Source organism: Pelmatolapia mariae, linkage group LG4, assembly GCF_036321145.2.
Source record: "Pelmatolapia mariae isolate MD_Pm_ZW linkage group LG4, Pm_UMD_F_2, whole genome shotgun sequence".
Classification (NCBI taxonomy): domain Eukaryota; kingdom Metazoa; phylum Chordata; class Actinopteri; order Cichliformes; family Cichlidae; genus Pelmatolapia; species Pelmatolapia mariae.
Window position 1 is genome coordinate 22,430,905 of NC_086230.1, and position 62,349 is coordinate 22,493,253.

Consider the following 62,349-nt stretch of genomic DNA (forward strand, 5'->3'; position numbering starts at 1 on the left):
TCAGATTTAAACTTCAGAGCTGTACCGTAATGCCTGCATTACCCTTGCAAAGTTTTATTGGTACACATGCAGGAATAATGACATCAAAGTTAGTTACTGAACAATAAAGCATTTATTTATTTATTTTTTTGTCTGTCCGTAGTTCAAGTTTGTCATTCCCACCCAGTGAAGAGGTGGCAAATAGAGTGAAGGAATAAGAGGTAGAGCAAGTGTTCCATTCTCATTGTGATCAGCGTAAAAACTCACTTTTACACACCAAGGGAATGGCCATGCAAAGAAGGCCGAAAAAAAAAAACGAAAGAAAAAAAACAACCCCACAGCAGCTTCTTTGTGGTGTTGCTAGCTTTTCCCTTATTAACAATCATAAATACTCCTAATTCACCGACTTAAAAAGGTAGCACTACAGTGTAAACCAGAGGGGCAGAGAGTACTAGCCATGAACTGAGGCCCGGCAGTTATCGCCACCATCAATACCATCACCATCTCAGTCTCTTAACACTTCTGGGTGGGGAAACTGCCACATAACAAGGGCCTCTTGCTGTGTGCACATGGAGCTCTGCATAGGATGGTCTGAGAGAAACAATGATGGCTGCCCGCCATGGACTAAAGAAAAAAGTTAAATAAAATTAGGATCTTGGTCCAGTACTCATGAAGATGACCGGGGGTGGGGGGGGGAGACAAGGGGGGAACAAGGGGGGGGGGGGGGGGTGTCATCTTTGAGTACTGATAGGAGAGCGCAGAAACCTGAGTGGTGGAGCACATCAGTCCTGGCCCAGTCAGCTTGCCCTGTGAGTTTTGTGTGCATGCGTGTCACACTGCATTAAAACGAACTAATCCAACCACTCTACCATTCATCTACACCGGGACAGGTTGGGACAGTGTCATCTTACATTTAAAAAGAAAAAAAAAACAAAAACAAAACAAAGATATTTACATCTTCAAAACATAAATTATTTCCCTAACATACTGCCTGTGTAAGGCATAAAAAGATCTCTAAAACAAAAACAACCAGAATCAATAAGATAAGAAGGAACTGAGAGGAGGAGGGGGTGGGGTTAAAAGGGTGGTTGGGGAAAAAAAAAAAAAAAAAAAAGAACAAAACAAAACACAGGAAAGAACAAATGCAAAAAAGAACACAAATTATTTAATGCAGTAAGTCATGAGAACGATTTGCAAAATGGCACATAGAAGACGAAGCTGTGAGCTTGATTAGGCAAACCCCTGAACACCACCAGGCAGTAACAATGGCAGCACAGGAGCCAACTCTGTAATACCCAAAAAAAAAACATAATGCGGGGAGGGCTCACTGCATGGATCAGATCTGTGCGACTCCACTTATCCAGAATATGACCTTTGACATTTCTTGCGTTTTGTCTCAGCTCCGGAGCCTGCCACACAGCTTGGCCCGCGACAACTGGAGCCCCTGCACTGATCAATCACACGTGGGCAGCAACCAGGTCAGACCTGATCCGAGCTGACCAGTAAGGCCCTAGTGTGGTAAAATTCACACTTTTCAATGAGCTACAGTATTGAAACGGATACAAACGGATATGCAAATATAGCTTTCAGTACAAGAACAACATACACATTAACTGATGGTTTTGCAGATATAATTGAAAGTATGCATAAAATATGTGTCACAAACAAATAAAGGCTGGCTCTGTCTGCTTTAGAGAGAGTTAAAATAAGGACTTTTTTTGGGGGGGGGGGGGGGGGGGGGGACTGAACAAGATAAGAACAACAAATTGGGGTGAGTTCATATTTTGTCGTACTGCATAACTGCTGGAGAGTGAATTAAAACCTCTCCAGTTGACCGCACAAGTTCATATCACCACTGCTGTCCAACTCCAGTGCTGATGGGCTGCTGTCAGTCTTTGGGTCACCCCCTTTGTTGTGTGTGGGTGCATGAGTCTGTCATTCCAGTGAGTTTTCACAAAAAGGTAGGCCATAGGTTCGTTTGCTGAGAGGTCCCGCCTATCCCCGATGAGGCGGAGCCTGGAGTTACCCCATCAGTCATCCAGGATGACCTTGACGAAACTGGCCACGTCTGTCTCTTTGGAGTCATGCAGGGTGAAAAATGGATGTTTCTGCATAAAAAAAATTATATATATACATATAAATAGAAAATAAATAATGTTTCAGAATGGCAGGAAAACATTCTACTTGCAGCTCTCTTGTTATTTACATGTTAAATGCACATAATTTAACAGGTTTGTTGGGTTAAAAGAACAAGGCTGCCCTCTTGTGGACAAAAAAAAGAACGAGACACTGATCTTCATGGCAGGAATGCTAATGGCGGCAAAACTGCTTGTTACATAACAGGTGTTTGGAATTTTTGAGAAAGTGATCAAATATTTACAAACAACTAACCATCAATTCTGTGTAAGCCGGTCGTTCATTGGGCTTCTTTCTTAAGCTGTAAAACAAAAGAAATGCAAAAGTGAGAAAAAAAATTAATTTTATACAAAAACTATACAAAAGAAGTACTAAAATATGTGAGCATGGTCTCATGTCCTGTTACACACAGAAACTCTCTCCCCCACCTCTTTCAGTAAACAAACGGCAAACACTGACCCCTGCTGGATCTCAGTGTTTACTTCCTGTTTTTTGGTTTTTTTTAAAGCACAAGTTAATGATTGCGATCTAAGGTGAAACTCACCACTGTGAGATGAAATCTACAAACTCTGGGGAGAAACGGTCAGCAGGCAACTGTGGAGAAGGTTCATCCACCACCTGTTTGAGCTGTTGGAAGGGAGTTCCCCATGAGTCGTAGGGAAATTTCAAAATGGCCAGTTCAATCTAGGAAGAAAAGAAAGGAGAATTCAACAAATACTGTACTCATTACAGCTCAACTTCATGATTACATGTTACATGTACTGGTTCACTTTCATGTTTGCAGAAACTCGGCACATTTTGCAAAATTTCTTTCTACAGAATTTGAATTTTGCACAATTGGAAACTTTTATTACGCTCACTGGCCACTTCATTATGTACACCTGTTCAATTGCTCACCAATACAAATATCTAATCAGCCAATCACATGGCATCGGTGCATTCAGGCACGTAAACACTTCAAACCAAGCATCAGAACTGGATGGACATGGCCATTGGTGCCAGACAGGCTGGTTTGAGTATTTAAGAAAACACTCCCGATCTATGGAACAAAAACAAACAAAAAAAAAAAAATCCAGCGAGTCGGAATTCTCTGGATTAAAATGACTTGGGTGATGATAACAGATAGCAGAAGCAGAATGCTTTGAGCTGACAGGAATCCAAGTGAAACTCAAATAACCACTCATTATAACCAAGATATGGAGAAGAGCATCTCAACACTTTAAAGTTTGAAGGAGATGGGCTACAGCAGCATAAGACCATAGTGGAGGCCACTCCTGTCAGCTAAGAACAGGGAACTTAGGGTACAATTCACACAGGCACACCAAAATTGAGCAACAGAAGGATTTCTACTTCATCATTCGATGGTAGGGTCAGAATTTGGCATAAGGATCATAAAAGTGTTGCACTGGATCCCTTTGAATCAACTGAGCAGCATTAAAATGCCACAAACCACCAGAGTATTGCTGCTGACCATTTTTATCCTGTTATGATCTTCTGATGCTTCTTCCAGCAGAATAACTTGACATGTCACAAAGCTCAAACCATCTCAAGTTGGTGGTTGAACAGGACAAATGGCCTCCACAGTCACCAAGTCTTAATCCAACAGAGCATGTTTGGTACGTGGCGGAATGGGAGATTCATTTCAAGGATGCAAAGCTGGCAAATCTGCAATAATTGTGACGCCAACATGTCAAGACGAACAAAATTCTCAGAGGAATGTTTCCAGCACTTTGCTGAAAAATTAAAGCAGTTCTGGAGCCAAAAAGGGTCCAAGCCGGTGCTATCAAAGTGTAACTAATAAAGTGGCCAGTGAGTGTAAATGCATTTCATGTATATACATGGTATATATACATATACATGGTTTCATGCAACATAAAAAAATTGATTTAAAAAAAAATTTAATCAGCATTTGTCTTGAATTAGACCAGTTTTTACTGAGAAGCCTGAAATGTATCCTTCATGTCAGAGCAATCAGACTTAAGAGTGAAAGTAAAAATGAGTTAAAAGTTCTAGCAATCTGTAAGCCATGTTATATATTAATTGAAACCACCATGAACTACTATTATCAGCCGAATGAAATGGAATCCGTGTGGCTCGGTTATCAAAAGTGTAATGGTCACCATGACTCAGCATTAGCTGGTAGCATTGTATCTCACCAAATGGTTAGTTACACAAATCAACCCGAGGCAGAATGCCATTGTTTGCATATTCGTTCTCATGATTTCTGACAAGAAAATCGAGTTTATCATTTTATTACTGTGACATATTAACTGCTCTGATTGACAGGACAATGGACAGATGATTACATAAGACTGAACCAACATTGTGAGTGTGGTGGCTGCCATCTGTGTGACTGGTGTGGATCCAAAATAAACTCGAAGCAGCAGAGCACATAAAAGCGTTCATCATCTAACAGAAAAAGGACGGTTTGCAACCTTTAAACGTGGTTTTATCTGCATGCGAGTAAAAACAGTAAGTCAGTGGATGCTACGAGGCAGCACTACTTTTTGAAAACATTTCTTTGTGTGCAGGTAGAAAAGATTCAAATTTCCATGTACAGCTCTGCTCACCATTGTGATACCGAGGCTCCATATGTCCGACTTGACACTGTAGCCTTTCTGGTTGAGGTCAGGGTTGATCCGCTCAGGCTGAAAAAGAAAACATTAGGAACAGATAAGTGGTACAAATATTTGATCATTACTTTTCTATTTTTTTTAATAAACAAATTTAAAAAAATAATCTCAAAGTCAGACATGAATTAGAATCATTGAACATTCTGAAGTATCCAAAATAGGAAAACTTTCAAGACTATTTAAAATAATGCTCTGGTTTTGTGAGCTGACATTTCAGGGAGGATGTCTGAAAGCTTAGACTGTTGGGCAGCAGAGGCTCTGACAGTCCTCACTCACCGCCATGTAGGGCTTGCAACCTGCATCCATCGTTTTAGCCACCGAATCCACCAGGTGGCCACTAATGCCAAAGTCGCACATCTTCACTTGGCCCAAGGTGTTGATCAAAACATTGGAGGGCTTTACATCTGGTGAGAAACATTGTTAAGAGTGTAAGAGAGCACATACAAGATTAAAAATGATGAGAAAAATCTGTACATTTGTGATTTGATCTTTTGATTACCTCTGTGTATCACTGACAGGTTACGGTGCAGATGTTCTAATGCCTTTACAATCTGTAGAATAAATAACAGAAAAATATTCAAGAAATACTCAAATGCAAGCTTTCGATTAGATCACAGTGACTACACTGAATATTTTCTACGCACAATAATAAAATGTATTTTATTTCACTTTGCACGTGTCAAGTTTGCAGAGTTATTCAGAAACAAAATTTCAGAAAAAGAAGATATATATATATATTAGGGGTGCAACGATACACAAAATTCACGGTTCGGTTCGACACTTTGGTGTCACGGTTCGATATTTTTTCAATACAAAAAAATGTTCATGCCTTTTTAATTTGTCATTTATTAAAATTATAAATATATATTTTAACTCAAAAGTACAGTTTTTAAATTTAATGTTGCTGAAACAACAAAATAATAAAAAAAATAAATCTGATGGAGAAATCCCTCATCTTTGGAAAAGAGAGTTTATTACAGAGAAATGGCTCTTTCCAAAATAAAAGCTATACTATACGCTTTTTCTGGGGTATATTCTCAGCAGCATATTAAACATATCAGGTCCTCATAAGGAGAATCATGTGCTAACGGCTGTCTAAATGACTCGGGTAAAGTTTGTAGCATGCGTGCTTGTTGTTTTTGTCTGCTTCCACTTGTCTTTGCACTAGAATGATGTCGGCGTAAATGTGCAGTCATATTCGTTGTGCTCCCACTAGTGCTGTCAGCGTTAAACTCGTTAAAATGATGTTAACGCCATAACGCGGCAAATCTCCGTTAACAAGTTACCGCAGATCGCCCCGTGCGTGGGGCTGGACGGCGTCAACACGTTAACGAGCTAACTGCGCTAACGCACTAGTTCCCACAAATTGAGCATTGCGTGGCACATTTGACATACTGTTTTACTTTTGTCCATGACGCACTTACCATCAGGGTAAGATAGTACTAAACGCCAGATCTGAATGAGGGTGGGGGAGGTTCAATTTCGGCTAGCGTTGAGGCAGTTGCCATGTTGCAACGAGCTTAGCTTCTGTCTTGTTAGCTTGCGCTGCGCTCAGTGGATCTGCGCTCGACAGTGCAGCCTAGGCGGATAAGTCGAACGCAGATCCACTGAGCTTAACACAGACAGCATCGTCAGAAGAAAAGTTGATAAAATAAATTAAAAATTTTGTATTGTTCGATACATATGCGTACCGAACCGAAAGCACTGTATCGAACGGTTCAATATTGATACGAGTATCGTTGCACCCCTGATATATATATATATATATAATATTTTGGTGTTATGCTAGGACAAAAGGATATGGTGCTTTGCAAATGATTCATACCTAACATTTATTTGAACATAAAACATATCTGATATGGAAAATTTAAAAACAGGAGGTTGCGTTATGCTCATTTACAATTTGATGCAAACAAGTTTGAAAAGAAGTTGTGCATTCTCCTGCTGTGCTGCATAACTTTTAATGGTAGCGTTTGGTCTGTGTGTGTGTGTGTGTTGTGGAAACAAAGAGACCAAATTGTGTAGTTCTAAAAACAATAATGTCACAATAATGTAACAGTTCAGTGCCACATTTGTTGTGTTTACGTTTTCATAATTCAGCAAAGTTTCTCATGAGTCTTTTTAAAAGCTTCCTGAAGTCTTGCATAGCCCATGCAGTGATTTCCACCACATAATCATATCTATTTTCAATGCAACACTGTCCTTTGCATAAACTTTATTACTCTTAAACTTCTCAGTTTTTTTTAAAGGCTTCACAGCAATCAAACGAGCCTTATGCTCTGCAAAAAACACAAATTCAAATTTGCTGTTTAAACCATTTTCTTACTGTTGTATTTTTGGGGGTTTGCACACATCAAAGTTACGATATTTTTCCAAATCATACACGTGCAGAAATGTAAAATGTTTGCAGAACTGGAGGGACTTGTGAGAATTTTCTGACAAACGCTTATCAGAGCATCCATACTGAGCATCTCAAACTGTAGCTCCGCCTGACTGGCGACCCCAATGTGACGGCAAGATTCTAGAAAGTCTCTACGCCCAGCTGCTGTTCACCAGCAAAACCACAAACTGTCATTCTAATTATCTTCCTCTTAAGAAGAAAGTAAGCGTTTCTTCTAAAGAAAAGGAAAGTGAGCTACTCCTTTAAAATATTTGCATGCACATGTGCATCCACCTAATCTTAGTGATACTGGCTTTAAAATGTTGAGGACGTGACTTACCGCTACTGTGATCTTGCCCAAGATGTCCTCGGGAATAGTTCTGCCCTTCTCAATAACTTTCTTGTAGAACTTATCCAAAGATGTGTCCATCAGTTCCATGCAGATCCAAACATCACCCTAAAAAAACCCAAAAAGATGATTGACCATTAATAAGGTGAGAAACACACAGTGCACAGCCACTGCAGTCATACACGAATGACATTTAAACACTGGCTTCACCTCTCTGAACAGGGCGCCATAGAAAGTCACAGTGTAGAAGCAGTCCACGGTCCTCATGGAAATGTCCAGGTCCATCAGCAGCCTCTTCTGCTCCAGAGTGTTGACTGTGGCACGGATCCTCTGGTGACACAAATATCATAGATTTGCAGTTTCAGCACCATTCAATTTAGCTTTATTTACAGAGTGCCAAGGCTCCACAACAGTCACCTAAAGGTGCTTTACATTAAGGTAAAGACCCAACAGTGTCTGACAGAAAATCCGAACAATCCAACAAGACTCGCTACAAGCAAGCACTCTGAAATGGTGGGAAGGAAAATGTCCCTTTTAACAGGACGAAACTTTCAGAAGAACCAGGCACAGGGAGGGGTAGCCATCGACTGTGACTGGTTGGAGGATGAGGGAAAAAGAGATGAGACAAAACACAAACTCAGGGAGACAGAAGGCAAAACTGTAATGGCATGCTGCAGTGGTGCATAAACACAGGTAAGTGGAGAAGTGCTCAGTACATCACATGAGGTCCTGCAGCAGGCTGACTCTATACCAGCATACATAAGAGGTGTTTAAGGGTCACTTGATCAAGACCTAATTATAAGCTTTATCAAAAAGGAAAGTTTTAACTCCAACCTTAAAAATAGAGAGCGTGTCCATCTCCCGAATCCAAACTGGGAGCTGGATCCATAGGAGAGGGGCCAGATAGCTGAAAGCTCTGCCTCCCATTCTACTTTTAGAAAAGTAAGCCTGCAGTCTCAAAGCAAAGTGCTCTGTTGGGGTAATATGATACTATGAGGTCTTTAAGATATGACACGGCCTGATTATTCAAGACCTAAGGAGAAGGATTTTAAATTCAATTCTTGATTTAACAAGGAGCCAATGAAGGGAAGCCAATATGGGAGAAATCTGTAATAAATGCACGAACTAGGGCAGGTATAGCTTAAATCAAATTGTCCATGGCGCTCCTTATATCTACATTGCCCCTCAAACATTGAGTCACTGAGTTGGAAGGCTCCAAGTGTTTACAAGCTGAGGTCATATACCGGATACATCTATCACTTATATTACTATTTTAAAAGCACAGTGCATTTACAGAGATGATAAATCAGGTACCCAGAGTAGTAGCTTTGCAGCCTACCTTGACAGCCATGATAACACCACTGGGCACATGTTTCATCTTGTCCACCACACCATACGCTCCCCTCCCCAGCTCTTCAATCTGCTCCAAGTCATCTGCCTTCACCACAAAGTTCTAGACCAAGAAGTGAAAAGTTGTGATATTGCATGTATTTAGCTCAGGAAAAATCAATAGAATTGCATGTTTCTGAGGAACACAGAGCCAGCTTTACCTGATCTCCAATTGTGACACAAGCTTTAGAGTCAAGATCTCGAGGGGGCCTGCAGGAAAACAGGAAATAAATAAGCAACAGCAATTCTATGCTCAGTTGTAATGTAACTGAGATTTATCAATCTATTTGAGCCAACTTTGAGAAGTATGGCTCACTATCTCAATATTAAAAAATAGCCTTACGCTGTTACTTCTGGTGCTGGCGTTGCAAAAACTTCTTTGGCCAGCTTCAGCCCAGGGCTTTTCTTCTTCCCTTAAAGCAAAACCATAAAAAAAATGAATAAAACATTGCCATCTCAGTATGTGGTGATCAATAAAGCTGTATGCAGTAGAAACCACAAGTTGTATAATTAGCAGTCCTTTCAGTGGAGCAATTATTCATCCCTTCTTGCAAAACTTAAAAGGCTATTTGGCACCGAGTGTAAAGCTGCCATCCTCTGCACAACAAAAGATGAAAATTGAGGTTCAGAATACTTAGTTTCAACTACTGCCTTTTTATTAATAATCCACATTTGCTTATTGATATGGTTTTTTTATTCCTTTTCTGTTCTGGTAGTAAAGAGCACTTTAAAAGTCAATCACTTTGCTGTAGCCTTCCGCTTACGCAAACTATAGCAAATGACCTGTTATCTAACTGGAGATTAGGTGTGCCCAAAGCTAAGGCCCTTCCATAGAGAGAAGGTGGACTAAATGACTAATCAGCACTGGTATGATGACTCAAATGAAGCGGGGGTGTGAGGGGGTGCAGTGGAATCAAGCCTTCCTTCCTGGCATGTTTTGCGTGTTTAACCAATACAATCCTTCCTTTTTTTTTTTCTTTACAAAAACAAATTCGAGTTCTTTGTACATTTTTTTGTTGTGTGGAGAGCAAACTATGGTCCAAACTCTGCAGCTGTGGGAGGTTCTCTGCTAATTCCCTGACAGCCACCCATTCATAAACACAGTTTACCAGCAGCCTCTGAGACTTCCCACAAGAGGCTGCGAGTCTCTGCCAGAATGACACAGCTACCGAGCTTACGAGGAACAACAAGGGGGGGAAAAAAAATAGCTTTCGACTCCTCTTGACACTTGTGTCGAGCATGCTTGCTCTTGTTCCAGGCTTGAGAGGAGAAACAGAAGACCTTGTTGACTTTTATCTGCATGCGCTGGGACTGCGAGGCCACAGTTTCGCCCACTAGGATGTGATGTAATTGTTCTAACCATAGTTCAGAGAAACTAGATCAATGTGCAAGTAAGTCACCTTCAGTTTTAGAAAGGAAAACTAGCAACAATTGGCAAAAACTTTGATTTTTTAGCTGTCGTTGTTACTTGCTTTCACTGAGTGAGTCACACCACTCCAGTGTGGAGGAAGTATGTTTGGGTAAACCCCTCCTTTGGTAGCTCAAGCTGGAAGGGAAGTGAACTTTCTACAACGATTTTAGATTTCTATAGCCAACCAATGAAACCTAGACACATCCATTTTGTGCTGCAACTCTAAAATAAGCCTGCAGTGTCTGGACAGACTACAGTAGCCTCATGTGGTAGGGAGAGATTGAGTGTGATTTACTCACACATGCTCGGTCAAAAATAGATTTTGCATTTCCTCTGCGTGGAATAAAGCGCGAGCACTCAGTCTTCTGATGACATGACAAATAAGACAAGCCTGTCCCCATGCAAAGAAAATTAGGGCAACATTACTGACACATCTCAAATACCAAAGCTGATTTTAAGCTTTTGAATGCATTTAACAAAGACTTCCTGCAGCATGCAAAAAACTACCTAAGCAATAAGATATATGTGCATGTTGTCGTTTGAGTTATGTGGGAGTTATGTGCAGTGACGTTTCAGTGGCTTTGAAATATGATCTCCTGTCAGGTAGTCGTCCTGTTTGGGGACACAGCATGTGGTGTGTGGAGTGACCCTGTAGCAACCATAGGGCAATGGGATATGAGTCACAGCCAGTCAGACGGGACACATCCGCTTAAACACTCAAAAACTGTCAGGACCCTTTGGGAAATATGAGGTCATTTCAGCTGGCTCGCTTGTTGTCCCTCTTGCAAACTGAGCCTCAGAGGACACAATAGTGCCATGACAATAAACACAGTCAAAGTATATCAAGCTGCACATGGAATTAAAAATAAATTATGGAAACAGACATTTTCTCAGAAATGCTCTGAGTAGAGAGTGTTTCTAGGGAGGAAAAAATCCTAGTGCTTACCCAGAAACTCATGCCTTTTTCAGAAGTAACCCATAAAAGGAACCATGCCAGTGTCTGCACTAAAGACTTGCTTTATAAGCAAATATTAGACGTATTCTGCATTATTTTTTTTTCATACACAGGAAGATGTTCATTCAGGTCAACCACTACAAACAGCATATTGGATTCTTAGAAATCCAGTGATGTTCACTGGAAAATACCCAGAGAACAGCAATGCTATACATAATGTGAACAAGAATTTCTGGATTGTGCATGGGCTTAAAGTGCCAATAGCTGTGCAGCGAGTCACCATCAGGAAGTTCCAGCCTTAGAGTGGGTCCATATAAAGACAATGATGACTCATGCCCAGATAATCTTCCACACAACCCTATCAGTGTGTTAGAGAGAACCCAATCTCCAAACATGCCTCCACAATGCCATGCAGTGCTCTTAGACCCACACCACCACTGACCGGGGAAATTACAACTCCTTGTAGTGGCCAAAAGAAAGGGAAAAAAATCCTTCCACAACCCGCTTTGCACGCAGCAATAAGAGCACAGAACCTGTGTAGCAGCTATCTGCTTGCAGCAAATGAACTGTCAACAGACTGCTTGCTGCAAGTCAAAACATGCTATGGTAGGCCAAAGGCTGAGACTGTCTGAATAGCACCCAGCCAATCTAACCCAGCCGTCTCAAAAACACCGAACACTCCCAGCCTTGGTAACGCTAACGCGATTGTGTAATAGCACAAGCGGTCAACTTGAGATGTAAATTGACATCATCAGTATGATCATCATCACGCATTGTGTGACGCAGAGGAAGAACCTTGATTTTTTTTTCCAAGGTGTGTTTTTTTTTAACTGTGTGTGATACTGGCCCTGGCTGCTTGGCCTCGCCGCCTGCTTTAAAAAGAAAAGAATTTCCACAGCGAGGGGGAAAAAACGCCACAAACACACGCACAAAAAATACAAAAGGTATTTTCACGGACGCGAGGCTAAAAATACCTTTTGCGCTAACAGACTGACCAAAACAAAAGGAGACGAAAAATAGATGATTCATTAGTCAGGAGAGAGGAGGGGGTACTAAAAATATAAACACCTGTAATCCCAGTGTGCTCTACTTTACAGAAACACGGGAGGTAAGCGTTGTGATTTCCAGCTGAGGGGCAAGTTTGGCGAAAGTCCTTTTTTGTCGTAAAATAAAATGCTGTTAGCTAACCACAACACGGGAAGTTAAACGAAGCGACGCGGTGGTATTCTTTTAGCCATAATACTAATCACATAAAGTATAGAGTGGAAGCGCCTTCAGCATGTTAGTGATGAATACGCTACCAGAGATACCAGGATGTCAGGAGTGGGTATAACGATAGGAAGCTGAAGAAGAGACATGCTGGCTAGCTTCTTTTCCCTCTTCTCATACATGCAGCTCTCCACCTGGTAAGGTTACATTTCCTATACAAAGCTAGCTAAAATACTTCCCCACAAACTGCCCGTCGGCGTTTCAAATAAATGCACGGCTATTTATTTACTTAATTATTTTTTTAAAGAGAGCAAAACAAAGACACTTACCTCCTTTGGACAGAGACATTTCCCCTTCGCTTTGATGAGGGGGAAGGGAAGCACAAAGACTTTTGCCTTTTTTTTACTCCCTCCCTCCCTGCATTTACTCTTACACTCGCTCGTATATCGCTGGCTTGTGTTGCAAGAGCTAGCAGCGATTAAAAACGAGTCGCCTCGTCTTCGTGCAAGCTTTGCGCTTCAATCGCCAGCTTTTAAGCTCCAAAATCGGTTAGCAGACGAATGCACAACTTTAAATAAAGTCGCAGAGTTCGCGTTAGTTTGCTAACAAAACCTGCAGGGTGGCCAAAGTCTGACAGCTGAAGGTTCCGATGACGTACGTCCGGCCGCGCGCAAAGCATCACGAGGACTGTAGTTTCCAGGCAATTTCCCGGTAATCTAAGATCCCCCCCTCCCCCCCCAAAAAAAACAAAAAAACAAAAAAACAAAAAAACAAAAAAAACACAAGAAAAGATTACCTTAATTTTAGTTTATCAAAGTTTATTTTGGAAATCCTTACTAGTCACCACATACATTTTTTTCTAATTGTGTTTTCTCATACAGATTTTTTTATTTGTTCCAGGAGAATCACACAGGGACTTTCTTTAAAAGCTAGGCAACATTCAAGTGTAACAATAAAAAGAAGAAGAAAAAAAATACTCAAATGGCTGCAATTATCCTAAAGTTTCTACAGTCTTGCAAGTCAACTAGATTATTCTAAGGAACACTCATAATGGGATTTCACTTCAGTTTCCACTGTTTGGCATGCAAGATCCAAACAGGGGCATATCACAGGAATTAGGTGCCATGTAGTAAATGTTTCTATACAGAGTACTGGATGAGAAAATGCATAAAAGTAAGATCAATAACATTATATTTTAAAGGAAAACGTCTACTGGCCTATTCAAAAAACATTGAGATCGTATTCTCTTTCTTTTAGCTGTTCCCGTTAGGGCTCACTACAGCAGATCATCCACCTCCATCTCATCTTCTCCCTAGCATCCTCCTCTACCACACCAACCCTCTGCATGTCCTTCACTACATCTAGAAATCTTCTCTGTGGTTTTCTCTTTTCCTTCTCTCTGGTAGCTCCATATTAAACACCCTGATAAAGCCACTATCACTCCTCTGTTCTAACCATGTCAGCCTTGCTTCTCTTACTAGATCACATAGATTGAATACATTTAAGGGGAAAACTGCCACACAAAAACAGATAAATACAGTACAGTAACACTGTTTCTCAATATGGATGAAAACATGAAAAACCCATCATCATTACTGTAATAATCACTGCTGAGCAGTTTATGAGCTGTTATTTTGAGTCCTTTATTTTATGAGACAAATCCTTTTCTTACTAGTTGGAAGACAGGAAAATGCACAAACTAATCAACACTGGAATTGTCGCAGATCTGACACATACACATGTACTGTGATATGAGTGTACTTTGGAATATGTGCATGTGACTGTGTGGGTGGATCACCGATGATGAGGCCTCAGTGAATTCCTGTTTTTACTTCCTGGCAACAAGAAGGGTATGGTAGAGAGGTTTTATTACAATGTGCAGATAGAGGGAGCTGTCAATCAGGTATTCGGATGCACGCCGCTGCAGATCAGCATCCAGCAGAAAATCCCCAGCTTCCTCTGTGCTTTGGTGGAAGTTGTAGACATGCTTGACCACCACTTTTCCCTGCTGCTTTGTCATCACAATCACCGTCTTCTGGAAACTCACGCCGGCAAAGTCAGGGCTTGAAGTGGCTGGTGTTACAATGATGCGAGGTCGACCTCCCTCCGTGCGGGTGGGCTGCATAGCGCCCAGTTCAGTATAAGTTGACCTGGCACTGAGCGGGAGCCACCGAGGCGAGAACAGGGCGTTCCATGTCACTCTCTTACTGGAGTCATGGCCACTGGGTCCAAGCTGGGTCTGGAAGCTGAAGCTCCGGTCGTCACGGGTAGGGTTGTTTATGATCCAAGGTGATCCCCAGGCAGAGGACAGGTAGTTACGGGGAGTGAAAATACTGCAGTTGACATCAAAGTACTTGGCAAGCTGGATAGGCGAGGCAGAGTGAAATTGGAAAGCTAGATAGAGGAGATCACGGATTGACTCATAATACTTCACCATGAGGGGGGAATGTTTCTGAAGACGGAAGAGATGCTGAGGGGGGATCATGCCATATCGAACGGCCCTCAGGGCACTCTCCACTGTCATACGAACAGGCTGGTTCTGGTTAATCCATCCCTCCAGTGCCTCGTAGAGCTCCAGCTCACTCTGCAGAATGAGGTCAGAACGCTGGAGCAAGGAGAGAAGAAGGTCTTCACTGATGGAGCCCCATTCTCTGCTCTGCAGCACAGAAGACAGGTTCCAGGACAGGTACTGCAGACAGCTGTCCCGCAGGGTTATGTCCCCAATTTGTAGAGCATAGTTGTACCAACCAACCACGTGGCCTGTGGGTGAATCACTGGAGAGATGTTGAGTCATATATTGGGTCAAACCCTGCTGCAAGCCCCACACATGGTACTTGCTGGCCAACTTATGTAGAGAAATAGCCTGATCTAGCCGCAGAGAAATATCACCACAGTACAGATACCTGCAAAGAGATTTTTTGAAAGCATTGTTAAAAGAAAGGAACATTTCTGTGGGGCATACTATATTTTGAATCTTTTTTTCTGTACGCATCTGAGTCACTGAAAAAAGCCCACACTCTCTGATTTTAGACTGCAAGCCTCAAAGAGCAAGTGTAATTTTAGAATAGAGATGGAGATGGAGCATTTTACTTATCTGAAAAGAAAGGAAAAATAGGAAACTTGTCTATCTTTTTAGTCATCTCCGATGTGACCCAGTAACAAATCCGTCTCAATAAATCGTGGCATCTGACAGTCCCACTCACCTGACAAACTTCTCAAAGACGGCTGCACAGTCAGGCGTCTCCCTCAGAACCACAGAGCTGGTGTTGCGGCTGAGCAGCAGCTCCTCAAACACATCACTCTGCAGGGTAAGAACCAGGCTGTGGGCCTGGATCACCTTCACTTCGTCCGTGTTGATGGTCTCCACACGGAGAGTGACATCACTGCCGTTTCCCAGGGACAGCAGGGTCTCCATACGATGCACTAAATTCATAGTATGATTTAGCACCGTGGCTCCACTATCCAATGCCACATCATGCTTCAGGGCAGCTGTGGGGAAAAAATAGTGCAAGATGGTTTCCACTTGTCAGAAACTCAACAATCACTTGAGCTTTTTTTTTTTTTTTTTTAAAGAAAATGTATTATTCATCTCTGATTACAGATTGATTCTTTCTCTATCTTTTTTCTTACAAGTTAAATCATATTTGACACATCTAGAACTGGAATAGCACACCTCTTTCGACTAAACCACAACTGGCAAAATGCGCTGGGGGAAAAAGCAGACTTGCACATCCTTCTCTTCCTCTCTCCTCAATTAATAGGGAGTGAGAGCAACAAGCCAGGTGGCTGACTCAGACAACATCAGATACCAGGTGCACCAAAAAGAATCCTGAGTCTGCAGCCCCATTGCAGATGGCTTCTTCTATGGGTCCTCTTGAGCATAAATACAAGTGGCACATACTGGAGAATCATACATGAAAGACTCAGCATGAGAAGTCGCTGATTCCATTCTGCTCTGCCACAGCCATCAGCAGCCTTCTTGGCCTGTTAACTGGGGGTTTAATGAGACACAAGGGGGAGCACACTTGGCTTCCCGGGATGCATCACAGTCTTTATTTCTCCACTGCAATCAAGAGCTCCCACTTCAAAGTAACATTTTTCCAATTAGCCAGCCAGCACTGTGATCCAGCTGAGTATATGGGAGTGTGTATTGACAAATGATTCTGGCATGGTGTGATCAATTGAAAAATATAAATCCCAAGACCCACAATGACTGTTACATCTTTTTCCAGACTTTCTTTAGAAAAAGAATAACAAATGTGAATTTCAGTTAAAAGTAGACAACTTAAAAAGTGGTGCCTCTTCTACTAAAGCTTGAAAAAAGCTATCAACATGAATTGGTTTATACACATTAACAAATAAGGATTAAATGAGTCTGTGTACACACATCAAACAGCAGCATAATGTGGCCTTCAATAACTTTTGTCACAATCAGCCCTTCTTTTAAGGAGTAGGGGAGCTTTCCCTCTCAGCACTTGCACTCTGCTGTACTACTGTGCTGGCACAAAGCCTAGTGGCAAATGGACTTATCCGTCTTTCACTGCACCCGGCACACAAACAGATGAGGACAGGATGAGTGGAACAGATAAATACCCCTCCATTGCCCTGAGGCTGGGCACGAGCCACACATTCATGCTGTGCCCTACTACCCATGACTGTATGGGGGGAGCTGGACTGAAATAGAACAATACAGCTTCCCTTACAGTGTAGGATGTGGAAAAAAAAGATGTAAAGGAAAGAAGACTCTTTAGTAGCAAAATTCAAACTACTGATTTTAATTTGCTATCTTACCTCCGCTAACTGTGACAGAGTGGATCAAGAGTAGCAGGGTGCCCACACAGACCCAGGCAGGAATCTCTTGTTCACATGAGCGTACCATATCTTCTTAGTTATTCCCGCCTTCTCTTCCTTTGTCCTTTTCTCCACTCTTCCGTTCTTCCTGACCCTTCTTCTTCTCACTGCTTTGCCTTTGTCGTATGTGTGTGCAGAAAGGTGTGTTGCCCTGTGTGATGCCCGGCTCCCTGTCCTGGACTCTTTATGTAGGACGCTGGCCTTTCCCCGGCGCATCTCACAACCCCACGGACTCCATTGATTGGTGGAATCTGGCAGGGGCGTTGCTATAGCGACAGCTTTGATTTTGAATTTCTCCCTTTTGGATGTTACATGGCATTGATCTGCAACACCGGGCCAGCCAAGGACTCAGCTTAATGTTTTTTAGTTTAAAAGTCAGTGGGGGTTAGCCACTATTAAGAATCAATAACAACACAGTTTCACATTTTAATGGCACTTAAACTGCAGCAGATCTCTGGGTTGAAAATTTTGTTTTATGGTACCTAAGTTCAGTATAATCAGAGCCATGTAATTTATCAGTTAATTACTGCAGGTTGCATTGAGACTATCTGTCAAAAGTAATTGGGTTTCTAACGTGTGTGACCAACTGCAGTTAATCAAATTTCGTAATCCATTTATTAGACCATTTTTCAGCTGAGTGCAATTATTTCTCTGATGGCATGTTAATCATACTAATGTGAGGATAATTTCATTGGTGCTGGGTCTGCGCATCAATTTGAGGCAAGCTTTGTCTATCAAACTCAAGTGCCAATCAGGACTTTTTTTGCATGTGCTTTGGAATTTCTGCTCTTCGTCAAAGAGCATGTAATATAAAAGCTTTTATGAGATTTCCCAGTGCATCATTAAGTACTTGTAAAACTTTTCCCTTTTCTTCCTTTTCAGGTGCACTCAATGCATCACAAAGTGTGGTGCACTTATTGAGAGTATCTAGTATAAATACCAGCTAGATATGGAGGTAATGGTTTGCTGCTTGCAGGGAACATACTAACCTCCCATCTATAAAAATCAATATTAAATGCTATAATGATTCAAAAGTGAGCTAACCACGTGACAGTAGAGAATTACAAAAAACACAGAGTAGGTGGGGTACACCTATATTCAGTAGGTTCTGATGTAAGATAGCAACCATGACAACAATACATAATTCCTTCAATCATGTCCCCTGGGTTCAAAGAGATGTTTGCATTCTCATTTAAATTAACCTTTATTTAACACTCAGCTAGAACTGAACTGCTTGTCAGTGATGGGTCTTTCAATACTGAGATCTCTGCTAAACTATTCTTGAAAAATATATAGATTGGGTGTTTTTTTTGATCACTGCAAAATCATTAGTTGCGATATTTCAGTGAAATACAACAATGTGATGAGTGTTTTAAAAAATTATGCCTATCTACCTACTTTGGGAAAGACGAGGAGAGCGGCCATTTCAGATGGAACTGGGTTGTGGTGAAGTGCTGAGGGCTGCCAGGCTGCAATAAAAATGTAGGAGAAGAGATGTCCTGTGAGACCCAAACCTGAGCCACTTCTATGAATAACCTGACATGTTCTCAAAGGAGAGCAGTGCACCTGAGGTGTCCTAATGAGGTCTGCTGCAACAAACTGGACAAGACAATACAGACAGGGTACAGGATTATATATGGTAGCATCTCATCATCTCAGTCTGTTTTAGCTTTAGACAGAAAATATAGACATCACACTCAGGAGTCTGTGGATCCAAATAATGAGACTTGTGTCAACTACTCAGCCTGTTTTGTTGCATGTAAATATTATGACTATTTTTATGTATTAATTGGGTTTCGCTTGGTTTACCAGTTCAGGAACTTGGTATATGCAAGCAGAATTCATCTACAGTAAAGTAGGCCTAAAGCTCTGAAAAGTGCATGTCCTTCATTGAGGTCACATTGCTTTCTCCTTCGATCTAACCTCCTATTAAGAATCTGAGCGGACCAAAATGCAAAAGGATGGATTGACAAACTGCTGGATTTGTGAGAGCACCCCTGGGGACAAGATCCATTGAGAGATCGATGCACCATGGGGGGTTCCATCACGCAGTATAAACAATAAGTTAAGTACAGGCTGGATGCCAGAGCCGGCTTTAGCAAGGTGCCCTGGATGACCTTACCCTTGTTCTAAACAGGGAGGGAAAGCATCAGTTAGCCAGGGTTTCAAACAAGACAGTCATGGCTTTTCAAAAAAAATGTTAAATGAATGTAAATGCATAAAACTTTCATATGCTTTAATGCACAAAAGTCAACTATTTCTTAGCAAGAATATGAATTACGTCTAAGCAGATAGAGACAAATTCAGAGACAAATGAGATGACTCCACTCAGGCAAGTCTGCTGGACCAGATGGGGTGAGTCCCCGTGTCCTCAAGGCCTGTGCAGTCTTTTATAAACTGTTCATGATGAGTCTGAGTCTGCAGAGGGTCCCATTACTGTAGAAGACGTCATGCCCCGTTCCTGTACCAAAGATGCCACGTCTCAGTGGCCCCCAGGATTACAGACCTGTGGCACTGACTTCCCATGTCGTGAAAACCCTGGAAAGACTTATCCTTGAACAGCTCCCACCTATTGTCAGACCACATCAGGATCTGCTTCAGTTCGCTTACCAGCCCCACCTCGGAACTGAGGACACCATCATCTACCTGCTCAATGTGTCTATGCCCATCTGGATGAGCCGGTGAGTACTGTGAGGATCATGTCTTTCGATTTTTCCAGTGCATTCAATACTATCAGGCCAACCCTCCTGGGTAATCAGCTGACAGCGATGCAATAAATGCCTCTCTTGTGTCCTGGATTGTTGAGACTTCAGCCACCATAGAGACCTGCCATCTTTAGAAGTTTTCTGATGACTCTGTTGTGGTTGGATGCATTAGTGAGGGTGATGTGATGGAGTACCGGGCTGTGGTGGACTCCTTTTTGTCATGTGGTGCGAGCAGAATCATCTGCAGTTCAACGTGACAATACCAAAAAAATTGATTGTGGACTTTAGGAGGACCAGGAAACCTGTGACCCCTGTTTCAATCCAGGGGGTCGATGTGGACAGTGTGGAGGGCTATAAATACCTCAGAGTACACATAGATAATAAACTAGAATGGGTTAAAGCACCAATGCACTCTACAGGAATGGAGTCATCTCTATTTTCTGAAGCGGCTGAGGTATTTTAACATCTGTCATGATTTTCTCTGAGGTGGCAGGTTGACTCAATAAATCTGATCTCCAATTTCCTTTGGGATTAATAAAGTATTCTGATTCTAATTTCTTATGTCACAGCTCATCCAGTTGTGTTTCTTTTATCTGAAAAACTTCACACCTCTACTGTCAACCAATAATTGTGAACATTTATTGCACACTTCAGTTTTCTCCTGCTTTGACTATTGTAGCTGATTACGTTTGTCTTCAATAGGTCCACATTGGTACTTGCCACTGAAGCCAGTGAGGAGACTTACTCTTATATTGCACTGAATTTAAAAAAAAAAACAAAAAACTTTATTACTTTTTAAAAACCTTTTTGTAGTTTATTAAAATTAGAGGAGAAAGAGACTGCTTTTAAAAAAGAGTGCAAACAGAAACACAACATTGAAAACATGTTGAACCCCCTCCACCCAAAATCATTTTTATGTCTTATAAATTGTCAGATCTGCAACCACTTAATAGTTGAAAACACAGACTATGGCATAAAACACCACTGCGTAACTTTCACGAATGGGGGGAAAAGTTACTGATGGAAGATAAAGGAAAGCAGAGCTTTTTGAAAAACTGACAGTCTAAAAGCTTAAAATCAATTCCTTCACTAATGTGCTTATTTATCTTATAGTTTTTAACTGGCATGTCCTACTGTACAACGGATCAATAGAAAGATCTATTTTGTTGTGTAATCCAATTTGTTTGAAAAACACAGGACTCAGCCCAGCCTTGATGCCACCAGGTGGCTCTGCTTACCATACAGTCCCTCCTGTAACTGTAACTGCTCTAAAGTAGCCTAGATATTTGGGCAATAATAATGCTATATTTCAGAAATTTGATATGCAGTATTGGACTTAATCGTCTGAACCAAAATACGAATGTGAGTCATTATATTCCACAATAGGAGCGCAAAATAGGCAACTGTAAACGCTGCTGTATGCGCAGGAGCTGAGTATTTCAAGGCTAATCTCAAAATTGACCTAATTACAAAACCTGTTAAAGTCATCGATGATCGGCGTGTTTGCCTGGGTCATACCACTTCGCATAGCCTGTATACATGAGTGCTCCCTTTGTTTGGATGTAAGCTGCCTGAAATAAATAAGTAGGCCGGGTGCTAATCTCAAAGAATATGCAAAGCTGTAGATACCAGAGGCTGGGGAAGGAGCAGAGTGGTTTGAGGTGAGTCGTTAGAGAAGATTTACAGAATATTAATAATAACTAAAAGAAGCAACTACTTCGTTGGGACTACCTGTGAGGTCACTATAAGATGCCTGAATAAAAGAGGAGTGGCCGATGGAGGTCCGTTTCTGATCCCGCCCGAAATAAACAAAACAAAAGTCAACACCTGACGCACAGAAATTATTGGTCGAATCATCAAGAAGTGTTGTAAAAATGGAGAAGAACTACTACCACCAATAAAAAAATTAACTCGTTCGTGCAAGGCAAGTTTCTTTTCGGAGGTCAGTAATCTTTATCGGACTGAATCTACCTGTTACCTGTTGGAGAGGCTAGCGGAACAGCTCTCATTGCAATTCTGGTAAGAGACTCGTGTTATTACGCAAAGATTCCTGATTTAACCTTCGTTTTTTCTGTTTGTCTTTTATTTGTTTTTTTTTTTGTTTTTTTATAACATCATAACTGTCTCCCCCTCTAAGTCTCTCCGATTCTGTTATATAAATAATCATAAACAACTTCTTGTCCTTTAAACAGCATGTCCTGTTTTTTTGGTTAGTTAACTAAGCTAACTCACTGGGTCTAATATAATTATTAAAGAAGCAGCAGGACGATGTTCTCATCCCACACAGGCACCTTTATCTGAAATCTTCACAGTCAGAAAGTTCGCATAAAAAGCATATTAATTTTTGAATGTCGTGTCCTTTAATTATTATATTACAGTTACAGTCAGAAGAAGAGAATAAACAATAATTAAGTTGCCGTTCAATAATAACTGGTTTAAAATGTACACCTACAAGTATACATTCTGCTATTAAAATACATATGATTCCTGAATGACACCTGTGTGCGTACTGTAGCAGGGCTACTGTGTGGAAATACTCATTAGGTGTCATGGTAAAATGCTGAAATTATGCTTTTCCTAATTAGCTGGTCTTAGGAGGCTATAGAGTGAGCGGTGACTAAAGCTCTGTGTAGAATGACTCAGTTTTGTAATTACAGCCAGGGGATGCAGTACATAATTCCAGGATTCTTTAGAGACCTGAATGAATATTTGAATTTACAGTAATTAGTATGGCACATTAAAGCTCCATAAAAGAGAAATGAGGTCATTTTCATATTGAAATTCCAGTGGAATGGCACAGCTGTATATGCATGGCACCATTTAACTTGCTCACACAGTAATATTACTGTGTGAGCAATATTAAACTATTACAGTAATATTACTTGCAATTTAAACCAATAGTTTGTTTTGTAATAATCAGGGATGTTATTAATGAAATCTGTCACTACAATATTAACATGTATGTTGAAGTAATCAGATTATTTTTGTTTCTTTTTTTTTGGTTGCAGCATTTAAACGAAAATCTGCAGTGAAGCGATGGTCCCAACTAGTGCTCCAAAAGGATGTGGTGGTGATGTGAGCTCCATATATTATAATCTGTGTGACCTGACAGCAGTATGGGGCATCGTAGTGGAAGCTGTTGCTGCTGTTGGTGTGCTGACTGCCTTTATCTTGTTCGTCATTCTCATGGCTAGCTTACCGTTTGTGACAGACAAGAAGAGAAAGGGTATGGTGGGCCTGCAGGCCAGCATTTTAGTTTTCACACTGGGTCTGTTTGGACTTAGTTTTGCCTTTATTGTGGAGCAGTATTCTACTACCTGTGCTGCACGGAAGTACCTGTTTGGAGTACTGTTCTCAGGCTGTCTGGCCTGCCTGGTGATGCATGGGCTGTGGCTTGCCCTGCTGCAAAGGGGAGGGCGGGGGCCCAGGAGCTGGATGTTATGGCTGGGAGCCCTGGCTCTCTGGCTTGTCGAGGTGATCATCAACACCGAGTGGCTTGTCATTACTGTGGCCAGGAGCCCACTCAGAGGTCTTGGTGTTCCTGACCTGGCCTGCAGCTATGTCAGCCGGGACTTTGTGATGGCCCTTATATATGTAATGGTTCTGATAGCAGCTGTGGTGATAACATCTGTGCCCTCGCTAACACACAAGCAAAAGCACTGGCGCCGAGATGGAGCCTTTATCCTGGTCACAGGAGTCCTCACTTTGGCTCTTTGGATAGCTTGGATTGTCATGTACATCCATGGGAACCGAGCAGTTGGTAATCCCAGCTGGGACGATCCGACTATGGCTATAGCCGTGGTGTCAAATGCCTGGGTGTTCCTCTTGTTCTATGCAATTCCAGAAATCTGTTTATTGACCCAGGAGGACCCAAACAAGGAACAACCCGATGGGGAAGAAGTCTATCCTGCTAGAAGCCTGGTTTACGACAACATTCTGAAGGAGCCACAGCCCACCCAGCAGCATGTCTACGTAGAAAATAAAGCCTTTTCTATGGATGAACCAGGTACAGCATAACACATTATGGTCAGCCATTAACTTCACAGTTCAGCAGTTTAACACTGTTTAGGTGGGTACAGAATCATTAGAATTAATAAATTTTATTAAGTAGTAATTAAGTAATCAATAGGAATTAATTTCTAAATTTTATTGAGACACGTTTGGATTATTCCAAACTGATAACAAGCACATGTGTGGTATATTACATAATGCATCAGTGTAGCAAATGAAGACCCACACTGGCTACAGTACACCTTCTCCAGTTTACTGTTTTGTAATTTTGAAAATTGCTGTTTTTGTATACCACTTTCCTATTTATCCACAACCCACATTATCAGCACAAAGCATATTGCCACTGCGAAGAATCACTGCATTGCAATATGAAGTCTGTTGCTCGCAAACCTTACATTCTCAACACACTAAATATTGAGATCAATGATCAGGTTTAAATGTTGGACCCCAACTCGTATCAACCGATACCAATACAGGATACATTATACTGCTATCATTTAAAGTATGTAGCACATAGCACAGATTCCTTCAATGTTAGGAAATATCTAGGGTGTGTGTGGTGCCTAATTTTCCCAAGTAATGCTGAATATATTGATTCTTCTCACTGTACAATTTCAAACAGCAGATGTATTAAATTGTGCCATTTCAGTTGTTAATAATGGTTTTTAATGTTTAACCCCGCATAAGTCTTGAGCCACCCCATATGATTGTACAACATACATGCCAAGACAGTATGTTAGCCAAAGTAGCACAGTTCAAACTGCTTCAGTAATGTTGAGGCTCAGACCACAATATTACTGAAATATATAATGTCCCATTTGGTGTTTTTCTATTCCCGTCAATGTTAGTTTTAATATAGCAAATTTCGTTACATACATGCACATACATATATATGCTTATACCATGCTGAGATATGCAAAACTTCTGGCTAAAGACACTTTGGGTATCAATTTGTTTATTTTTTAAAAAAAAAAACAAAACTTCAGAAAGAATGGACAACTGATGCTCAAGATCACTTGGACAATTTTAAGAAAGTGTAGCTCCTTGGAAGCACAATAATTTAAAAAAATTGGGAGTGGCTCCAGGTTTTTGCAACAGATTGTACACAGACAACAAAATAAATCCAGTAATGACTGTAAAATGACATTTTTTATGCCAGAATCAACAAATCCAGCGTCTCCATACGGGGTTTACAATGGTCAGGCACGAAGTTGTTTATACCAGCCCACTGAAATAGCCTTGATTGCCAAAGGTCTGACAAGGGTGAGTGCTATTTTTAACCACAAAACATCCCGTCTTTATGACATCACATGTGAAAATAATCCATATGTGTATTTTCACAGAAGGACCAAGACTCAATGATACTTCGAACCACACCTGGCCCTTTGAATATGGGGAGCTGCAGCTCCGGGTCGTGCTCAGTGGATTCCTTAACATCTTCAGGACTATCATAAGTTAGCAGCCCGAGCCGAGCACATTGCACTGAGCTTTTCCATCTCAGAGCTCCAAGGATCAGATATTTTATATCTCTGTTTTCTCTTAAGCAATAACAGAGTGAATGTCCAGTAATATTCAGTATATGACTGCTTAGTTTCCATGAATGTTTATGCAATGCTTGCTGTATGTACATCAAAACCACACATTATAATAATGATGCAAACCACACTGGGCTTATAGAGGAAAGATTATAAGGTCAAATACAAGATATATATATATATATATATATATATATATATATGTACAAATTCTAACATGTTCACACACACACACATATGTGTGTGGGTATGCGTTAGAATTTGTTCATGATCACCACAGTATAACATACTTAGTTGTAAATTTATGTAACTATAATGGTGTAATCATATGCAAAAATGTGGGTTTTAGCCATGAATGAAATAAATGTGAAGTTGTAAATTCTAAGGTGTCAGCCCTACAAATTTCAGTTAAATTCTCTGGCGTTTTAGATTACAGAAAGAATCAACTAACAAGGAGAGGTACAGGATGGTAAAAGAGGAAGTGTCATCATGTCAGCAGGACTGCTAAGTTTACTGCTTCAAATATTTACATATGTTTGCTTGATAAGCCTGACCTGGCACCTAGCACGACATCCAAGGGTTGGCTCTGTGATGCCTGAGCTTTTAGTTCCGGAAGGGAGACTGCTGTGATAGTCAAGCTGACGTTGTTGTAATGCTGCTGAATCCAACCATCAATCACTGTGGTAACAGATTAATATTTCGTACGTATTGCTGCCAGTATTATCATCTACAACGGCTCTGACTCACAAGAGGTAGTCTGTCTTCTCTACATGGACAAGCACAATTATTTTAATATAATTTATCTCGCTCACACACACTCACACATCTTTAAAAGCTTCAGTCAGCAGTGGCTGCCTAGCAGCAGGCTTAAATGTCTCTCTCCCAATTACTCTTTTCCATCCTGTACTGTCAGCAGCCATGTACTTGATCGGAAGATAAATTGCTCACTAACAGGAAATCAGACAGCACTGAACAACAGAACACATAAGCAAATGAGGTTTTCCTCTGTAATAACCTTCAGTATCACCTTCTTGATCTGGCTGAAAAAAGGCAGAAAAAAACAAGCGTTGCACGATATCCAAAATGAAACACTGCATGTGGACATAAACAGAGCAGAATATTTCCAATGAAACTGCTCAAGTCTGGTTAGATTAATGGACAACATTTCATGCTTCCCAGCGGACCTTTGGATGGTTGGTAAAACATTTAATACAGAGAACTTCCAATGTGTCACTTTGCACTAGAAATATTTGACTAATATAAATACACTAACATGATTGAAGCTTTGTATATTACGTAACTTCGGGTCAGTAAATTCAACTAAAAGAAGAAGGAGGTAAAAAAAAAAGCAGCATCTTAATGTCCTAAATGAAAAACAGCTGTAAAGCCCCGATAATGTGAACAGCTGTCTTGCACACAGGTGGAATATAACCAATGGCGAATGTGCTCAGCTCAAGGGAGTCGGTACACCCAATCACCAGCAGCTGTTCCCATTTAATACATTTCCGTGTCACTGTGACAACCATCAGAGGACAAACATGGACTGAGGGTTTTACCAGTCAAGCTGATTAAATAGCAGTGATTGGACCCACGAACCATATAAGAATTCGGTATTGACACCATCTGGTCATATTATTCAGTTGATCAGTATTGCATTATATTATCAATGTGGGTTTTTTTTTCCTTAGATAGCACGCTTTGAAAGTTTTTGAACAAAGATTTGAATATGCGCAGTCTGCCTCATAATCAAATATTTAAACAATGGCTTCGTTCATGAGTGTAAAGCCTTTGAAGGATTACAAATATAAATAGCTGTGCCAGGCTCTAATAAATGTTGCACATTTAAAAAGGTTAATGGCTCATTTATCCCAAGACTGAGGCTATCACAGACGTACAAACAAAAAACAGCAGCTGCAAAGGACTTTAAAACCCAAGAACAGCTAAAAAGGGTCTCATGAGGATATTTGTTTTTTCAGCTGGTGTTTCTGAACATCAGTGTGGATGACAATTCCAGATTTATCCAAATGCTCTGGAAAAAACAGGGAATATGACAACAAACAGCAAACATCTGCTGAGGAGCATGGAAAAAATCAAAAACATCTAATAATAAATAACCTCATGGTTTCTCTCAACATGTTATTTACATTTTCTATATAAAATGCAGTCATTACCACTCAACAACAACATAAAATACTTCAATATATAATATGGCACCAACAATGAGCAAGTTATGTCGACTGTGTACAAGAGGAGTGCCATCTAGTGGGACCACTAAAAACAATCAGAGGATCGTCTTTACTTTGAAATAACCTGATGGATGGATTTTACTGTCCATCACATGACGGACGACCTCAGAATTTGGTTATCTGAACATGCAAATGTGAAAAGACTGTAAATACAAATGATGAAATACGCAAGAGTTCCAAGGGTGATGAATGAGCGTAGGCAAAATATCTCCATGTATTTTCCATCAGGCATAGGCAATCACTCTGCAGTGTTACAAAGCACTTTGAAAGCCGTTCACTCTTTTAAATTAACAACGTTATGAAAGCGGCAGTGTTGTTTACTGTACTTAAAGATAAAATGGAATTATACAGTGCCCTTCTAGTTTTCCCAACCAACCGCTTTACACAAGAAGCCACATCCACCCATGCACACACAGACATTTGAATACTACACATTTTTCCCCTCTTTTAGACAGCGTGGGTGGGAGAATGGTATGTTGCCAGTTTCATGAAAAGCAAACAGCCTGCTGTACCTGTTGAGCTACAGGACCCCCCAACAGTGGTCTATGGATGCATAAAGTTCCCCCTGATATTCATCTCAACTGTGGCTAGCTCTCCATCTTATTTAGACAGTTTCTACAGATCACTGCTCAGCCCTGCTGCTGCCAGGAACACTGACTGCAGATGAGCTGAGTGAAAAGCGACATCAATGAAGGCTTTTGAGTTTTCTCATGCTTGCAGTCCTAGCTTCATACTGCTGCTGTTTCTGTTTCTTCAGCTGACGGTATGCCTCTACTGCTCGTTCCCGCTCCTCCTCCATGATTCTCTGTTTGGCCATGGAGGGCTTTGTAGTGGAGACTGCAGTATGGCCAAGAAGAGAGTTTAGGAGCAGCTCCTTTGATGCTTTCTGCACAATGAAATGGAAAAAAAAGGAAACAGGATTTTATGAACCATCTGCATGCTTTGATGAGAGATCATGTGATCAATGCACGGTGTGATTACCTGAGATCTGACTTCAGCTTTCCTTGGTTTGGCACTCAAAGACGGAGGGGCCATTGTAACTTCACCAAAAGGAACATCATCTACGAAACAAAAGCCATCATTTAACTACATGGATTTTTTTATGACTACTCACCATTGCCATGTTACGCCGCCTTAATTAAATACTTCTTGCCATTTTCCATGTTTGTATAGCCCAACAACTTTTAACCATAACACCTGATTTACACTCGCTGTTGACTTTATTAGCTACACTGTCCTAATAACGACTCGTTTTGCTTTCAGCACTGCCTTAATTTATGGCACAGAGAATTTGGTACATACTAACATCACAGCATCACACGATTGGTGAAGATTTGTGGACTGCACATCCATAACATTTCCCGTTCCATTATGAGTCTATTATGAGTTCTGAGGACTGTGGAGGCTATTTAAATACAGTGAACTCATGGTCATATTCAAGAAACCGGTTTGAGAGCTTTGTGAGCGATCATAAGATGCGTAGAATGTGGTTATACATAGGTAGGCTATCTATCTATCTATCTACACACACACACACATATATGTATATATATATATATATATATATATATATATATATATATATATATATATATATATATATATATATATATATATATATATATATATATATACATATACACACACACATACACACACATTTGTTTTTGGACCAGTCTCTGTAAACCCCAGAGATGCAAATGCTCTTCCCACTTTCTGTGTAGGAAACAGTGTAGATTTATGAGGGCACCAACAGAAAAGATGAGCAGAAACGGTAACTTTGTGGTTGTTTTTTATGTCAACTGAAGGCATTAAACACTGCATCCATTGTGGCTTACACCAGGAACACATCATCTAATATACCTGAATTGAGTCCTTGCTTTAATTTCACGGGGAACTACAACTGAGGTGATTTGGTTCTGCGTCATTTGGTTTTACTCTGCCTCAGACTGATAAATTTTTAATGTCTGTTTTGTTCTAACAGCTGAACCCGGGATTACTTCAGGTAGAGGTTTGAACTTTCCTCAGAGGGAAGTGATCAGGACAGTACTGCAAAAAAAAAAAAAGCTTTACTGAAAGAATATCTCACAGCATGTCCTCCATCTGCACCCTTGTTTACCTAGTAGATGGTGTACTACAAAAAAAGAAACGCTACTGAAGCAAGTGCTGTGTTGAAGACCTTTTGACATATTTAAAACACTAAAAGACCCAGACTTTCAAAGAAATTTTGAAAATAATATCTGGTAAATGCTACCTCTTGCTATTAGTACCAAACAGAGTAATAGTCAAAGACAGAGCCCATCTCCTAAAGAACGATGCACCAAATTGTGGAACACTGTTTGCATGTATAAGCACATTTCCTTGTAAAACCTTCATTCTTACCTACAAACATCTGTTCTTCCATCTTGTCCTCTTGTTTGTTCACCTTTTTCTGCTGTAGCTTCTGTAGCTTCATTTTACCATACCTGCCAATAGAAAATCAGTAGGCATTAAAAATGTAACACTTGACAGTCGGGCTGCAGCTAACGATTATTTTAGTAATCGAGTAATCTATTGATTGTTTCATTGATTAATCGGATAAGAAATACCTTTGTCTTATTAATGAGCGATAATAAATATTCAAAAGAGAAAAAACACAGGTCTTTCAAAATGAACTGTTCATTGGTTTCCATTTTAGAACTTGCAGTGTTTTAAAGTTTAGCTGCACGCAACACCTGTCAGAAAAACAACAAAACATAAACCCTTTGACTGTATTTACATGTCAGATCAAATTTATTTTTTTGGAAAACAACAACAACAACAACAAAAAAACAAAACAAAACAAAAAAACCCAACAATAACATTTTCTTAAATGCAAAAATATGTAAAGACTCTAAAGTACTCTCTGGCAAAGGTTTATTTCTGGGATGAGGTATATTTGTTTTGTGTTCATGTTTATGAGTTTTTGTGCATGTGTGTCTGCCTGTTTAAGTATGAAGAAGTCAAGCGAAGCGCGAGTTTGTGTCTGTATGGCTTTAAAGGAGAATGTGGTTGCTGCAATGAAGAACAGCAGGTAAATCAGCATTCTGAAGTTTGCCCTCTGCATTCACGCAAAGTTTGTGTGCTGCTGAAAACAGATGTTATAACGGTGTTATAGACTCACAAGATGAGTCTAACAGATCCCCTTAGGTGGGCAACTCCAGGATTCGAGGGCCAGTGTCCTGCAGGTTTTAGATGTGTCCTTGATCCAACACAGCTGATTCAAAGTGATATCTAAAACCTGCAGGCCTGGAGTTGCCCACCCTTTCCTTAGACTCACCCCTGTTTGGTGCAGTTATTTCTTCTATGTAAAATAGGACAGCTGCCCATTTCATATATCCTTTTATATAGCATTCTGTAAGCTGTATAATTTAAACACGGTATCAGGCTAAGTTAACAGTTCATCTGCATGTTTTAATAAAACTTCTGGAGGATTACTGCAGATTTTTTGCTGTACAAAACAAATGGTGATGGATGGAGCAGCTACAAAGTTCGCTTTTCGTCATGTCATGAGTTTGTGGATCAAGAACTTTGATAAAGATTTACACATTATTTCAATACTTTACTGTTATTCAATCCATGTCACGCATATAAAAATATCAGTGCCAAAACACTAAAAAAGAAACCCAGCCACAAATCAGAATAAGTGAAGACAAGCTATGCCATGAAACCTACTAGATAAGGATGGGGTTTAGTTTAAAGTTAAAGTGTACTCACTCCTTCTTTTTGTCAGATTTGCAGTGTGCAGGCCTCTCTTGTTCGCTTGCATCCATTTCGGGCTTTCTGTCTACTTGGTTTTTGGAGAGGAACATGACATGTTTTGTCTCACGCTCCATCCGCTGCACGTAAGCTTTCACGCTTTCCCGTTTGCCCCTCTTGAAATGTGGAACAGGTATATCTCCATCTAGAAAATACTCTGATTTATCTTCAGGTGAGATGGGTAAAGACACAACACAGTCTTTATTAGTTATACACAAAGTCATGACACTAAAATGAATATTTAGAAACATTTTTTATACCCTTTTTCGGCTTTTTGACTTTTAGGGACCCAGTTTTCATTCTGTCCTTAGCCTTCATTATTTCTCGTAGTTTGAAGGGGATGTGTTGAATGTGGTCCACCTCTTTGGCTTTCTTGGGTTTACCATCTCTCTGGAGCTTGGCATTACTGAAATTTGGACACAACACAGACAGGAAAAAACAAAAAGCAAACATGTTTACTTGAAGACACAAGTCCCCACTTAAAACTTTAACAAGTCCGATTTAATCTGATCGCTCACAACTTGGGTTGGAGCCAGTATCAGCTAGCTTCTGTTGCTAACTAGCTTAACTAGCACATTTTCCATTACGCATTAGCTTCCTTATGGTACCTTTGACGTTGTCCAGGTTTTCCCGCTTGTTTCCCCGAATCGGGCACTTTATTTTTCTTATTCTTCCCCATGCTACAATAATTAACATGAATACATAACTAAGCAAAACAACACACGTGGAGCACTATGCTCAGACTTCAACCGAAACTCTACCGGTGGCACGTTGTAGAGGACAGACATCTCACTCCATTTTTTTTCAGGTACCAAAACATGATTTAGAAATTTGGCGTATTGAAACAGATTGAGAGCTTCGTGATGAAACTCTTGCTTTGTGAAAAAACTGATTTAATCAAATTAAATATGTATTGTCAATTTTTTTAATCGCTGTAATTAATGAGACGTACAGTAATTTTATTGCAGAGTGACACACATGAGACATAAGACGATCTTTGGTCAAACCTGATTGGCTCAAGAGACGCTTCCTGTCAGAGCCAGTCACTCCCATTCATTGGTCACTCCATTCAACGGCTCTGCTTCCCGCCACCGCTAGAGGGCATCGTTACACCTGTTTTAGCCAGTGACTGTAGAAAACATAGGTCAAACTCATTTAACGTCGTTCAGACAACTCACTTTGTCTTTAAATAGGCTGGAATGGTGAATATCCCCTCTCTCTCAGTGTAAAGAAGTTTAAATGGAAATTTAATCCCTGCAATATCTCAGTATAAGAAAAATAAGTGAGATTTCTACAATTAGTCTTAGTTTTTCTACATCATGAAGATGTACTTTTGATAAAAGAAAAATCTGCCAGCATGACTTTTTTGGGCTTAAATTAATATAAATAAACAGATACATGTGTAAAATTACAAAAAAAATAAATTAAAAAAATTGTTCCGGTAGCTCATTACCCAGACTGTCCTATAATTAAACTGCCTCTGGTAAGAGTAGATGTTACAATTAGGTGATGAATGTGGGCCCTTGGGAAAATTAACTGCCCACCCCTGATCTAGACCAAGCTCTTTATCATTTATGATTGGAATCTACAAAGTTATGCATATCATTTGGACAGCAGTCACATAACATGTAACAGTCACGCAGATCAATAAGTGGCTCTGTCCAGTAAACATTGTGAAGAGTAAACTCTACATTTCTTCATCAGAAATAAATACCATTTGATTGATCAGCTAGACAAAATACAAAAATACAAAGGAAAAAAGGCACGTGTTTCTTATAATGAACATAATAAACAAGCTTCAATGAAACAACCTTCAATTAAAATACCACAGCTGGCTCCTTAGTGTACTGTAGCTAGACAGGTTTGCTCTATTGAATATATCCACTAATCTCAGACATCTTTTTAATCTTTTTTGTACAGGTGACATGAGGAGTTAGTGTCCATACATGTGCCTGAACAGCATGCATCAGCAGTACAGATTGCAGAGCGACACTGTAGTAAATCTTCACATGAATGGAGCAGGTGTGTTTACCTGTGTGATGGAAGGAGGCTGGGCTGGATTAGCAGCTATAATGCAACTCAATCTGAGAGACTGCTGATGAAAGGAGAATGTCACGGTTCATGCTAGTAAGTTCTCGGCTTCAGGTGTTACATAATATTTGGGCATAACAGAAAAACAGTGATAATAATTAGCTATATCCTGAGAAAACTCCATAACTCAGTGCTTACATTTGACCATATTTGAAGAGGTTATGGATAAAATACTCAAATAATTCCCGTTCAGAATCATCAGCATTTGTGTCTTCAGGACAGTCTGAGGAACAGGAAACTGCTGCCCCCTTCTGCTGAATGCCAGTCGGCCAATCCCTCATCAATGATCTGCTTGGGTACAAGTGATGATAGAATCATCAGTTTGTTGGCAGGTGCCGTCATAATCGTCTCTAAGTCTGTGGTGTATAAAAGGACTGCACTAATGCAACTTAATGCAACAGCATTTAACAGCAACTCAGACCTCTTGGACACTACCATCATAATCAACTACCAAGAGAAGCACCACAAGCGGTGAGTTGAAACAACAGGTTAAATCTTTTTTGAATGCTCTTTCTCTTTTTGGACTTCTTTTATCACATGCAGTTTATTATTGTTATCTAAAGGTTCCCATCTTTATTTGGACTTTACTTGGTAGTATGTTTCTGTATCCATCCAGGCATGTAGTATTAGATTATTAATTAAAAAGTAGGTATTTAATAAATAATATGCAATTTAAAATTAATCGGAATAGAAATTCAATCTTTCCTATAGCCTAATATATTTTTTAATACAGTTAATGAGGTGTTAATTCAGTCATATGGAAGACTAGATTATATCAGGGACATTATAAGAAGCATTGAGGTGCTTTCTAATTGTTTCTAATTTTCTTTCACAACTTTGTTTTGCATGATGGAAGGACAACAAATGAGAGTCGTCGAACAATATATGACTGCCTTTAACTATGACCTGAATTTCTAAGAATGATTAAAAAAGCTGAACCTATGAAATTGTTGATTAGAGTGATCATTGTGTGTATTTGTGTAACCATGACTCCCTTTCAGGGCAAAAGCAGAACTTATTATTTATGTAGTCATGTTTTGTACACAGGTTATATTTATTGGACTCTTTTGGCTTTGCATCTGTTTTTTTTTTTTAATTTAATATGCATACATCTATGCACATTTACATGCAAATTGCATTGCTATTTTTCCATTTTTTAACTGTGAACATAAATAAATAAATATTTCAAGCTATTGTCAGTGTAAACCTAGAGGTCACTTCAGCACATCCTCACAGTAATCTGATTATGAAGGCACTTTCAAGCTTGAAGGTATCGCAGCGTTTGATTAGCAACATCAGCACATGGCTTGTCTTTATAGGAGGATAATTACGTCACAAGATTTTATAACTGTTTCATTCATTGTTGGGCATTTTAATGACACAGTGACTTTTGCAGTTGAAACAACAGAAGCATGAATTTGGAGGTGGCCAAACCCGAAGGAAAGACTGGCAACAAAGCTCCCCTCAGAGCCACGGCCCCCGGCTCCCCACGCAAGTCTGCACCCAAGTTCAAACAGAGGAACACGCGGCAGTTCAAGAGCAAACCTCCCAAAAGAGGAGTGATTGGGTATGTCTCTTTCTGATAACCTCACATGAGTCATCTAAGTTTGTCAGATGTCCTCCAATAAAGCTTGTTATTTTCTTTCTTCACCAGCTTTGGAGAGGAGATCCCAGGAATGGAAGGTCTTGGAACTGGTAAGTAAAAATATGAAAGTCAGGTGGTTACATAACCAAAACCTACTTAGATACACATGACACGACCTTTTCTTCCTTTTTAAAAAAAACAACAAAACAAAAAAACAAAAAAAAGCAACTCATGATTTGTTTTGTTCTCTTTGTTTTTTTCATTTTAGACATCACTGTAATCTGCCCATGGGAGGCATACAGCCATCTAGAGCTACATGAGCTTGCCCAGTATGGCATCATCTGATTCTCTCCGCTGTGAAGTTGTTTTTAAATAAATGTGGCAAATTTTAAATTTCAGTATTTAGTTTCAATAATCTGGATCATTAATACTGGCTGAAAAGGTGTCTTTATACGTCTGCATGCTGTGAATGCTGTTCTTTGTCTTATATATTTTATATTGTAAACCTAATTTCATAATGATCTCAAGCTGCCATGTTCACAAAACGTGTATCTCGAATGTGTTCTCGTGTCATTGCTTGAGTCTGTGGTTTTAGCTAGAACTCTGTTAGCTTGGTTTCTGCACAATCGTCAGCACTGTCTTTATCATATTTAATCAAACTCTTGAATAAATGTTGACATTTTTAACACAATTTCAGTAATTTGATTTTGTCCTTTTATTTAACGGTTATTTACTGACCCACACTGTGCATGAGAGATTACATAATTCCCATCATAAATACCATCTGTAATCATCATTATTTATTCAGTATTTGTTAACACTCAGAACACAAAACTTGCTTTTAGCAAACTAGTCAGTTCATTCAAAACAGCGGCAGGAAACCTTGCATATGTGGGACTTGCACATGTGTTTCACATATTTGCAGCAGGTTGTCCACTCTCAGTCACTGAAAAGGTGCTTTTACAATCTTACTCTAATCCTTCTTTTGAGCTGTTCCATTTATTCTGATCTCAGCTCAGAATAAATGAATTCCATTTTTGTTTATTGATTATTTTGTTACATTGTAGGTGCTTGTGATGAAGATGCAGATCTAATCTGCAGGACCTCTACTCCCCAGGTGACCCATTTACAATCACTCCTATGCTGTTGAACTGTTTCACTACTTTGAGATTCTCCAAGAATCCTTCAAATATCAGGAGGTGTGTGTCTTTGAAGGATTTGGGCACATGTGATGAAAAAAAAAAGTTTTGGTGATAGTGTCACTACTGTCCCATAAAACACACACACAGATACAGTTAGTTTCAAGACTTTCCTTGGTCTGACCCACATTGGTGAAGTTAAAATCTATCTGATATGGTTCATCTTTCAGATCACACCTGTTCCCTATTCAGGCTGATTAGATATTTCAGTTAATGAGCAGTTCAACAAGTGTACCTAATGAAGTGGCCAGTGAGTACATGTTCTTGAAAAGTGGAGTTTTTTTGTTTTGTTTTTTTAACACAAAAGAGGTGATAGCCATCGCCAAGCTGCAGTTAACTTTTAACTGAAATACTTTTTTTTTTTTCTTAAACTCTCAGGCATTTTCAAAATGTAAAACATTTTCTGTGGATAATTTGTGTTGGAATTTGCTTTCCTCATTTAAATTATGTCTCATTTCCATTTGCAAAAGTTCAGTCTGTGTGTTTAAGGTCAGGTTGTTTTAAATGATTGACAAATGAAGCCAGAATTTAAGCACAGCCAGAACTCATTAAACCCCAACCAGCATATTGCTGTATTCGTCACTCCTTGTTATAGCTATACTTTATGACGACTGATGCGTTCCAGCAGTCGTATGGTAATAAATAATATTAGAATCTGGACCCCAAACACGACAGTCACAATTATTCCTATCAGGCCCTCGTGCTGCTCGATCCATCGAGAGATTTCCCCCAGACAACCTCCCAGGAAGATCACACTCTGAGCAGTAAACTCATCCAGTAATTGGGCTCCGACACCACACTGAGAGTTCCACACTGTGCCGTTCTCCAAAGGATCCACGCAGCATGTTGCAGGGACACCGCAGGCCAGCACTCCTGGAGCTGAGCAGTTGTAATATCTGAAGAAAGGGAAAAATAACCCAATAAAAAAACTTCACAGCTCATTAACTTCTTCAACACATTCCTACATCGTGACCAACTGGCTTTGATTTACTTTCAAAAAAGTTAAAAAAAAAAAAAGATTTCCAAGTTGCTCACATGTTAATCTCCCAGTCTCTGTAGTTGTCCGCCCCACAGCACTGCAGATTTGACTGAATCTCGTCTGTGATGAACCTCAGATCCAGATCATCTTGGTACCGTGCCACGGCAACTAACATCCCCGATCGCAAGTTACCTTCAATCTGATCTTGTAGAGTATGGGCCACAATAGCGATGATGACTTGAGCTGCGATGAGCACCAGCACCGTGGCTGAGAACAGCTTCAGCAAGCAGCGATTCTCTCTTAGGGCACCCACGCACCCTGACAGGCACAGCACAGTGAGCAGAAAGCCCACGCTCAGAACTACCAGCATTGGGTCAGTGCCAATACTGCTGATCTTCTCCTGAGCAAAGGATTCCTTGCTAATGAGACCCCAAACCCCCACAGCAAGAATCAGCAGGCCCAGAACTGTGAACAACAGATTGCATACGATCAGAAAGTATTTTAGGAAATAGTCCATGAAAGAATAACCATAACAGGGATGGATCCTGGCATCTGTGGGACTGTTGTGTTGCTGTCCGCTGTTTGTCCCTGCTTGAAAATCAGTAGTGACCAAGGCAAGCTCCTCAGCATTGTTTTTTGTAGATCCTGCCTTTAGACACACAAGAATGCCACAAAAAATTAAAGCCACCCCAGAAATGTAAATACAGGTGAACAGAGGAACACAGTATTCTCAAACTAACCCAGTAACACACCTACCTTTGGTAAGAGTGGACTGGTCTCATTCGGAGTAGCATCTCGTCTCAGCCATGGCCAAGGGATTCTTTTTGTAGGCAAAAATCTCCTCATCTTGTCAACCACTGGGAAACATCAGCTGGTCCGAATGACACAGGCTAAAATGTAACAGAGGGCAATCATTTGCTACAATACAGAAAAGCATGTGAGCTGAGCTGGAGTAACCATTGCTGTGCTTAGCCTCAGGGGTGGGATTTCTTCATCATGTGAGAGTCACAGTGAGGGGATTAAAAGGGTATCGCAGCATGTCGGAGACACACACTCACACAAAAGTGGGCATCTGAATAGAACTAGGTTCTTTTTATTCAACTCTACTCGTGTGCAATAAAGCAGGACCTGTAAAGGATAATATATTGCCCTACAGTGGGACCCATGGGTCAAAGACTCACAAAAATGTCTCCTGATGGTGATTACCACAAAAGGAAGAAATTAGAAGACATATTTTAAAATCCTTGTTTTAATTTTCCAGAAACCTGGAAAATGTGTTTTAGGCCTCAAACAAGAAACAACATTGTAGCAGCTGGGCAACCACTAAAACCAGTTTTAAGTTTCAAAATCTACATAGGTTCCCAGCTTTCTTGCTTTTTATAATGAGTCTTGATGCATTCTCAATCATCCAGGAAAGTAAATCTCCAAAAGTTGAATCTGTTCATCTGGACGTAGCGTTTTGTGGGAGAAACGTTTCGTCACTCATCCAAGTGACTTCTTCAGTCTCAGCTGACTGCAGGTTTCCCCAAACCTTATAAACAGTACATTTGCATAATGACTGAAACCAGCCCACTGAAGGAACAATGGGCTGTGAGGTCAGTTCCTTAATCATAATTATGCAAATTCCCATGACCATTGATCAACAATCACTGACCAAAACCCACTGATCATTATGGAGGCAGATGAAACCATGGTCTCGTACGACGTTACATCTCTCTTCACTTGCATCCCAGTCACGGAAGCGTTGGAGGTAGTCCGTAAGAGATTACAGGATGACACCAACCTCAGCAACAGGACCACTCTCAGCATCGACCAAGTGAGTTTGCTTTTGGAACTGTGTCTTCATTCCACCTACTTCACATACAAGGGTCAGTTCTACAGGCAGAAACATGGGTGTGCCATGGGCTCCCCAGTTTCACCCATCGTGGCCAATTTGTACATGGAAGAAGTGGAAAAGAGGGCTTTGCTATCCTACCCTGGAACACCACCAAGCCATTGGTTCAGATATGTGGATGACACCTGGGTGAAAATCAAATCTCAGGACGTACTACATTTCACGGATCACATTAACTCGGTGGACCGACACATCAAATTCACCAGGGAGGATATGAAAAGTGGCAGGTTAGCCTTCTTAGACTGTGAGATTTCCATCAGTAATGGGGGACATCTAAAAGCTGACGTGTACCGTAAACCTACACATACGGATCAGTATCTAAGGTTCGACTCTCATCATCCACTGGAGCACAAACTGGGTGTCATCAGGACGCTACAACACAGAGCAAACACCATCCCCACTGACACAGCGGCCAGGCAAGCAGAAGAACATCACATCAAGAAGGCCCTGAGTAAATGTGGTTATCCCAGCTGGACTTTTGTCAAAGCGGGAAAGGCACCTAAAGAAAGCTCCAGTCGATCCAGGAGAGAGGGACAACCGCTGCCCAGGCGAAAACCTGTAGTGATCCCATATGTGTCAGGAGTATCGGAACAGTTGAGACGCATTTTTTCTAAACACCGGGTCTCTGTGGCTTTTAAACCCCAAAACACGCTGCGCCAAAAACTGGTCCACCCCAAGGATCGGGTCCCCCGACACAAACAGAGTAACATAGTGTACGCTGTTAAGTGCCAGGAGGATTGCCAGGATTTATACATCGGGGAAACCAAACAACCTCTAGCGAAGCGGATGGCACAACACAGAAGAGCAACCTCATCAGGCCAGGACTCTGCAGTTTATTTACACCTACAGGCCAGTGGACACTCTTTCAATGATGAGGATGTACACATCCTGGACAGGGAGGAACGCTGGTTTGAGCGCGGAGTCAAGGAGGCCATTTACGTGAAAAGGGAAAGACCATCTCTGAATCGAGGAGGGGGCCTAAGGGTACATCTTTCGCCATCTTACAATGCTGTGATTGCAGCCATTCCCCAACTCTCTGTGAATGGTACTCATGGCCATTGATCAGTGTTCTTTGATCAGTGGGTTTTGGTCAGTGATTGTTGATCAATGGTCATGGGAATTTGCATAATTATGATTAAGGAACTGACCTCACAGCCCATTGTTCCTTCAGTGGGCTGGTTTCAGTCATTATGCAAATGTACTGTTTATAAGGTTTGGGGAAACCTGCAGTCAGCTGAGACTGAAGAAGTCACTTGGATGAGTGACGAAACGTTTCTCCCACAAAACGCTACGTCCAGATGAACAGATTCAACTTTTGGAGGTTTTTATAATGAGGATTTTCCAGGTGCATTTGGTTTCCTGCCGTGTATGCAACTTAACATTTATCACTGGATTAATAGAGACTAATCATATTATATCTGTCAAGGTAAACGTTCACTAGTTAGAGCTGGTTGGCCATGCAGTCAGGTATCATGCACAAGAACTTATAATGACATTTTCTTCTAACTTTTACAAAAAGTTCAGAAAACCGAGACTCTTCTAACGTATGGCATGAATAATCCCAGACTAAGAACAGAAAGCAAATGAATTGTCATATTTATTAAATATAAAACACACTTTACTAACCAAGAGGAATTCAGAACTTCTCAGAAGACTGAGTAAAATGTTTGGTCCTGAAGTTTTTAATCAGAAACAGCATCTTGCATTCCTTTGTGAATGACCTTAGTTGTGTTCAGACTAATTTCTATATCATATCATGTTGCACACACTGCACAAAAAAACAAGGCAGCCTCTAGTAATGATGCACATACATCTTTAAATCCACAAAACACATCAAATGAGTAAAGTCTTTGAAATGTGTAATTTTTTTTGGCAGGTTTGTAAAAACGGTTCAAGGAAGCTATTGTATGGTTGAAATATGAATCCACTGTGGAAGATTGTGCTTACTGACTTAAAAAAAGCAAATATGTATGTTTGAACTTTATACTTAAAAGGTTTATGAAGACAGCTTCTAACATCCCAACATTAGCAAATTACTTAGTGCTCCACATTTTCTTCCTAATATAGTAACTCGTGGCTCCAAAATACCAACATGACCACAGCTAAAATGCTAAAGTCAGCCTTCAAAATATGATGAAATCAATGGAGGAAATTACAGGGGCATGTTTTACATAAAGTGAAAGAAATGTAGAAGTGTCAATTCAGTTTTAGTTAAATTTAAAATGTGTTAACCTAAAAACCTTACAAATTATAATCCCTCAAATTAACTCCCTGCCTCTCAGACTTATCAGGGTTTTTGTTATCAGTCAAATGAGATGAAACACCACCCAAACACAGATGAAATGGTCATAGATTACCTTCTGTAACAAATAAGAAGAAATGCAACAGTTCTCATTGTGGAGCTTCTGTTTGTATTTAACACCTGATATATTTCACAGTAAAAATCCTCTGTTGTTCTGATAAAGTCGTTATGAAGTGATGTGCTACTGAGAGTCAATAACAAGCAGCACATGAGAGAGCAGATGTGACACTGAGTGAAAAAACAGAGGGAGAAAGCGAGGCCTGGTTATCTCACTCTCTGGCTCTGCTGGTCCACTGCGCTCATTCTTTCCTCTGGCTGTGCCGAACTGAGCTGCAGGGAAATGGAAGGAAGCTGTGCTCACTGCTGCAGGCACTGACTGATGATGGACTCCAGGCTTGTAAGGCTTGGCTTTAGTCCTTCCATAAATTTGATTCCATATCCATATGATTAATAAAAAAAATAAAAATAAATAAATAGACATGCTCACTTATACTAGCTAGAAAATTATTTGTGGGTAAGTTGTGGGATTTATCAGATAAGGCTTTAGCTTTTTACTGGGATGGATGACTGGTGGAAAATAACTAAGTAATTTTAAAACGGATTACTTTCATTTTATGATACCTTTTAATCCTTGTCTGCGATTTTTTTTCACAGGTAACTATTTTAATGCTGCTATGTATATTTAGCAGGTGTACCACTGCTGAATAGTTGATGACGCTGCACAAAAAGATGAAAAAAAGTAGAATATTGGCTTATATACTTTTATTTCTATAATTTAAATCCCATATAACCTACTTTAAAAATAAAGAAAGAAATAAAAGATCCGAATACTTTTTCCTTCGTGGCACATTTGGGAACTTCCAGTGTTGGCCCTGTGGTTTCTCAGGTCATGGAAAGTATCACTGGGGAAAATGAACTCCAGCTTGTTAGGGTCAGCAGACAAATAACCACTATCAAAAAATGGTTTTTCATTTAATTATAAATTATGAGCCTACGTTCAAATAAGAAAATATATTTATCGTGACTGATTGTTGGCAGAAAAAAAAGTTGGATGTCAGCTAGTCGTTATTAAACAAATCTTCCTGTTTCCTTTTAAATCTTTTGGGAGGATGGGGATTTAAAAAGTATTTAGTTCCTGCCTGTCAGCGCTGAAGATGTATGGTCCATATGACGTGATGTTCATCCCACCTACTGCATATACAGTTTGGTATACTGTCTGTGTGTGTAAAGGTGTTGCAGATGGCAGGGAGCGCTGCCCAGTTACATTCCTTTATAGCAGTGATGGGTGCACCTCAGCTCATATATCAGCACAACTATCTGCAGACATCTGCAGACATCAGCATACCCAGCGGCACATCTTTCAAACAGAATGAGGAACTCTGATCTGAAATAAATCAAAGCTGGAATTTTATTAAAAAAAAAATCTGAGACAGGAAAAAAGCACTAATGTTGTCCAGTATTTTCATATGACCTGAAGCTGCTGGTTTTTGAGTAGAAGAAGTAGAAAGATAAATAGCTGTTTGAAGACTATATAGGTTATAGACTGGTTGCACTCGCTTGTGGAAAACTATCCAGAGTATGAAATCCATCTTAGCCATGAAACTATATGTCATGTGTTGCATCACTGCACATCAAATCTAAACCCACTTCCACAGTTATGTAGATTTATTAAGGTTGGCTCACATCAGACTGAGTGAACTAATGCAGTAAACCACACAGCAGCTTAGTAAAGTTAGAAATTAAGGCAGCTGAGGTGTTAAGGAATATCTTTGAGGCTGCATAATTTTCTCTTTAATTGCTATTTTAAAGTTAATCTGGGCCTCTAACCCATTTTCTAATTCTGTGATGCTTTTGGATATTTTCTTTTTTTCTATTAATATGGTCGAATGTGTGTTTTTTATTGTCCCATTTGCATCAAGTGAGTGCGGCTCACCAGGTTTTGATCACCCTTGACGGTTAAAGTGTTGCTGGCTGGATTTGTCGTAGCCCAGATGTTGAGCAGATTGTATTACAGTAGGCAGTAAGAATGTTATCCTGGAGCCATACTTCTACATCAAACACCTTCTCTGGATTGGAGCCTATGGGGAGCACAGTTGTCACATGCCACCCACACAACCTAAAAGACATGTGGAGCAGAGATGCGGCATCAGAAATGATCAGGACCTCCTATTATGGCTATTTTAGAAGATGCACAGTCTATAAGATACGAGAGATGAGGCAAGAGTGGGACGCATATGAGTGCGAGTGGGTTTAGGGAGATTTTGTTTTTGTGCACGTGAATGCTGCAGTGTGCACACATGCTAAAAGAGCTGAGGATGTCACCGCCCTGAATCAGTGACGTGGATGGGATCAGGTGGGGAAATTGCTCCGGGAGTTTGGGGAAGGAGTTATAAGAGAATTCTGCACAACTCATGTTTTCTCAGTGTGTCACTGCTGTAGGATCATACAGTACAGAGAGTGTGTTCTGGTGCTCTGATCTGAGAAGACCCCTGGCACTTCTTTGCAAAAAAGGTAGCGTAAAAACCCAAATTTAAATTTACTTTCTTGCTCTTTTTGGAACAAAACTAAACAATTTTTTATAGCTTAAAAAGGTGAACAAAAGACGAACTTATGACTGAACTAATTTCTCATCAGCTTTTCTTCAACCGAAAGACTGTTTAGTATTTTTGTAACGTGGCCTGGCAGCACTTTTCGGTAAACTTGCTCCACAGCAGCACCCACAGCCTATATTCTTGTGCTTGTTAGATGAGAACGATGAGGATGAAGTTGGCTCTCATTATGCTGTGCATGATCTCAGCGTGTGGAGCTCAGAAATCGAAACAGGAGACATCACGCTGGGAACCTAAAGGTCTGAAAATGATTTTTAGTAATGTGACCTTTGACCACTGAGGTTGTGTTTTTAAAACTTGGAGTAAATAATGACCTGTTTGTTTATACGCTTAAACTCTGTGTTCAGCAGTACAGACTAGTGCCAAGACTTGCTCAAACCTGACTCAGGTGCTAGACAACTGGAAATTTGCTATTCTGACCCAAGTGAAAGACTTGCTGATCAATGACCACGCTTCAGTCCTTCCTGAATATAACAGGTGAGTTATATTATCTTCTGATTAAACTGGATGTACACAGCAATGATTGCAGACAGACGAGTCTAAATGTTAAGTAAGAGTAAGGTCAAACATCCAGGAAAAACAACGCTCGGTGATGTCAGTGAACATTTGACTCGTCCTCAGGGTTTGTTGAAATAAAGACTTATGTAATCTGCTCTGTGCTGCACATGAATTGTCAGTGCCAGTAAAGCGATCAATGATTGCTGTTGTTCACATGAGGCCAGCTCTGCTTTGTAAATGACCTCAGTGTACTTACTGTGCCAAAATACAATAGTGAGTGTTTCATCATGCTCTGGCAGACATTACTCCAAGTCAGTGAACATTTCATCTGGTGATTAGATTCTGAACTGTGATTGCAACACTTAGGATCACAGTTCACCAGAACTTTTCCCAGTAAACATCTAAGGTCAGCCTAAGTGACCGTCTCTACTGGACAAAAGCTGTGCTATGTTTTGCACTTTCATTTTTTTCAGGGGACTTCCGACCTTTACGTCTGTTATCCTGATGTTTTCCGTCGACAGTGAGGCTGTTTCCACTTAACAGCATGTCGTGACTTTCCTGTTTATGCTGCCAATTTGACTTGGTTCTCTTCTTAGTTATGTTTTGCCAATAAACAATGTTCATGTTTCATGAAACCTTACAGTGCCAAAGTTCTTTGAATGGTCATTCTGATACTGAAACCATTTACTTTTCCACATGTCCTCTTATGTGTCCAGGATCCAACCTCTTTCAGATGCTCTGGGAGACCTCTACCGGCAGTTTAACACTTTAAAGGATGAGCTGGGAAAGTTTACCACAAAGCTCGACAGAATGGAGGCTTTCGTGGATGAGCTCAAGGATGGCAGATACGCCCTGCCTCAGCGGCCCGTACATAGGCTCCAACCCAGCTTTGGTCTTAGGTCTCCTCTGCGTGCACAGATGAGGGGTCCTGAAAGGAGGATAATCACTAGCCCAACACTGAGAAGGGCAAGGAGGAGAGGACCGCAGAAATCTTAAACCTGTTGGCTTTTTTGTTTGGTATAAATGCAGATTTGTTGAAAATAAATGTTTATATATTTTTCAGAAGAAGAGGATTGTTTTATACTATTTCTTTGATGAGTATGGTGTGAGAAAAAAAGCTAAATAAAATGGCTTTAATGAGACTTTATTAAAGCAAACTATAGCCACCTGCTGGTACAAAATCACAATAAACCACAAGGTGGCAGCATTTATCAAATTATCTTCACTATATGCTGTTTTTGGATGCATCAACGGGCTGGACTTAAAGTCAAATAAATGGCTAAACATGTAGTTAAGGAGTGTTTTATATTACCTCATTATGATTTTTTTATTACTTTAATTAGCATCGCAAGTCTTTGGTTTGTATTTGATTTGTTTATCCAAATACTTATTAAATTATAGATTTAGTGCAACTCCTTGAGTGTACTTGGAGCATTTTTTTTTTACAAATAGGATGAAGTATTTTACAATGTGTTATTGATTCATAATCACAGCAACCGTAGCAGTGCTGCTATGCAAAATACTGCATCTCTTGAAACACGGAAACTTTCAGGTGGAGTAACTACCTTTGGAGAAGAACTTATGAACCACTAATCACTTCAACCAGGAAAGAATAGAACTGCAGAGCTACAGGATTACTTCAAAGAGCTACTTGTTAAACAATAAAATAAAGATGAAGTTCACAATGTTCAAACTCTGGTGGCAAAATATACAAAAAAGTTACAACAAACACTGCTCAGCTTAGTTTCCTGTCAAAAGTTCTTGCTTATTCACAGGTCATTCCTACCCCCACATTTCTAACAGCCAGATGCATCAGTGGTCATATGTGCCCTGACACAAGTCTGTGGTGGTATTTGACTGACCAATAAACTACTGGGCAGATCTTCAAAGGAGCATGTTTTATCAAAGGGGTTCAAAAAGAAAAAAAAACTGTGAATATCCATCCATCCGCTTCCGATTATCCTTTCCAGGGCCCCGGGCGCTGAAGCCTATCCCAGCTGTCATAGGGCAAGAGGCGGGGTACACCCTGGACAGGTCGTCAGTCTGTCGCAGCACTAACACATAGAGACACAGACAACCATTCGCACTCACATATTCACACTTATGGGCAATTGAGATTAATCAATTAACCTATCCCCACTAACTGCATGTCTTTGGACAGTGGGAGGAAGCCGGAGGAAGCCACGCAAACATGGGTTTGCGTGGGTTCTCCCCAGCTCATGGCAAGAAAAGATATATTAATCATCCATTGGATCAGTATGCTGCGCTAAAGAAATTGCACACACATAATTATACAAAAAACATTAAAAAGCAAACATGGGGAGAACATGCAACTCCACACAGAAAGACCCCGGCCTGATGGTGGAATTGAACTCAGGACCTTCTTGCTGTACAGCAACAGTGCTAAGCATCATACCACTGTGCTGCCCAGTGAATATGCCTTAGAAAAAAAACATTGCATACCCTGAAATATGAGCAGGATGCTAGCTTTCAAAACACTGCCCATGTGATTAATGATATTATATAATGATGTATATATGTCTGCTTGATGCCTGCTGAAACACCTTGACTGTTTTTCATTCACCTAACCTTTGGTATTCACCTTGATTAGCAATGACAATAACAGCAATGCCAGAATTGTGCTGTTAACAGAATCTTAATTCCAACAAATTGGATCAACAGTATATCCTGAATTCAAATATATATATAAAATAAAACGGCTCTAAAATGAAAACACATTTAGATTTATTGTAAAAAAAACCCCTCAAACATTTACAATATTTGAAATAAGTTGGATTTTGATCTAAATATGCAAATTCTTAGAGTTGAGTTGTGATCAAAATTTTTTTAGTATTGAAGCTCCTCCTCCTCTGCTTACTCTATATAGGCCTCAGTCTCTTATATTACTCAGTTCACTTCTCAGCTGGACAGCAAAGAGAATACGCTATACTTTCAACATGCTGAGAACCTTCTGTACTCTTATTGCTCTAGCATGTAAGAGCGGCTACTGGTTCATTTTATAGTCTGTATTTAGAAACATAAAACTTTATTTAAATATTAATTAATTTAAACATTCTTTTTTTCTCTAACAGGTGTGGATGCTGCAAAAGTGTTGACCCAGACACCATCTGTCCACACAGTTTCTCCAGGAGAAGAGGTTCTGCTCAAATGCAACATTCAGACAGATGAAGGCTATTATGTCAGCTGGTACAAACAGGTCCCTGGTTCTACTCCTCAGTATATTCTGAGATTTTATCATAGCCACAGTTCACCCAGCTTTGGAACAGGATTCTCCTCAGACCGATTTAATTCTAAAGCCTCATCAAACATTGATTATCAGTTTATCATTAAGCGAGCAGAAGCAGGAGACTCTGCAGTGTATTATTGTGAGACATGGGATAACTCTGCTCAGGAGAGCGTATCACAGTGATTTACACTGTGACAAAAACCTCTTTACAAAGTACTTCTGCTTTCAGAGTCTTTGACATTTTGTTAACAATGACTATGTGTCTGCTAGACGTCCAACTGGATCATGGATAAGGTTAACACATATGAAGTGTCTTTGGGCTCGCAGACTTCAGAGAAAAATATCAAGAATATCAGAATATCTTACTAAATAACAGAGGACCAGAAGGAGCATTTAAAATCTTCTTGCACATTGATTTTGCTGTTTACTGATTACCAAACATGTTAAAATAAAACAAAAGGGTTAAGTGACTTTTACTGGACATTTAACTTTACCATAGTTAGAATAAATAAAATGTTGTGCTGTGTCACATTTGTAGACCTGGGACAGTTAAAGGCATGAGTGTCACTGGTTTAAAATGCTTATTTTAAACCTGCAACCTTCACACTCTGTTAGTAAAGCATCACCTCTCTACTCCTCCTTCTCTTTTCCCCAAAATGCACCTGCAGGTCTGAGCATCTAATTTATAACGTCAAGAAAGTGAAAGAGAGTTATAGGTCTTTCTAAAATAAGATGTAACTGCCCCTGACTGGAAATGTTGTATTTCACTATTCTTTGTTAATTCAGGGAATTAACGGAATACTGCTTTGGTTTTGTCCAAGAATAACTTTATTTATTTTATAAGAAACAGTAAACAATGTCCAGCTGTACAACTTTTGCAGCTCTGTTGTTGTCATACAAACATTTGATATGAAAAATGTTGCTTTTTAAACATTTAGTTGCCATTACAGCTTAATCCTAATTTTTAAATGACTAGTACACATAAAAGTCTGAGCTGCTATGAAATGACTGTTTACAATGCATTTTAATGTTAAAGAATCCAGTTTGCAGCAGAGTTTTTTTGTGGCTGATCTGAATTTAGATACTATAAAAAATCTCCTAGTATGGATCCTTGGATACAGCTGTTGTAGCTATTTTTACGTAACGTTTATGTTCAACAATAAATCAGTTTTATATTCCTGCTTTATTAACAGATCCAAAGATTATGTGAAAGTAGAAGTGGCAAAAACTTACAAAAACTTTCTTATTTGCAAATAAAACAACCAGATAAAATGTATAGATTCACCTGACTACACACACTTTGTTATTTAACTTAACAGGACATTAATCCCAACAAAACATGTCCTGAATTTAAATATATTCATAAATAAAAATAACACTGCTGTAAACTGAAAACATATTTAGTAGACTTATTCTAAAAATAAACATTTATGATATTTAAAATAATTTAGTTTGGTGTAAATACCCTAATTTCTAGTTGAGTTGTGATCGTACAGTTTTAGTACTGAAACTCCTCCTCCTCCTCTCCTTAGTTATTAAAAGTCTCAGTCTCTCTTCATTGCTCAGTTCATCTCTCAGCTGGACAGCAAAGAGAATACACAATACTTTCAACATGCTGGAGACCATCTCTACTATTATTGTTGCTTTAGCATGTAAGATAATCTTCTGGTTCATGTTATAGACTGCACTTTGAGACATAAAAACAGACTTACTGCGATTTTTTTCTCTGACAGGTGTGGATGCTGCAAAAGTGTTGACCCAGACACCATCTGTCCTCACAGTTTCTCCAGGAGAGGAAGTTCTGCTCAAATGCAACATTCAGAGACCTGAAAACTATTATGTCAGCTGGTACAAACAGGCCCCTGGTTCTACTCCTCAGTATATTCTGATGTTTTATCATGAGCACAGTTCACCCAGCTTTGGAACGGGATTCTCCTCAGACCGATTTAACTCTAAAGCCTCATCAAACATTGATTATCAGTTTATCATTAAGCGAGCAGAAGCAGGAGACTCTGCTGTGTATTACTGTGAAACATGGGATGACTCTGCTAAGGAGAGAGTATCACAGCGATTTACACTGTGACAAAAACCTCTTTACAAAGTACTTCTGCTTTCAGAGTCTTTGACGTGTCATTTAGACTGTTTGTCTGCAGCTGCCAATAAAAACACAAATCATCAGACAGATCCATCCTCTACAAGTTGTTGAGATTATATGACATTATTGTATCTGTACACATTTTAATTATATTCAGGGACAGCCTTTGTTTTTTTTTTTTTCAGAAATAAATTTCTGTACTCTCTCAGTGTCTTATGCTGTATATATTTGTTTTTTACTGAATCGATTCTGTGTGGTTTTGGATTATGTCCTTCGTGTATTTTCAGACTTCAGCCTCCCTCCTCCTGTCCTGACAGTCTTCACTCCATGCAGTGCTGAACTCCAGTTCAACAAAGCCTCTCTGGTCTGTCTGACCATCCAAACATCAGACTGGGTGAAGTGTCTTTGTGAAAACCATCAAGAGGTCATAATGTATCAATGAATAGTAGATGCCTGTGCAAGTAGGTAATATAGCTGATAAAATTACTTATAAAGCTAGACAAGATGAAAAGAGAGCAAAATCATCTTTATCCACAGCTCCTCCACCTTTTGGTACTATTAAATGATACCTCAAGCTCATTCTCTCTTTAGCCTATAAAAACAGTCCAATATTGTTTGAAGTTACAAATCTGCTCTCATCTCACACTGACAACTGGCCAGTGATTCTCTGCACTCTCATCAAAGTTCTAGCATGTAAAGAATCTGATGTCCACTGCAGACTTATGCACAGATGTAACTGTCTGTTTCTCTTGACTCCACGTCTTCTTGTTGTTTGCAGGTGTGAGTGACACAGAAACCTCCTGCTGTATCAGTGTGAAAAGGAGCGACAGCAAGCTCGGACTGTAACCTGAGGACTGCAACTGACCAGCCTGCTTGCTGGCATAAACATATTCCAGGAGGAGACAATCAGCATGTACTGCAGTTTCGTCATGACTGGAGTTCTCAAAAAATTATGGTTCAGGTTTCTCCTCTCAAAATTCACATCAACTCATCAGTCAACATCAGATTATCATCATCAGTGTGGAGGAGGGAAACTCTACAATCTATTACTGTCAGGAGACAGCTTCACAAGGGATGCTGCATCACTAGTTTACACTGTGACATAAACCTTTTCACAGATACTTCTGCTTGTTCATACTTTATACTGATCACAGAGCTGTCACACAAACTCACCAGCTGCACACAGTTGGAGATGTGAGTCCTCATTTGTTCTGAGATGTGACCATTCTGATGGCTCATCCAGCTTTACAACAAGATTCTCCTCGGACTGATTCACCTCTATTCAACTTTATTACCAAGCAGGCAGAGGCAAGACTGACTCAGACTGTCACAAAAACCTGAGATACACAACAACTTTCATGAGATCTGAAAAACACAAAACATAAATACACATCTTTTCAAATTATTTTCAGCTTTTATAAGCATTACACTAAGTAATCTTCAATTTTTGTCAAAGGTACGGTTTAATTTTTGTTTAAATGATCTACTTGATATCACTTTTTGAGAAACTTAAATCTATCTTTAAATGCTGAAGAGGGATCAAGTTAAAACACTGGAAAATCATCATATAGGACATGAAAAGATTGTAAAAATTAAAAAAAGAAGGAAAGAAATAACAACAAGAAGAAGATGATGATGCTAAAGACATTACCAAGTCAAGTCAAGAGGAGAAATATACATATGTATTTTTAAGCTCCTCCTCCTGTTAGTCATATTAAAAGGCTCCTTCAGCACCTCCTCTCTTCATCCTACAGAAGCAGTACAGCCACTTTAAGGTTACAAATTAGAAGTGCATTCTCAGCTCACACCGAGAACATGCTGGTGACTCTTTGTGCTCTCATCACTGCTCTGACATGTAAACACTTTGACTTATATTGCACACATATATACTAATGTCAGTGTGTTTCTCTTGACTTCATGTCTTCTTGTTGTTTGCAGGTGTGAGTGGTGTGACAGTGGTGACACAGAAAACTGTGCTATCAGTGAGCAAAGGAGAGACAGCCACCATGGACTGTAACCTGGGGACTGTTACTGGCAGTGCTGCTCGGTGGTATAAACAGATTCCAGGAGGAGTTCCTCAGTATGTGCTGCGGTTTTATCATGGAAATACATCTCCAACCTATGGCTCTGGATTCTCCTCTCCAAAATTCACATCCACTCATCAGTCAACATCAGATTATCGTTTTATCATCATCAATGTGGAGGAGGGAGACTCTGCAGTCTATTACTGTCACACATGGGATGACTCTGCTAAAGAGCATGCATCACAGTGATTTACACCATGACAAAAACCTCCTCACTGTTACTTCTGCTTTTTTTTCCCAGTGAGCAGTGGGATCTCTACCAGCACTGCTGTTCCGACACCAGCACAGACTTTCCAAATCAGCAGTGTCTTTGTGAAAACCATCAAGACACCAGAATGTAACACTTAATAGATACCTGTGTAACGCATGTGCTGTTTGCTCATTTGTTTACATTTTAGAAATCACAAAAAAGGTAAAAGGTTTAACCCACATGTGCAGACTTATGCACAGATGTAACTGTCTGTTTCTCTTGACTCCACGTCTTCTTGTTGTTTGCAGGTGTGAGTGACACAGAAACCTCCTGCTGTATCAGTGTGAAAAGGAGCGACAGCAAGCTCGGACTGTAACCTGAGGACTGCAACTGACCAGCCTGCTTGCTGGTATAAACATATTCCAGGAGGAGACAATCAGCATGTACTGCAGTTTCGTCATGACTGGAGTTCTCAGAAAATATTGTTCAGGGTTCTCCTCTCAAAATTCACATCAACTCATCAGTCAACATCAGATTATCATCATCAGTGTGGAGGAGGGAAACTCTACAATCTATTACTGTCAGGAGACAGCTTCACAAGGGATGCTGCATCACTAATTTACACTGTGACATAAACCTTTTCACAGATACTTCTGCTTGTTCATACTTTATACTGATCACAGAGCTGTCACACAAATTCACCAGCTGCACACAGTTGGAGATGTGAGTCCTCATTTGTTCTGAGATGTGACCATTCTGATGGCTCATCCAGCTTTACAACAAGATTCTCCTCGGACTGATTCACCTCTATTCAACTTTATTACCAAGCAGGCAGAGGCAGGAGACTCTGTTTGCTATTTGGTGGCTGTGCTGATGAAGCTGAATCACATTGATTGAGGCAGTGACAAAAAAAACCTAAATTAGAGACATTACAGTTTTAAAGAAAATCCAACATTACTCATCTCAAATCTTTAAATCTCGAACAAAACATGTAATGGGATTACATTAGGGGTTGGAGGCAGATGGCATTTCTGCTTTCAGCTTAACTTACAGAGTCATCCCATGTCTGACAGAAATACTGAGCAGAACAGTGACTCAGACTGTGACAAAAACCTGAGATACACAACAACTTTCATGACATCTGAAAAACATCAAACATAAACACACTTCTTTTCAAATTATTTTCAGCTTTTATAAGCATTACACTAAGTAATCCTCACTTTTTGTTAAAGGTACAGTTTAATTTTTGTTTAAATTATCTACTAGATATCACTTGTTGAGAAACTTAAATCTATCTTTAAATTCTGAAAAGGGATCAAGTTAAAACACTGCAAAATCATCATGAAGGACATGAAAAGATTGTAAAAATTAAAAAAAGAAAAAAGAAGGAAAGAAATAACAACAAGAAGAAGATGATGATGCTAAAGACATTACCAAGTCAAGTCAAGAGGAGAAATATACATATGTACTTTTAAGCTCCTCCTCCTGTTAGTCGTATTAAAAGGCTCCTTCAGCACCTCCTCTCTTCATCCTACAGAAGCAGTACAGCCACTTTAAAGTTCCAAATTAGAAGTGCATTCTCAGCTCACACCAATAACATGCTGGTGACTCTTTGTGCTCTCATCACTGCTCTGACATGTAAATACCTTGACTTATATTGCACACACATATACTAATGTCAGTGTGTTTCTCTTGACTTCATGTCTTCTTGTTGTTTGCAGGTGTGAGTGGTGTGACAGTGGTGACACAGAAAACTGTGCTATCAGTGAGCAAAGGAGAGACAGCCACCATGGACTGTAACCTGGGGACTGTTACTGACAGTGCTGCTCGGTGGTATAAACAGATTCCAGGAGGAGTTCCTCAGCATGTAGTGAGGTTTTATCATGGCTGGAGTTCTCCACGCTATGGCTCTGGGTTCTCCTCTCCAAAATTCACATCCACTCATCAGTCAACATCAGATTATCGTTTTATCATCATCAATGTGGAGGAGGGAGACTCTGCAGTCTATTACTGTCACACATGGGATGACTCTGCTAAAGAGGATGCATCACAGTGATTTACATCATGACCAAAACCTCCTCACTGTTACTTCTGCTTTTTGAAACCAACCCACTAACTGTTAATAAACAATGAATTACTCTATTTTGGGAGTATTATTTTCTCTCTTACCAATTCTTATTTTTCATTTAGGAACTCTCAGTTCTGTTCACTATCTAACCTTCTATTACCAAATGACTTTGACATAATATACATTCTGTTGATTTTCTCCCCAGAGAGAACCCAGAGCCAAGCAGCAGCCATAAATGCTGATGCTTGGTATTTCTGTCAGACATGGGATGGCTCTGATTAAGACATACAGACATAAATAAAATAGAAACAAATATTTCCGTTGTGTGTGTTTTTAGGAACACCTCTTTATATCATATGTTGTTTTAAAGGAAGAATATTAACCCTCATTCACTGTGACAAAAAACTAAATGTGAGACTCTACAGATTTTATAAATAAATTCTAACCATTTGAAATCATTACATTTTTTTGACTTTGACTTTTTTTTGTTAATTTGTTGTTGTACTGTGCATTTAAAATATAGAGGTTAAAGCTGTGTAAATGCTGACCCCAGCCCAGCAGCCAGACTCTAAAATTCAACAGGTAACAAAAGCAGTGATGAGCAGTCAGACTGCAGCCTCCTTTTCTACCTGTTCATGTTTCTAAACTAGAATCACAGTGACGACTGCTGTGCTGATGGCTTTGAGTTCACACCTAAACACTAAGAGAAAAATCATGTGTGTGTCCTCCTTAGGATATGAATTTCTGTTGTTGTGTGGGACTGTAGCCTCAGGTTTATATTGTTCACTGGCAATTATGAGACAATGAATTTCAGGCCATTTCATGGAGAAACGCAAAAGTAATGTAACTAGTGTAGAGAATGACTTTCTACTGGGAATAATTCAGTCATGTGCATTATTTGTGCATTATCTTTAAGAATAGTAATGAGTAATGTATAAAACATTACTTTCTTTGAGTAATAACCCAACAATGATCACAGCAAAGAGGGGAAATACCTCTAACAAGTTCAAATGTTTGGCCACACAGTGTGCAAATAATTTTCATGAATGTAATGTGTTTAACATGCTTTTCAGTGATGTTGGTGACTCTAGAAGCAAAGCCAGTGAGAATTCAGTGAGGCTCAATAAAGAATCGAATTGATAAATAATATTGATAATCACTAAATCACTAAATTCTTATCAAGTCCCATCCCTACTTTGTGCTGTATTTTTATTATAGCTATATTTTTCCACTTTATGGGTTTGGCTTCTCCTCTCCAAAATTCACATGTACTCATCCGTCAACATCAGATTAGCATTTGATCAACAATATATGGGGAAGCGACACTGACAGTGAAAGTTGGTCTCTACAGGATATTTCAGTTCCTCTCCCCTCATCAGTGACAGTCAGGAGATTTTTGTACATCCATGTATACAAACTGAATCACTGTGGTATTCGGACAAGGCACCAAGCTGATTGTGACAAGTAAGTACTTTTAAACTGATCATGAAACAGGAGGTATTTGTGTTTATGCTTAGATTCTCTAATTTTCTCATTTCTCATATACTTAGATTTTTCTTTAGACTTTTTTTTTGCTGTTTCATGCAGTCTGCAAGCTACAGAGTCGATCACACATTGTAATGTGACTTAAGTTCTTCATTAGTGCACAGACACAGATATTGAACTTGATTATTCTTAGAAAATGATAGTATTATCTGCCTCTCAGAAAACATTTTTTAAATAATATTTTCTGGAAATTATTCTATGTTCTCTCACTAGTAACAAACATTTGACCAAAGGTGGAAAACTGACTATAATTGAACAATCTGACCTTAACCTTAGTCTTGCTTGGTTTTAGAATTAAACCCATTTTGTCTACAGTTTGTCATAGCTGGTATTGGTTTTTTTCACACGGATGAAAAAATAATTTTCTGATTTTTTTAAAAAAATCTATTTTTTTTTTGTTCTGCTTTAGATGACTATTCTTTCTTTTTTTCCAGATGTCATTGTCTTTTATGCGAGTTGTTTATTTTATAATTTATTTTATAATAAATACCATCTTCATCCAATACAATACTTACTAAGACATAACTTTTATGTATTTTGGAGAAGTTATTTTAGCTATTTTGGGAGTTAAAGTATAGTATTTCTTTCATCCATTACTTTATATTGATCCATTCTCATCCATTTCTAGTTTTTATTTATTAATTTTATTGTTGTTGTTTTTTGTTTAATGGTTTTCATGTACTTTCAGGCTCCAGCCTCCCTCCTCCTGTCCTGACAGTCTTCCCTCCGTCCAGTGCTGAGCTCCAGTCCAACACAGCTTCTCTGGTCTGTCTGTCCAGTCAGTCTGTGCCTTTTGCAGATGTGAGCTGGTTGGCTGGTGGGAGTCCAGTGAGCAGTGGGATCTCTACCAGCACTGCGGTACAGAAACCAGACCAGACTTACCAAATCAGCAGCTCTCTGACCATCCAGACATCAGACTGGAACATGGATAAGGTTTATACATGTAAAGTGTCGTTGGCCTCACAGACTTCAGAGAAAACCATCAGCAAATCAGCCTGTAGCACTGACTAGCAGAGGGGTCAGAATCAGCATTTAAAGTCTGCTCTTCAATCCTTTTGGTATTTTTTTGTGTGCATGTCTACATGTAAGAAAATACTAGCAGTTAATGTTTGCTAAGCATTTATTCTGCAAAATGTTAATAAAAAATATTGCAAGTGAACATCTGAGACAATGTAGCATTTTCTTCTTCTGCCAGTTTGAATTTCCTCAACTCTTCTGTATGTCTGTGTGCTAGTGTGTGCATGTCCATAAGTTCTTTACTTGTGGGGAGGTTATCATAGCTTCATGTTAGTTTCCAAACTTCCACTTCAAAAAACAAAAGTAAAAAAATTCTCTGATCATATATAGAGAATTTGAGTGCCTGAAAAGATAATTAATATTTTATGTTCTGGTTTAAGTTTCCTGCAATAAAAGTGGTTTGAAAAGAAAACCCCCAAAATAAGTACTAACTGAAACTATCTACACCTCCCCCTCTGTCTTCCAGGATGCACCTGGAGGCTTCTTCTCTGAATTTAGAGTTTTATGCAAATCAAGTCCTAAGTGAGAGGGGACTGTCCCTGACTGGAAAAATCCAAAAATGTTAGCCATTTTATTATTTTATAAACAATCATTGTTGCTTTTAAACTTGGCTTTTGTACAAAAAAAGGAGAAATCCTTCGTGATGATAAAATAATATGCAAAGACCAGTAATTGATGTCACTTTTATAAGTGAGGTTAAAAAAAAACCTATGACTGGAACCTTATTGCCCTTGAACGTTATATGAACCTTATAAAAATATATTTATATATTTTTTATTTGTCACTGTGAAGGCTCAAAGATGTTAAATGGTAAATAACTATTCAGATAATATAAGAGTCAAAAGTTAAAGTGTGTTTTAATTTTTCCAAAGGTGGAAAGGCGAAAACGCTGAAAATCACTGATGCTGAAAGTCAGATAAATAAGTTGGTAAATAAGAAAGAAAATAAATGTGTAAAAAATAAATAGCATTGTAAAATAAATGTATTTTCCCCACAAGGGGGAGTCATTGTCCAATCAGTCTCAGCCACTGAAGAGTGCGATTTTATTTAAAAGTATTGCGGTAATAAGTAGTTGATATAAAGGAATTCCTGTGAACTACTGCATTGTGGTTTTGCTACAAATAAACTTAAAGCTTCATTATATTTTGATCTGTGTAGGCTTATTAGGGGAAATATGAATCAGATGACTCATCTGTGTGAGATGTAGTCTCAGTTTCCAGTTGTTAGCTGACAGGAGTGACACCTGGTGTCATTGTCTGCTGCTGTGCCCATCTGCCTCAAGGTTTGATGTGTGTCTGTTCAGTGATGCTCTTTTCTCCCAGAGAACTGACACTTACTGGATACTTACTTTTTTGGGGGACCATATGACCATGTAAACCCTAGAGATGACTGCTGGAAAATACTAGTAGATTAGCAGAAATAATTTGAAAATTATTTAAATTAACATAAAGGTTTTTGCTGCACATCAGTTTATTGTGTCTTCTGTATATTCTGGGAGATTTCTCATCTTTAGAACAGCAATCTCCACAGAAAGACTTTGGGAAAGGGTGACTCGGTAAATAAAGCACAGTAACTCAATATGGCAAGGAAAACTTGAATTAGACACTACAGCTTTCATGAATTCTGAAAAACATTAAATATTTCCAGTCATTCTGGAAGGAGTGAAAAAATACTGATAATGAATGAACTTCTTCTTTTTTAAAAAATACCTTCAACTTTAAAAACATTAGACTCAGTTTGTCTGTGAAGGTTCTCAGTCATCCAGGTCATCGTAGTCAAAGGAGTTTGCAAAGAAAAGCGTCTGGACTTCTTAAAGTTGCTTGAAGACGTTTCACCTCTCATCCGAGAAGCTTCTTCAGTTCTAAGGTCAAATGGCCGAGAGTCCCAGATTTAAACCCAGTGGGAGTATCCCCCCAAAGAGGGACAAAGGACCCCCTGGTGATCCTCTAATCACCCGCTTTCACACCTCGGCTCATGTGATTAGAGCCGAGACGTTTCACCTCTCACCTCTCGGATGAGAGGTGAAACGTCTTCAAGCAACTTAAAGAAGTCCAGACGCTTTTCTTTGCAAACTCCTTTGACATTAGAATCAGTTTGTTAAATGAGTCCAGTGTTGCTACCGCTATTACCACCAAGTGTAATTAGTCAGTAGTAGTGGCAGTATATTATTTGACTCAAATCAGTGGCAGTGGTAAAAAGATACCTAGTAAAACACTTTGATAGGTTTATAGCTTAAACCCATTCGCTGGAACGTTGAAGACAATTTGCTACACAGCAAGAACAAGACACAAGTAGGCAACGTTCTTTGTGCTACTCATGCATGAGGAGGCCTGCCTGGAGCCAAGTGTCGTTCCAGCCACTTGACCACCGTCAGACTCTCAGCCAGGTTCCCCATAGCACTCCTTTTATTGTGGTTACATGAATATGCATAGGTTCATTAACATATAACATCTTACATAGGTATGCATGTGAACAAAGAATACCCCGTGTGTGTGTGTGTGTGTGTGTGTGTGTGTGTGTGTGTGTGTGTGTGTGTCCATAAATGACTTCCTAAACCTGCTGGCCTGGAAGTCCAGCAGTTCATCTAAACAAAAGGCCCTTAGAATACAACACGTTTATCCTACCATAAAACAATAAGACAAGGTACGACCTCTCCCATGCTCCCACAGTGCTCTGGAATGCACACAAAGTTTGCAGACTATTAAGGATCAAACCTCTACCAATCTACACCTAATTATAAAACTCTAAGCATATATAAGTAGATATTTCTAAGCATAAATGACAATAAACAATACAAATCTAACACACTTGACATTATTTATCAGAAAATATAGAAAGTTTAAGAGAATTTAACAAAGGAAACAATCCAGAGAGAGAGAGAGCGCCATAGCTCCTCCTCCTAGTTGTATTAAATGGCTACTCCAGTACCTCCTCTTCTAATCTTACCGTCAAATCTCAGCTGACATTAACAACATGCTTGTGACTCTCTGTACTCTGATCACTGCTCTAACATGTAAAGAGTCTTATACACCAAATTATACAGTAAGAATTATCAGTCAGTGTTTCTTTTGACTTAATGTCTTCTTGTTGTTTGCAGGTGTGAGTGGTGTGACGGTGCTGACACAGAAACCTCCTGTTTTATCAGTGAGGAAAGGGGAGACAGCCACCATGGACTGTAACCTGGGGACTGGTACTGATGTTGCTGTGTGGTATAAACAGATTCCAGGAGGAAGTCCTCAGTATGTGCTGAAGATGTATCATGGCTGGAGTTCTCCAGGCTATGGTTCTGGGTTCTCTGCTCCAAAATTCACATCCACTCATCAGTCAACAACAGATTATCGTTTAATCATCAAAAATGTGGAGGAGGGAGACTCTGCAGTCTATTACTGTCAGACATGGGACACCTCTGTTAATGAGAATGTATCACAGTGATTTACACTGTGACAAAAACCTCCTCATTATTACTTCTGCTTTTTGAGATTTTTTACACATACTGATAACCAAGACATCATAGAAGCTCAGTGTAAACACATCTGCTGTTCTTAACTTTTTTTAGTGACAACCATCAGACTATTCAAATATTGTTTCACCATATGATTGACTAGTACACACAAAAAAGTTATTCATATATAGCTCTTAAATTAATTTTGATGAATCAGAAAGTAGATGTGTGAGGATAAGCATATTATAGATAAACATTTGTTCTTCTCTAACTGCTTTTATAGAAATACTTTATATGTCAGACATGTGAAAAATGAATATGAACCAGAATCACCGATGATAAGAGTTCAATCATAGATTTTTGTATTCTCTGTACTTTCAGATTTCCCTTTCGCTCCTCAAGGTGGAAACACTTTAATATTTCTCTTTCTTTTTAAAATCACCATCAATTGTTTTTGGTCATCACATTTGCAAACAAACTTTCATTCATAATTTTCTGACATTTAGTCAGTTGTGTGACTGCAAAATTTAACAAAGGATGGTTTACACTGAACTATTGCTAAAGTTACTTGATTGGCACTTTTTGAGAATCTTTAAAATCTAACAATAATTGATTGAAAATCTGAATGAAATCAGAAAGATAAAGTGTTAGATATATCAAATAAGAAATTCTTTCTTATGTAGTACATGAGTATAAAAGTGATTATTAAAACAAAAAAGCAGTTAAAAAGAAAAAAAGAAATGAAAAAACAATCAGAAGATGATCACATTGTAATGGAGTAACAGGCAGGAGACATTGTCACCACCAATAGCTGTAAATGTAGTCAAGACAAAAATTCTACATATTTTCAAAGCTTCTCCTGTTTGTTGTTTTATAAAAAGGCTCCTCAAGCACCTCCTCTATTTATCCAACAAAGGTATTAGGGCCTCTCAACGTTACGAGTCCATTCTCAGGTCACACTGAAAACTAATCTAACTGAAACCTGTCATGCAGGAGTGTCTGGGGATTTTCCAGGGTGTGTGAGAGGTGTCCAGACCATCCTCCAAGGCTTACTTTTCAGCACCTCACCTGCTGCTCATCCAGGATCAGTCAGTCAGAAGGAGGATTTTAAATCTTCTCATTGCCAGTTCATCCTGCTATCACTGGTGCTAACCTGGCTTCCTAGTGATCAGTTCCGTGGTCCTCTGTCCTGTATCTAACGCTGCTCTATGTCCTCAGTTCCTACCAGATTCTCCTCCTGCCACATTCACGCTTCAGTTCTGGTCCGAATTGCTCCAACTACTACAGTCAGATCTCAAACTAAGGACTTCCATACCTCGTATACCCGCCTGCCCTCCTGCCTGTTGTCACTCCTCTGGGACTGGATATCCTCCTTCACCGTGCTCATCACACTCTCATAGACACCTCCCCTAGGACTCATCTCTAATCTGCACCCCATGGCAGTACGTACTCACCTCTGGTCATTCACTTGCCTTCCTGTCCAGTAACCTCCCTCTCTTCTTTTGCAGAGCTCCCTGTTCCTTGGCTCTCCGTGTGCCCCCTGTGTTTAAGCACCTTCCTTGGCTCTAGCTCACCTGTTTAAGTTTCAGTTTCTAGCCATGTTCTTGTTGGCTAGAAACTGAAATATGAACTGAGTTCACATTTTGTAAATAAACCTTAGTTCAAATAGTCAAAGGAGTTAGCAAAGAAAAGCGTCTGGACTTCTTAAAGTTGCTTGAAGACGTTTCACCTCTCATCCGAGAAGCTTCTTCAGTTCTAAGGTCAAATGGCCGAGAGTCCCAGATTTAAACCCAGTGGGAGTATCCCCCCAAAGAGGGACAAAGGACCCCCTGGTGATCCTCTAATCACATGAGCCGAGGTGTGAAAGCGGGTGTGGGACCTAATCAGCCAGGGTTTCGGGTATGCTCATTGTGAAACCTGGCCCCACCTTGTCGTGTG

The 62,349-nt window shown here is 39.7% G+C and overlaps 8 protein-coding genes and 1 gene segment (V, D, J or C); 5 read left to right on the plus strand and 4 right to left on the minus strand.

Moving 5' to 3' along the window:
- Nucleotides 1–1,705: 1,705 nt before the first annotated feature.
- On the minus strand, nt 1,706–13,085 carry LOC134625451 (dual specificity mitogen-activated protein kinase kinase 6-like). Its single transcript, XM_063470673.1, has 12 exons — nt 12,771–13,085; nt 9,210–9,279; nt 9,028–9,076; nt 8,817–8,930; nt 7,688–7,807; nt 7,469–7,585; nt 5,248–5,299; nt 5,025–5,152; nt 4,686–4,763; nt 2,660–2,799; nt 2,371–2,416; nt 1,706–2,087 (listed from the first exon to the last, which is right to left on the minus strand). Exons 1-12 carry the CDS (start codon nt 12,787–12,789, stop codon nt 2,010–2,012), a joined length of 1,011 nt encoding a protein of 336 aa, XP_063326743.1. The 5' UTR covers nt 12,790–13,085; the 3' UTR covers nt 1,706–2,009.
- Nucleotides 13,086–13,255: 170 nt separating this feature from the next.
- On the minus strand, nt 13,256–17,490 carry btbd17b (BTB (POZ) domain containing 17b). Its single transcript, XM_063471928.1, has 3 exons — nt 17,233–17,490; nt 15,645–15,930; nt 13,256–15,344 (listed from the first exon to the last, which is right to left on the minus strand). The coding sequence occupies exons 1-3, from the start codon at nt 17,318–17,320 to the stop codon at nt 14,270–14,272; spliced, it is 1,449 nt and encodes a 482-aa protein (XP_063327998.1). The 5' UTR covers nt 17,321–17,490; the 3' UTR covers nt 13,256–14,269.
- A 4,180-nt stretch (nt 17,491–21,670) lies between these two features.
- On the plus strand, nt 21,671–28,132 carry LOC134626266 (G-protein coupled receptor family C group 5 member C-like). Its single transcript, XM_063471929.1, has 4 exons — nt 21,671–22,016; nt 23,006–24,003; nt 25,168–25,271; nt 25,352–28,132. Exons 2-4 carry the CDS (start codon nt 23,034–23,036, stop codon nt 25,460–25,462), a joined length of 1,185 nt encoding a protein of 394 aa, XP_063327999.1. The 5' UTR covers nt 21,671–22,016; nt 23,006–23,033; the 3' UTR covers nt 25,463–28,132.
- Nucleotides 25,585–32,337, minus strand: ccdc137 (coiled-coil domain containing 137). The gene is made up of 6 exons (XM_063471930.1): nt 32,175–32,337; nt 31,827–31,972; nt 31,525–31,732; nt 30,172–30,254; nt 28,771–28,850; nt 25,585–28,675 (listed from the first exon to the last, which is right to left on the minus strand). Exons 1-6 carry the CDS (start codon nt 32,243–32,245, stop codon nt 28,475–28,477), a joined length of 789 nt encoding a protein of 262 aa, XP_063328000.1. The 5' UTR covers nt 32,246–32,337; the 3' UTR covers nt 25,585–28,474.
- Nucleotides 32,338–33,998: 1,661 nt separating this feature from the next.
- Nucleotides 33,999–35,933, plus strand: LOC134626271 (retinal cone rhodopsin-sensitive cGMP 3',5'-cyclic phosphodiesterase subunit gamma-like). The gene is made up of 4 exons (XM_063471935.1): nt 33,999–34,128; nt 35,054–35,224; nt 35,312–35,352; nt 35,511–35,933. The coding sequence occupies exons 2-4, from the start codon at nt 35,070–35,072 to the stop codon at nt 35,585–35,587; spliced, it is 273 nt and encodes a 90-aa protein (XP_063328005.1). The 5' UTR covers nt 33,999–34,128; nt 35,054–35,069; the 3' UTR covers nt 35,588–35,933.
- Nucleotides 35,721–38,487, minus strand: tspan10 (tetraspanin 10). Its single transcript, XM_063471931.1, has 3 exons — nt 38,177–38,487; nt 37,477–38,069; nt 35,721–37,337 (listed from the first exon to the last, which is right to left on the minus strand). The coding sequence occupies exons 1-3, from the start codon at nt 38,264–38,266 to the stop codon at nt 37,037–37,039; spliced, it is 984 nt and encodes a 327-aa protein (XP_063328001.1). The 5' UTR covers nt 38,267–38,487; the 3' UTR covers nt 35,721–37,036.
- Nucleotides 38,488–43,924: 5,437 nt separating this feature from the next.
- Nucleotides 43,925–46,005, plus strand: si:dkey-282h22.5 (uncharacterized protein LOC107988040 homolog). 2 transcript variants are annotated; one of them, XM_063471933.1, is made up of 4 exons: nt 43,925–44,127; nt 44,362–44,464; nt 44,573–44,702; nt 45,440–46,005. In XM_063471933.1, the coding sequence occupies exons 2-4, from the start codon at nt 44,362–44,364 to the stop codon at nt 45,717–45,719; spliced, it is 513 nt and encodes a 170-aa protein (XP_063328003.1). In that variant the 5' UTR covers nt 43,925–44,127; the 3' UTR covers nt 45,720–46,005. The 2 variants fall into 2 exon arrangements, with proteins under 2 accessions (XP_063328003.1, XP_063328004.1); XM_063471934.1 differs by having other exon boundaries at nt 44,576–44,702.
- Nucleotides 46,006–47,644: 1,639 nt separating this feature from the next.
- On the plus strand, nt 47,645–57,101 carry LOC134625452 (immunoglobulin lambda-1 light chain-like). Its single transcript, XM_063470674.1, has 4 exons — nt 47,645–47,717; nt 47,816–48,141; nt 55,838–55,871; nt 56,641–57,101. The coding sequence occupies exons 1-4, from the start codon at nt 47,681–47,683 to the stop codon at nt 56,961–56,963; spliced, it is 720 nt and encodes a 239-aa protein (XP_063326744.1). The 5' UTR covers nt 47,645–47,680; the 3' UTR covers nt 56,964–57,101.
- Nucleotides 51,837–52,726, plus strand: LOC134625453 (immunoglobulin lambda variable 3-21-like). The segment is given in 3 exon segments: nt 51,837–51,920; nt 52,004–52,561; nt 52,648–52,726. Coding segments are annotated over 2 exon segments (534 nt in total).
- Nucleotides 57,102–62,349: the final 5,248 nt, after the last annotated feature.

Excerpts from the sequence above, each read along its gene's own strand:
- LOC134625451 (XM_063470673.1), bottom strand. Across the intron at positions 7,808-8,816 it reads GTGTTATCATGGCTGTCAAG|AGGATCCGTGCCACAGTCAA; the intron begins GTAGGCTGCAAA and ends TTGTGTCACCAG. Across the intron at positions 5,153-5,247 it reads CCTGTCAGTGATACACAGAG|ATGTAAAGCCCTCCAATGTT; the intron begins GTAATCAAAAGA and ends GTTTCTCACCAG.
- btbd17b (XM_063471928.1), bottom strand. The coding sequence starts at position 17,320 with ATGGTACGCTCATGTGAACAAGAGATTCCTGCCTGGGTCTGTGTGGGC. Across the intron at positions 15,931-17,232 it reads CTCTGTCACAGTTAGCGGAG|CTGCCCTGAAGCATGATGTG; the intron begins GTAAGATAGCAA and ends TTTTCCCCACAG. Across the intron at positions 15,345-15,644 it reads GTCTTTGAGAAGTTTGTCAG|GTATCTGTACTGTGGTGATA; the intron begins GTGAGTGGGACT and ends ATCTCTTTGCAG.
- LOC134626266 (XM_063471929.1), top strand. The coding sequence starts at position 23,034 with ATGGTCCCAACTAGTGCTCCAAAAGGATGTGGTGGTGATGTGAGCTCC. Across the intron at positions 24,004-25,167 it reads CTTTTCTATGGATGAACCAG|AATCAACAAATCCAGCGTCT; the intron begins GTACAGCATAAC and ends TTTTTATGCCAG. Across the intron at positions 25,272-25,351 it reads TTGCCAAAGGTCTGACAAGG|AAGGACCAAGACTCAATGAT; the intron begins GTGAGTGCTATT and ends GTATTTTCACAG.
- ccdc137 (XM_063471930.1), bottom strand. The coding sequence starts at position 32,245 with ATGGGGAAGAATAAGAAAAATAAAGTGCCCGATTCGGGGAAACAAGCG. Across the intron at positions 31,973-32,174 it reads AAACCTGGACAACGTCAAAG|TAATGCCAAGCTCCAGAGAG; the intron begins GTACCATAAGGA and ends TCCAAATTTCAG. Across the intron at positions 28,851-30,171 it reads GGAAGAACAGATGTTTGTAG|ATGATGTTCCTTTTGGTGAA; the intron begins GTAAGAATGAAG and ends TTTGTTTCGTAG.
- LOC134626271 (XM_063471935.1), top strand. The coding sequence starts at position 35,070 with ATGAATTTGGAGGTGGCCAAACCCGAAGGAAAGACTGGCAACAAAGCT. Across the intron at positions 35,225-35,311 it reads CCCAAAAGAGGAGTGATTGG|CTTTGGAGAGGAGATCCCAG; the intron begins GTATGTCTCTTT and ends TTTCTTCACCAG. Across the intron at positions 35,353-35,510 it reads AATGGAAGGTCTTGGAACTG|ACATCACTGTAATCTGCCCA; the intron begins GTAAGTAAAAAT and ends TTTTCATTTTAG.
- tspan10 (XM_063471931.1), bottom strand. The coding sequence starts at position 38,266 with ATGAGGAGATTTTTGCCTACAAAAAGAATCCCTTGGCCATGGCTGAGA. Across the intron at positions 38,070-38,176 it reads CCAGTCCACTCTTACCAAAG|GCAGGATCTACAAAAAACAA; the intron begins GTAGGTGTGTTA and ends GTGTGTCTAAAG. Across the intron at positions 37,338-37,476 it reads AGAGACTGGGAGATTAACAT|ATATTACAACTGCTCAGCTC; the intron begins GTGAGCAACTTG and ends CCCTTTCTTCAG.
- si:dkey-282h22.5 (XM_063471933.1), top strand. The coding sequence starts at position 44,362 with ATGAGAACGATGAGGATGAAGTTGGCTCTCATTATGCTGTGCATGATC. Across the intron at positions 44,465-44,572 it reads ATCACGCTGGGAACCTAAAG|CAGTACAGACTAGTGCCAAG; the intron begins GTCTGAAAATGA and ends CTCTGTGTTCAG. Across the intron at positions 44,703-45,439 it reads GTCCTTCCTGAATATAACAG|GATCCAACCTCTTTCAGATG; the intron begins GTGAGTTATATT and ends TTATGTGTCCAG.
- LOC134625452 (XM_063470674.1), top strand. The coding sequence starts at position 47,681 with ATGCTGAGAACCTTCTGTACTCTTATTGCTCTAGCAT. Across the intron at positions 47,718-47,815 it reads TACTCTTATTGCTCTAGCAT|GTGTGGATGCTGCAAAAGTG; the intron begins GTAAGAGCGGCT and ends TTTCTCTAACAG. Across the intron at positions 55,872-56,640 it reads CACCAAGCTGATTGTGACAA|GCTCCAGCCTCCCTCCTCCT; the intron begins GTAAGTACTTTT and ends ATGTACTTTCAG.